This window comes from Carettochelys insculpta, chromosome 6 (genome assembly GCF_033958435.1).
Source record: "Carettochelys insculpta isolate YL-2023 chromosome 6, ASM3395843v1, whole genome shotgun sequence".
Classification (NCBI taxonomy): Eukaryota; Metazoa; Chordata; order Testudines; family Carettochelyidae; genus Carettochelys; species Carettochelys insculpta.
In genome coordinates, this window is record NC_134142.1 from 126,785,922 (window position 1) to 126,855,777 (window position 69,856).

The 69,856-nt window shown below is 60.0% G+C and overlaps 1 protein-coding gene and 1 gene segment (V, D, J or C); both read left to right on the top strand.

Annotated features, from left to right (window-relative positions):
* The first annotated feature begins 38,622 nt into the window (after positions 1-38,622).
* On the top strand, positions 38,623-41,985 carry LOC142015220 (immunoglobulin lambda variable 2-18-like). The segment is given in 3 exon segments: positions 38,623-38,680; positions 38,861-39,214; positions 41,792-41,985. Coding segments are annotated over 3 exon segments (606 nt in total).
* Positions 41,986-46,877: 4,892 nt separating this feature from the next.
* LOC142015073 (signal-regulatory protein beta-1-like) lies at positions 46,878-55,723 on the top strand. Its single transcript, XM_074998474.1, is given in 8 exon segments — positions 46,878-46,974; positions 50,104-50,433; positions 50,876-51,178; positions 51,477-51,604; positions 51,606-51,762; positions 52,176-52,298; positions 54,390-54,806; positions 55,347-55,723. Coding segments are annotated over 8 exon segments (1,539 nt in total). The 5' UTR covers positions 46,878-46,928; the 3' UTR covers positions 55,382-55,723.
* The last annotated feature ends 14,133 nt before the right edge of the window (positions 55,724-69,856 follow it).

Genomic DNA, 69,856 nt, shown 5'->3' on the forward strand with positions numbered 1-69,856 from the left:
GCTGCTGTCTGTGGTGGAGTGGCGGGGGGGTGGTGCATGTGAGAGAGCCAGCTGGAGGCTGCATATATGTGTGTGTGACAGGCAGAGCAGCTCCCAGTGGCTAAGGATGACCCCTGACTGTAACCTAAGCTGGCAGGTAACACCTCTGCCCTGAGCACAGAGCAGAGAGGAGCCGAGCAGGGTTTGACTCCGAGGTGGCAGTTAGAAGCTAGGAGAGAGAGTTGGAAGGAGCCAACCTGGCGAGGGGGGGGGAAGCTACACCCCAGAGGGGCACCCCTTGGGCTCCTCTCCCCAGGATGGGTTGGAATGACTGTCTCTGCCGGCTGTACTGACACATCTATGCTGAGCTGGGCAACTGTGGCCTCATAAACTCCCTGTTCTACCTGCTGGGTGAGAGACACTCCTGCCTGGGGCCAGGGTACAATACTTGGGGACCCCTGAACTCCATCACAGTGGGGACCAGCACACCCGGACCACAGCCTACCACCCTCAGACCAATGGGCTGGTGGACGGGTTCAATGGGACCCTAAAGCAAATGCTGAGAACCTTTAAGAACCAGCATCCACAAGACTGGAACTTGTACTTACCCCATCTGCTGTTTGCATACAGGGAATCTGCCCAGGAATCCACGGGGTTCTCCCCATTTGAGCTGCTATACAGAAGGAGGGTACGGGGACCCCTGGGCTTGCTAAGACAGGAGTGGGAGGGGACGGCCTCCACTGAAGGGAAGTCAGTGGTACAGTATGTACTGACCTTCCAGGAAAAGCACTCTGAGCTCATGGGCATTTAAGTGCTTCACCACCTGCCTGGGGAAGCAGTTTTTCCTAATATCCAACCTACACCTCTCCCTCTTCAACTTCAGAGCATTACTCCTTGTTCTGCCATCTGACACCACTGAGAACAGTTTCTCACCCTCCTCTTTAGAGCTCCCCTTCAGGAAGTTGAAGGCTGCTATTAAATTACCCCTCACTCTTCTCTTCTGTAAACTAAACAAGCCCAAATCCCTCAGCCTCTCCTCATAGTTCATGTGCTCCAGCCTCTTAATCACTTTTCTTGCTGTCTCCTGAACTTGCTCCAGCAAATCCACATCCTTTTTATACTGGGGGGCCCAAAACTGGACACAACACTCCAGATGTGGCCTCACCAGTGCCAAAGAGGGGAAAAACCACTTCTCTAGATCTGCTCGAAATACTCCTCCTAATGTGCCCCAATATTCCATTGGCCTTCTTGGCTACAAGGGCCCACTGTTTGCTCATGTCCAGCCTTTCATCCACCATAACCCCTAGGTCCCTTTCTGCTGTACTGCTGCTGGGCCAGTAGATCCCCAGCCTATACCAATGCTTGGGATTCTTCCATCCCAAGTGCAGGACTCTACACTTCTCCTTGTTGAACTGCATCAGATTTCTGTTGGCCCAGTTCCCCAATTAATCCAGGTCACTCTGGATTCTCTCTCTACCCTCCAACGTATCTACCTCTCCCCCTAGCTTGGTGTCATATGCAAACTTGCTGAGGTTTTGCAAGTTTGCAACTAAATGAGGTGAACTATATCATGGAACTGTCGAACTGGGCTCACAGCCACTGGGTGTACCATGTGAACAGGATGAAACCGTAGTGGGACAGGGAGAACTTGGTGCTGGCCATGTTCAGGCACTGGGAGGGGCAGGGGGATGGATCCCTTGGTGGATCTGCTCACAGGGGCTGGAGCCGGCTCCTTGCTGGAGTCTATTCCCCTCTGACCTCTGCCCAGCAGACGGAGATCAGGAAGGTGCTGTGTTCACACCAACGGCTGTTCTCTGACAGACCCGGACGCGCTGACTTGGAGAGAGACAGGCGTCCACACTCCGATAAAGCGCACGTGTCATGGAGTGTGGGGTTCCCGAGCTCTGCCCCCATCCGCAGGCAGGAGTGATTCTCACTTAGCAGGTGTGATGGGGTTTAGGGGTCCCTCTGCACTGCACCCCGTCCACTGGCAGGAGTGACTCTCTCAGCAGGTACAACAGGAGGTTTATTAGGCAACAGCTGCCCAGTTTCTCACAGAAGCATCAGTACAGCAGTCAGAGACAGTCCTTCCAACCCATCCTGGGGAGAAGAGCCGGAGGGGGGCCCCTCTGGGGTGTAACTTTCCCCCTCCTCGGGCTGGCTGCCTTCCAGCTCCTCTTCCCCTAGCCTCTAACTGCTGCCCTCCCTCCCATTCAAACCCAGCTCCGGCTCCTCCCTCCTCTTCGTTCAGGGCAGAGGTGTTACCTGCCAGTTGTAGCCCCAGGGTCACCCTTAGCCACTGGGAGCTGCTCTGCTTGCCTCTCACATCCAGCCTGACTTACACATGCACTCCCCGCACTCCATCACAGCAGGTAGAACAGGACATTTATTGGTTGCCAGAGACACAGCCCAGTACCGAGTTGTCACTACAGCCGGCAGAGACAGTCATTCTAATCCATCTTGGGGTGAGGAGCCCAATGGGTGCCCCCATCTGGGGTCTAGCTTCCTCTCAGCACATGCTGGCTCCTTCCAAATCTCCCCCCAGCTTCTCACTGCCACCTCCGATTCAAACCCAGCTCAGCTCCTCCCTGCTCTGTGTTCAGGGCAGAGGTGTTACCTGCCAGCTTAGGGTACAGCCCTGGGGTCATCCTTAGCCCCGGGAGCTGCTCTGCCTGTCACACACACATCCAGCCTGACTGTCACATGCATCCCCACACCCCCGACTCCCAAGGTCTGTGAGAGTGAAGGATCATTGTTCAGGATGGGCTGCAGATCACTGACAACGCATTGGAGAGGCCTTAGGTGGGGGCTTATATGATGGCCAGTGGTGTTGAAGCCACGTGCTACAAGACAGACCTCACAAGGAAAACAAGAGTCTTAAAACAAAGACATTTCAAAAGTCAAATGGAGAGAGTGTGATGTAGTGGGGGATACATGTGTATGTGAGTGGCTCCACTGGGAATGTCCACTAGGAATGGCAAGTCGTCTTTGAGAGAAGCTGCCTCACCTTCTGGGTGTGTGTGGAGACCAGCCAGGGGGCTGCGACAAAGGAGAGAGTGTCTCCCATTGTCTGTCTGGGTTGAACAGCAGCAGCCTTGCCCCCTCCTTTGTCTCTCTCCCCCCCAGCCCAGACTCACTGCTTCCAACTCCCAGTTCCAATTCACACCCCTCAGGCTCCACCTCCCCCTTTGTCTGCAGTGCAGAGGTGTCACCTGGGCGCCAGGTTACCCCCAGCAGGAGCCCCCCACGCTCTGTGAGACACATACATACACACACGTATCCCCCACTACAGCACACCTCCCCCCTTCCAGACCAAACTGAGTGAGGTCACTCAGCCGGTGACCTGGGGAAGTTCAGGGCCCTCCCTGTGTGATCAGGCATCGGCTGTACCCTCAGTGCTCCCCTTGATGTGTACCACATCCAGGTCATAATCCTGCAGGGGAGGCGCCACATCAGGAGCTTAGCATTGGCCACTTTCATGTGATGCAGCTGGGCAAGTCCCGTTGGTTCCCTAGCGTTGGTTTGTCTCTCTGCTTCCGTCTCTGGTCCATCAGCCACGTTCTCAAGTCGGGCAGGCAGAGCCCATACAGCTGCTGCAGCACCAGCAGATCAAACAGTTCTGCTCTGGTCTGGGGCCTGCCCCGTCTTCCCACCAGCCCATACAGCTGCTTTGGCCAATGTCTGGAATTCAGTTACAGTCCAGTAAAGGAAGGTACAAATGCTTTCCACCCTCGGCATTTAACCAGACCACCCAAATTGTTGTGTGCCTCAGTTTCCCCTTCCATGCCACACAATAGGTTTGGAATGTTTCTCCTCATGTGAGAGGTTGCCAGACTAGTTACAGGGAACAGGGGTGACATTTCAGAGTTACAAACTCCTTCAACGTACAATTCATGCTTATACATCCATGTCATCATGTTACATGGCTCTTTCCAAACATTCAGTGCATGGTACAATTCTACAGCTTTTGGGAGCAGCACCCCTTGGTTACAGCAGTCAGCGTGAGTAACAAGAACAAACCCATTGCAACTGTACATTTACGTTGCTCTTAGGTAGACCACAACCTTTGTGTAATATCCTTGAGAATCTGGCATTTTGGGGCTTAATGTCTGAGGCCTTTCTCTGCACAATCAAGTTCTAATTTCCCTTACCCTGTGGAGAGGAAATCTGATCTCTCTGGGTGTGCCCTCCCTTCTAACAAAAGCTAAGCCATTGTTGATCCTCAGGATGACTTCCCCCTCCCAGCCAGTCTGGAAATTTGCTTTCTGAAAGTTGCTTTGTGAGTTCCAGAGGGAGAATCCACGTGAAGGGATCCCTGCTTTTCTCTTACTGGCCCACCAGGCCCACAGCTACTTTGTCCTTCCACCCCCAACTTCTGCCTCCCCATTGAATCAGAAGTGGAGTCGATCACAAGAATAAAAGTGTTTCCAGCATCTGGAGATGGGGAATTGCTGGAGCACTCATGCAAGTGACCTGGCTCAGGACCACACTCCCAGTACACTGGCCACACCCAGTCACTTGGTTCTTACAGGGCTGCTCACATTCCCTTATAGTTTTCACTTTACTTATACCAGCTTCCATTTCCTGAGAAACCTTTACCCTGCCTGCTTTGGACCCTTCCAGAGCACAGCCAGTGGTTTCACACCCAGGCAGGTCCTGGCCTTCAGGAGCTGAAACAAACTTCTACCCAGGCAAAGGTCTGGCTCTGGCGCTTGCAGACAAGCACCTTTCCTGCTCACTTTCCTTCACCTCACTCCCATTTTCCCCACAGACAGCTCAGAAAAAATTTCAAAGGACATTCTCTTCCTCAAGAGCTCCCCCAAACAACAACTCACCCCTGTCTGGCTCCACAGGGGCTTTGCTCCCTTGAGCCACAACCAGCTCCTGTGTTTTGCCTACACCCAGGATCACTTCTGGCTCATGAGGCGGATTCCCACATAACCCCCCTCCAGGCAGACAGCTCGTACCACCAGACAGAAGGTCAGGATCCCTTTCCTCCCTTCTGCTACCAGCTTCATCTTCATCAGGCAGCGTAACTCCATTGCCAGTCTGTTCTTCCTGTGTCCTGGCTAGAGGATGACTATGGTAGGACAGAGTCTCTCACCCCTTCCAGTAACACCTCAGCATCAGGCAAGGAACAACTACCAGAATTGCCTGGTCTCAGGTATTCCCTGATGACACTAACTGGATCAGGTCGAGTTAAAGCATCATCCTCCCTGAGAGACACAGAGGGGGCTCACTTCCTATCTGGTCTTCAGCTGCCCTCAGATCCAACTCTGGGATCTTGGCCCCATCTCAAGCCCCCACAGGCTCAGACAAAGGAGTCACTTCCCCAAAAGCAGAAGCTCCTTTCTTGCACCAAGGACCAGTGTTCTTATCAGGGATACCACTGCCCATCCCAGAGCCATTCCCTCTGCTCCAGCCCCCATGGCTGGATTCAGAGTTACACCTGGAATGCTCTTTCCTGGCGGTTCCCTCTCCAGCCACCCGAGGCTGGGGAATCTTCTGCAGTCAATGGACTAGTTTCCTCCTTGGCACCTTTTCCAAATGCAGGCTCTGCTCTCTCCCCAGGCTGCTGCTGCTGTTCAACACAGACACACAATCAGAGACACTCTCTCCTTTGTCCCAGCTCCGCTGGCTGGTCTCCACACACGCCCAGGTGAGGCAGCTTCTCTCACAGACAACTTGCCATTCCCAGTGGACAAGCTGCTTTCCTGCACAGACACATGGGCACTTTCCTCAGCCCAGGCCTGGAAAACTCTTCGCAGGTCTGTCTTAGCCACGAGTAGACAATGGGTTGGAATCGCCCCTTCCCTCCTTGAGCTGTGGCAGGCCACTCGGTTCAGAGCTCCATGCAGTCCCGGGTTCCCTGCCCCAATTTGGGCCCACCTCTGCATGAGTTTCCTTAACCCTCAGCTCTGCCATTGCACATCCACACTGCCTTGTCCAGCTCCTTTAATCTCAATTCAGTTTCCAGGTGCTACCACTTCACAGAGGAGTTGCTGAGCGCGGTTGCAGGCTCACAGGCCGATGCCGTCTGCACCCCACAATCCCTGGAAGAATCCCTCCAGTGTGCCAGACTCCATGCAGGTCACGAGCTCCCCAGGGTTAGGCCCTAGGCCCCTCTGCTTCTGGGACAGACTCCAACGGACTCCCAGGAGTAACCCCTCCTCGGGTGTGACACCCCCTCTCGAGGACCACGATCGAAGTTTCTCTGGTTCAGCCACAGGCCCCTCTGCCTTGGGGAACTGCACCTCCCTGCCCATCAGCACACGTGGGTCTCGCTGGCCCCCTTCTTCCTCCTGGGCCCCCATCACTTACTGCTGGATGCTGCATCCTCGGGGTGCAGCACATCCCTCTCCTGACACCAGTGTGATGAGGTTCAGGGGTCCCCAAGCTCTGCACCCCATCCGCAGGCAGGAGTGACTCTCACTCAGCAGAAGAACAGCGGGTTTATTAGGCGACAGGACACAGCGTTGTACACAGGAGTCTGCAGCTGGCAGAGACAGCCAGTCCCACCCATGCTGGGGAGAGGAGGCCCCAAGGAGCCCCTGGAGTGGGGCCTGGCCCCCTCCTTTGTCTCTCTCTCTCCCAGCCCAGACTCACTGCTCCCAACTCCCAGTTCCAACTCAAACCCCTCAGGCTCCACCTCCTCCTTTGTCTGCAGCCCAGAGGTGTCACCTGGTCGCCAGCATCTGATGAAGTGAGTCTGTGCTCACGAAAGCTCATGCTCAAAACTCTTCTGTTAGTCTGTAAGGTGCCACAGGACCCTTCGTTGCTGTTACAGATTCAGACTAACACGGCTGCCCCTCCGATACTCATCGCCAGGTTACCCTCAGCAGGAGCACCCCCACCCTCTGTGAGACACACACATGTACACACACGTATCCCCCACTGCAGCACATCAGTCTCTAGGGCTGAGGGTGCAGTCTGGGGTCACTCGGGCTGAGGGCGCGGTCTGGGGTTGTAACTAACCAATACGGTTTCTCCAGCCATTTTGAGAGGCCTGTAGCTTGTCTGCAGCCAGACTAAAGAGCAGCAGCCAATAACCATAAAGCTACAAGTCACATACTCACTTTCCATCTACATTTCAGCACAACAGTAGCATATCAGGCTGTTAAGAAGCCCACATCATAGTGCCACCCATTGTTAAACAGATCACATACTCGGCTCAATCTAATTCTTGACCTACCCACCACCCCTCCACTCTCTGATTTGCTCACCTTGATTATCTTTTTCTGATTTGTCCTCCTTGCTTACCGTTTTTGGTTCTCTGTGTCTTAAATATTGAGTCTGTTCTGGTCTGGCTGTGGACTGAAGAAGTGGGTCTGTCCCGCGAAAGCTCATCAGCTAATAAACCATTTCGCTAGTCTTTAAAGTGCTACTTGACTGCTTTTTGTTTTGATAGTGTATAGACTAGCGCGGCTCACTCTCTGTTACTAGATCACAAGATGGTGTGACAAAGTCCCTTGTCAGTCTCTGCGGGTCCCTGCGCTTCCTGGTGGATCTGTGCTGCCTCAGAGACTCACGGAGGCCCCCCTTGCCCAGGCCCTTCCAAAGGCAGGGGTCTCCGCTTAGCGAGCCGTCCTCATCATAGGCAGGACCAGTACAGGGAGAATAATACCAGTCCCCTTGCAGGCCCGCGCCTGCTCCAGTAAAGTGATCCCTCGGGGGAAGAGTGGGGGGAGTCCAAACCCGCCCTCTACCCTGGACGCCGGCCCAGGGTCTCTGAAAACTAGAGGCAACCGGCAGGACCTTTACCCCTGCCCCAAAGTAGTAGCCTCACCCTGGGCCACTTTGCCCACCACTTCCCCGTGGTACCGGTACCGGCTCCGGCTCCGGCTCCGGCTCCGGCTCCTGCTCCTCCCAAAACCTTCCCCCCTGCTACCAGCTGGGGAGCCTTTTATAGGGAGCACAGGGCCCATCTGACCAATGAAGGTCTGGGTCTAGAGAGGGAACAGAAACACTCTGTCCTCCAGGCTGCAGGGCTGCCGCGGGGATCCCATTTGGGGAGCCCCGTGGTTGGGAGGTGAGGTGCTGGGGGGTGGGCAGCCTTTGGCTGCTTCAGGCCCCCCTGGGGCTGTCTTTCAGCCCCCCTTTCTGGGCCAGCTTCTCTTCCCTGCCTTAGGCAGGCTGCTTTCTTCTCCCACCCCTCCCAGCTAGTTTCTTCTGGACCTGCTGCGTGGGTGGTGTGAGGGGGACTCCTGCTGCCCTGCCTCTTGGCGGGGAGAGGGGCACCCCCCCTCCTTCCATCTTCTGGGGGGTACCCTGCTGGCCCTGTACTTGGGCCCACCTTTCCATCCACTGGCTGCTGCATCCTCACTGCTCCGGAGGAGGTAAGGGGCTTTCTGGGGCGGTGGCTGGGCTTCCCCCCCCAGCTTGCTGTGGAGCGGCTTGGGGTGGTGAGTTGGGGTGGGGGGTGGGGGGGTGGGGGGGTGGGGCCCCTCCCAACTGGGGCTCCAGAGGGGCAACTGCATAGTTGGGAGTGGGGTGTTAGGGTGTGGTCCCTGCCCCACCCCTGCAGCCACCGCCTCCTTCACTGCCCTGCCCCGCCCCCTCCACACCCAGCTGCCAGCGGGACCCTTTCCATCTGAGCCCCACCCTAATCATCGGCCCCTTCCTGCTCCTGTGGGGCTCTGCAGTGGCTGCTGTGGGCCCACCCTCAGGCACCCGTGGGCACACTCTTCCCCCAACCCCCACCTTTGGTTGGCTTTGCCACCCTTCCACCTTGCCCCCCCCTTCCTTGTGCCCACGCTCCCCCCCCCCTTTCTTCTGTTAGGTGCCTGAGCCCCTCCCCTCCCACTCACTCACCTCCCCACACTTACAAATATTGAACCCCCCCCCACACACACCCCAGTGCAGTTGCAGGAGCCGCTTCCCACCCTGTGCTGGGAGTCGTGGCCCCCTTGCACCTCCCTCTCGCCTCCTGCCCCACCCCCACCTGACCAGGTCCTCAGCTTGGCTGGTGGGGGAGGGGTAGCCACTTCCTCCCTCCCTTCTCCTCTCCTCCTCCCCTCCCCTGCTCTTTCTTAAAGTGCCCCAGCCCAATAAATTCCCTCGCCCTTGCACCCCTCACCATGGCCTCTACAACCACCGGGGGGCCATCTGGCGACGCCCCCCTCCCTCTTCCCTCCACTGGCACCCCTTCCACCTCTGCAATGGTGGCCTTCTCGTCCAGGGCCGCCGGGGTCCTTGCCATCTCGTCGGTCGAGGGCACGGGTGCAGGTTCCGGGGTTCCTGCCACCCCCGCCACGGCGTCCTCCGGTGACCCCGCCCCGAACCCAACCCCCCAAAAGTGCAGGAAGGGCCAGGGGAAAAAGAAAGGCAAGAGCCCCGCCCGGAAGGCCAAACCTCCCGTGGTGGAGGCTCTTACCCCAGCTGGTGCAACAGCTGGCGCAGCTCCCCCTTCTCCCTGCACCCCCGTTCCCACCACCACACCTGGGGGCTCCGATTCTTCGGCCCCCAGGTCGTAAGCCCAGGCGGCAGCTGCTGCTGCCTCGCACCCTGCTCCCTCCGCCTCCTCCAGGACTATCACCCCCGATGGTCGCGGCCCCTTCCCCGCGCTCACCAGGAGGCATGGGGTCCGCTGCCTCTTGGTGGCTGCCTTGCCCCACGTGGAAACCTACGTGCGGGCATTGGCACGGGTGGTGGGGCCCGCGGCCGTGGTGGTGGCCTCCCGGATGTTCAGGAAGATCGTCTTCTTCCTGGCTTCGGAGGCCGCCGCCCAGGAGGCGGTGGAGATGGGCCTGGCGGCTGGGGGCGTGCACGTGCCCCTGCCCCTGGAGCCGCTGGAAGACCTGGGCGTGCGGGTGGTGTTCTCGGCCGTCCCACCCTTCCTTCCCAACGCCGCCCTTCTGCCTTTCCTCACCGCCCTGGGCCGGCCTTTGACGGTCCTGAGCCCCCTCCCCCTTGGCAGCAAAGACCCCGCTCTCCGGCACGTGCTCTCATTCCGCCGGCAGGCCCGAGTCCAACTGCCGCCAGCGGCAGCACAGGGCGGGGTGGCCCAGGAGGGGACTATACTGGTGCCCTATCAAGGGGCCCAGTACCGGGTCTTTTACACCCTGGGGGAGACGCTGTGCTTTGTGTGCCGGGCGGCGGGGCATGTCCGGAGGGATTGCCCCCTGGCCCGGCACGAAGAAGAGGAGCCCGGGACCTCCTCCGACCCGGGGGGCGTCAGCCATGAGACCGGTGGCGCCCCGACCGCGACAGGCCCTGGGACCGCCCCTCCTCCTCTAGGCCCGGACGGATCCATCGCCGCTCGGGCGTCGGAGGGCGCCCGACTGGGTGGTGCGAGGCAGGAAGAAGCGGGCGCCAGCGCCTGAGCGGGAACAAGACCCGGGCCTGTGGAGGAGAGGGAGGCAGGGCTGGCGGCAGGACCAGAAGAGGGCCCACCCCAGGGTGGGTCGTCCCCTCCCCCTGCTGTCCCGGCGCCTCCTTTCCTCCCTCCCTCCTTGCTGCCTCAGTCCCCTGGCCCTTCCTCCTCTGCCACCCAGCCACCCTCGTTGGAGGACTGGGTGCTGGTAGGGGGAAAAAGGAAGAAAGGAAGTGCACGCGCCCGGCACCCCACCCTGTCAGAGGACGGGGCGGACGTGCCCCACAATGCACCAAAAAGAGCCGCCAGCCCCAGCCCACCCACCGAACCCCCGGCCACCGACCGTCTGCTGGGGGTGGCCGGAGTGGCCGCGGCGGCCATAAAGGACACCATCCCTTCTGCCCCGAAGCCGAAGCCTCAGAAAACAGAGACTGCCTCCGTCGTCCCCTCGCCCTCCTCCGACACCCCTCCGGCCGCTGGCCAGCTTGCCCCTGTGGAGCGTCCGGAGGAGGTAAGCCTCGGCCTCGCCCCCCTTTCGCAGGAGGTCGAGGCCCTGAGTCTCACCTCGGCGGCCCTTGACACGGACGGCCTTCTACTGGAGGCCTGCGGGCCGTCCCTCTACTCCCCACCCCCCTCACTCCCCCTCTCCCTGTCCACTAGCACCCCTTTAACTGCCCACCTTCCCTGCTCCAGGACATCGTGGGGTGCGGCCCCCCTCTCAACTGGGGACAACCTCCCGGGGGGCGGGGCCGTTGGCCAGCCCCTGGACGCCCCGGGAGAACTGGCGTGCCCATTATGCCCTCTCTCCCCTCTTCGACCCGAAGACCCTACCACCATTCCTGCCACCCTGTCGGTGCCCACCGCCGAGTGCGTGGGCACCTTGCCCCTAACCCCAACTCCCCTTCCACCGCCCGTGGAAGTTGCCCCTCCTGAGATCCCCTCCGCTCCCATCCCAGGCCCTACTCCCACCCTGGCCCCCCTCTCTACCCCCACCCCTGCTCCCCTCTCCAATCAATGCCCCATCCAAAAACCTGTAACCCTCCCCACTCCAGGCCCTCCCCTTCCCCCTCTTCTGTCACTCCCGCCCCTTCCTCCTCCCCCTGCTCCCCCTCCACCCCCTTCAGACCCTTCCCCTCCAAACCTCATCCTCTCCTCACTCCCCCCTCTACCCCTCCCCTCAACATTTGTCCACCCACGTCTGCCCCCGAGGCTGTGATTGCCCGGGAGGCCTTTGCCGTACCGCCCACTCCCAGCACCTCCGGGGCTGCTCTCCCTCTGCCACCCCCATCCCTCCCAAACTTAGACCCTACTCCCCGCTTCGACCTTTTTTCCAGCCATGGGGCCCACAAGAAAACGGGGCTGACGGATCCCTGGCACCCTGAAACCCCAGCACCCCATGCGCTGGTGGGCAAGATACACCAGTTCTTGGACGACGTCCGCGGGTCCAAGAACAAGGTCGCTCTTGCCCTCCAGTGCTGGGGTGGCCCTAGTGCATGGCCCCACGGGGGCCGTTGGTGCTCCCGCCGGCGAAGATCCTCCCCAGCCCTCCAAATGGCGCCGATCATCTTTGCCTCATTAAATGTCAGGGGCTGCGGGTCGGGTCTCCGCAGGTGCCGAGTGCTCTCCTTCCTCCGGGAGAGGGGGTACTCGGTCACAGTCTTGCAGGAGACGCACACTACTCTGGCCGCTGAAGCCAGTTGGCAGCTGGAGTGGGGAGACGGGGTCCATGTTAGTCACCTCTTGGCCCATCGGGCTGGGGTAGCGACCCTGTTCTCCCCAGACCTGCAGCCCGAGGTGCTGGGGAGCATTGAGGTTGTGCCAGGCCGCCTGCTGTATCTCCGGGTACGGATAGAGGGGCTGCCCCTCCACCTCCTCAACATCTACGCCCCAACATCTGGCCCAGAGAGAACATCCTTCTTCCAGCAGGCGGCAGCCTTCCTTGACTCCATCAGTCCTCGCAAGTGCCTGGTCCTCGGCGGGGATTTCAATTGCACCCTTGAGGAATGGGACCATATGGGGACTGAGCAGTGCCAGGCCGCTGCAGACGTCCTCAGGGAGCTCATCAACCATCGCTCCCTGGTGGACGTCTGGTGCAGCCACCACCCGGACGAGGACGCCGGTTTCACCTACGTCCGGGTGGTGGGCCGTAAACCTGCACGCTCCTGGTTGGACCGCATCTATATCACTCAGCAACACCTTTCCTGGGCCCACTCCTCCAGCGTGCAGCCAGCCCCCTTTTTGGACCACCACCTGGTGGCCGTGAAGGCTTCCCTTTCACCAGGGAAGCAGGGGTCGGCCTACTGGCATTTTAATAATAGCCTGCTGGGGGATGTGGGCTTTGTGGCGTCCTTCCAGGAGTTCTGGCTGGCCTGGCGCGGGCAACGGTGCGCCTTTCCCTCGGCGCGGTGGTGGTGGGATCTGGGAAACGTGCTCGCGTGGCTCTTCTGCTGCAACTATACCCGGGTGGCCAGCCGGCGGCGGGATGCATTGATAGGACAGCTGGAGCAGGAGGTTCTTGAGCTGCAGAGGTGCCTGGCCACCAACCCTGGAGATTCACCCCTCTGCGGCACGTACTGGGAGAAGCGGGACGAGCTCAGGGCCCTCGACGCCCTTCAGGCGCAGGGGGCCTTTGTGAGGTCGCGGATACAGCTCCTTCGGGAGATGGACCACAGCTCCTGCTTCTTCTATGCCCTGGAGAAAAAGAGGGGTGCCAAGAAATATATCCTCTGCCTCCTCGCAGAGGATGGCACTCCTCTTACGGATCCGGTGGAGATGTGCGAGAGGGCTCGCACCTTCTACGCCACCCTTTTCTCCCTGGATCTGACCGACGCTGGCGCCTGCAGAGTGCTTTGGGACCAACTCCCTTCAGTCAGCACAGACGACCGGGACTGGCTAGAGCTTCCTCTCACTCTGGCCGAGCTCTCAGAAGCCCTCCGTCTCATGCCCACCAAAAAATCCCCGGGCATGGCGGGCTGACCGTGGAGTTCTACCGCATTTTGGGACGTCCTCAGCCCAGACCTGCTCAGCGTCTGGGCCGAGTCCTTGCAGAGCAGGGTCCTCCCCCTGTCGTGCAGGTGGGCCGTCCTCACCCTGCTGCCCAAAAAGGGGGACCCCCCCGACCTTTGGAACTGGCTTCCCATCTCGCTCCTCAGCACGGACTACAAGATAATCGCAAAAGCCATCTCCCGTCGCTTGGGGTCCATGCAGCAGGACGTGGTCCACCCCAACCAGACCTACACCGTCCCGGGCTGTACCATCTTCGATAACCTCTATCTGGTCCGGGACCTCTTGGAGCTCAGGTGTAGGAATGGTCTGTCGTTCGCCCTCCTGTCCTTGGACCAGGAGAAGGCGTTCGACAGTGTGGACCACGGGTATCTCCCGGGCACTCTGCGGGCCTTTGGCTTCGGACCCCATTTCATCGGGTTTCTCCAGGTGCTGTACGCGGCCTCAGAGTGTCTGGTTGAGCTCAATTGGACCCTGACTGCTCCGGTCAGCTTCAGGCGAGGGGTGTGTCAGGGCTGCCCGCTGTCAGGCCAGCTGTACGCTCTGGCCATAGAGCCCTTCCTCTGTCTCCTTTGGCGAAGGTTGATGGGGTTGGTGCTCCATGAGCCAGAGCTGCGGCTGGTCCTGTGAGCGTACACCGATGATGTACTCCTCGTGGTCCAGGACCCGGGAGACCGTGTGCGGTTGGAGGCCTGCCAAGCCATCTACTCGGTGGCCTCCTCTGCCCGGGTCAACTGGGTCGAGAGCTCTGGCCTGGTGGTTGGGGCTGGGTGGCAGGCGGGCTGCCTCCCGCCCGCACTTCAGGTCATTCGGTGGAGCACGGGTCCGCTGTCCTATTGGTGCGTCTTCCTATCAGCCATGCATCTCTCTCTGCCAGAAAACTGGCAGGGTGGCTGAGCGGTTGCGGAGGTGGGCGGGGTTGCTCCAGTGCCTCTCCCTACGGGGGAGGGCACGGGTGCTTAATCAATTAGTCCTGTCCATGCTCTGGCACCAACTCAGCACCCTTGTCCCACCCATGGGTTTCCTGGCCGCCCTCCAGAAGGTAATTCTGGAGTTCTGGCCAGGACTGCACTGGGTCCCTGCAGGTTTTCTCCATCTCCCCCGGAGGAGGGAGGGCAGGGCCTGACCTGCCTCCGCACTCAGGTCCATGTCTTCCGCCTCCGGGCCCTGCTGGGACTCTTCAACAGCAACAGTGCAGATAGTCCGGCGTGGAGCACGCTGGTGCACGCTTTCCTCCGTTGCTTCCAAGGGCTCCGATACGACCGACAGCTCCTTTATCTGCCTTTGAGAGGCCATCCGTGAGATCTCTCGGAGCTGCCGGCCTTCCACCAGGACCTCCTCCGCACCTGGTGGCTGCTCGCAGTCTCCAGGTCCTTAGGGGCCACCGTGAGGGAAGATCTCCTCGCGGAGCCCCTGCTACACAACCCCTACCTCCGTGTGCAGGCGGCGGAGTCCCCCGCAGTGTGCCGGAGGCTGGTCCTTGGTGGAATCACCAGGGTCAGAGACCTCCTGGACTACGACCGGGGAGGCTGGATGGAGGCCCCAGCGCTCGCCCAGCGCATGGGGGCTCTCCACCCTTCGCTCTTCCTGGTGCGTATTCGAGGAGGTGAAGGCTGCCTCGCCACCCGCTGCTCAAGTCTACCTACACCAGGTCCTGCGAGAGGGTACACCCCGTCCCCCTCTTACTCCTGGCCCTCCGGACCTTTCTGTGGGCCCCCGGCTCCGCAAGCCTCCCCGCCCCCCTCCCCCACATCATCCTAGCCAGCTGCACGTCTTGCAGCCAGTCCCCTTCCGAACTGCGCCCCGACGTCATCTGTACACGCTCGTGCTTCACACACTCCACTTCCCCACCCTCATGTCCCGCCCAGACCACAAGTGGCGGGACCTTCTACCACCTTCAGAGGGTGGGGAGCCCCGGTGGGCCAGCCTTTATTCTACCCTGGTCCTACGGCCCGCTGGGGACATCAGCTGGAGAATTCTTCATGGGGCGGTGAGCACGGGTGTGTACCTGGTGCGGTTCACCCCCCTCCCGGACACTTGCTTTTTCTGTGGAACGAGGGAGACCCTGGTGCACATTTACATTGAGTGCACCAGGTTGCAGCCCCTCTTCTGGCTCCTCCAGAACCTCCTGCTGAGGTTCTGGCTGCACTTTTCCCCACACCTTTTTATCCTTGCGCACCTCATCCGTGGCCCCACCAAGTCGCGGGACCTCCTCATCAGCCTCCTCCTGGCTATGGCCAAGGTAGCCATTTATAACACTTGGGAGCGGAGGCTGGCGGGGGGGAGGCCTGCGACTGTGGGGCCTATTTCCTCTCCGCTCACGAATCCGGGCAGAGTTCCTTGGGGTGGTGCCCACTGGCTCTCTTGACACCTTTGAGGGATAGTGGGTGCTGTCCGGGGTTCTCTGCTCAGTGTCCCCTTCTAAACCTTTTACCTCCACTCCCATCCCTGTTTTTTCTTTAGTTGTCCCCCGCATTTTGTTGGGGCCATGACCTTTTTTTAATGGGTTCCCTCTCCCTCTAAGAGGGGCCTTTTAGTTGTGGGTGGGCTGCGCCCGCCCACTCTATGGATCCCCAATAGGACCCAGTATACTGTCCTTCTAGAAGGCTCCGGAAGCTTCCAGGTAAGGGTCTACCACTGGGTTTACCACAATGGGTAAAGAAAACTTAATTAACAGCATTTCATCTGGCAGGCAACAACTTATCAATGGCTGGGGTGGAACCACCATTTTCTGATGATTGTCTTCACTTTTCTGCTGTTTTCTGTATACTGTTTTCTGTGTGTTCTCTGTCTGGTTTGTAATTGCTCCTGTCTGCTGTATAATTAATTTTGTTTGGTGCAAATCAGTTAAGGTGGTGGGTTACGATTGGTTAGGTAATTCTGTTTCCCTGGGCTATTGTTGGCTAGTAAAATTGTACTAAAATTATTGGTCAAGGTATAGCTAACCAGGACTCAAGTTTCCCTACTTAAAAACTAGGGTACAAGAAGGAAAAGGGAGGAACTGAACATGAAGAGGGGGAGAAAGAAGAACAGAACATCCAAGAGGAGGGAAGAAGGAACACCTTAAGGACTCACCCCCAAGTGTCCCCCAAGACCCTGAGGTGCGGCTACCAGCATGCAGAGAGTGACTTTGTCTGTCCCAACAGTGGAAGTCTGCCTGCCTGCCTGATCAGGACTGGTGAGCATGATACTGTGTGCTTAGCATGTATTCTGCTTTCTTGGCAATTGTAAATAAATAGACAATAAGAATATTAGTGTGTAAGGCTTTTTCAGTGGCACAGATCCTGCGTACCCGCAGGGAATTACGCCCTAAGCCCTAGGAATTGGATTAAGGGTGGAAGTCTAAATTTGCAGGGTCATGCCTTGAGCCCTACAGATTGGGTAAAGGTGTGTACATCCTTGAGTGTGGAAGGGATGAGAAATGTGTGAGGGTAACAGAGTCACTAGGGCTGATGGTGTGGTCTGGGGTCACTAGGGCTGAGGGTGTTGTGATGGAGTGGGGAGTCCATGTGTGAGACTCAGGCTGGATGTGTGAGACAAGCAGAGCAGCTCCCAGTGGCTAAGGATGACCCTGGGGCAATAACCTAGGCTGGCAGGTAACACCTCAGCCCTGAACTAAGAGGAGAGTGGAGCCGAGCTGGGTTTGAATCGGAGGCAGCGGTTAGAAGCTGAGGGGAGAGGGACCTGGAAGGCAGCCAGCCTGGCGAGGGGGGAAGCTACACCCCAGAGGGGCACCCCTCGGGCTCCTCTCCCCAGGACAGGTTGGAATGACTGTCTCTGACTGCTGTACTGACGCTTCTGTGAGAAACTGGGCATCTGTCGCCTCAAACTTCCTGTTGTACCTGCTGAGTGAGAGTCACTCCTGTCAGCGGACGGGGTGCAGTGCATGGGAACCCCTGAACCCCATCACACTGGTGTCAGAAGTGGGATGCACTGCACCCACGGATGAGCTCCCAGCAGTGGCTGACTGAGCGCAGGAGAAGGAAGGAGCCTCACAAGAGCCAGAGGTGGAACAGAGCAATTCCTGCAGCTGCTGCTGGTGAGTGGATACCCCGGGAGACAGCGGGGAGATGGATTATACCCGTCTCCTAAAGGCAGAGCTACCAGGGCTGTGCAGATAGAGGGGCCTGACCGTGGGGAAGGCGACCAAGGCCCAGCTGATTGCCCAGCTGGAAGAGAATGACCGATCCGGGCGGCCAGAGCCTGTCCCCCTCGGGAAGCGTTTCGGATTCTCCGACAGGAGCAGGGGCTTGACGCCGTCAGACAGACACGGTGCCCGCCAGGTCATGCTCAGCTAGCGGTCGTCCATCGTGGGCAGAGTCCCCCGCCGCAGAGCTGCGACGGCTGGAGCTCGAGGTGAGATTAAAGGAACTGGAAGCCCAGGAACAGGAGAAAGAACATGAGCACCAGTAACAGGAAAGAGAGCATGAGCATGAGTGCCGGCTACAAGAGAGACAGCGGGAGGAGAGAGAGCAAGAGCAGGAGCATGAGCAGCCCATGGCGGAGGCGAGATGCCAAGAGGCCCCAGCTGCGGTAAGCGGGGAGAGGGCCAGACGGCTCGGGGGGCCAGTCACTTGGAGATGCGCGTGCTGGCCCAGTGTCAGGACCCAAGGGACATGGACGAGTTCCTTACCGCCTTTGAGCGAGCCTGTGAGTTGCACGAGGTTCCCCCAGCCGAATGGCTCCGACTCCTCAGCCCCTTGCTGGGCCAGAAGGCCGCAGTGGTGCTCAGCCAGCTGGTGGGGCTGCAGCCTGGGGACTATGAACGGATCAAACAGGCCCTGCTGCATAAGTACAGGCTGACTCCGGAGATGTACAAGAAGAGGTTCCAGGAGGTGCAGAAGAGGCCAGAGGAAACCTATATAGATACGACCTCCCGCCTGAGGCAATACTACCACAAGTGGGTGTTCGGGATGGGAGTCCAGTCCGTAGAGGACCTGATCGAGCTGGCGGTCCTGGAGCGATTCTACGAGACATGCTCACCTGACCTGAGGGTGTGGCTCGTGGACCGGAGGCCTGGGGATTCACACAATGCCGGGAAACTGGCAGACGACTTCACAAACAGCCGGGCCATGTTTGAAAATGAGCCCCACAAAGAGAGGGAGTCCCGGAGGGAGAGGGAGTCCCGGAGAGACCGAGAATCTCAGAGAGACCAGTTCCTGACTGTACGACAGAGGGGACCACCTCTTGGGCGAGCCCAGGAAAGAGGGGCTCTCCACCCACCCCCCAGAGAGCCAAGCAGAGCCTGGACAGAGCAGCCGGCCCGAGGGACACAACAACACCCAGGCTGTTATCACTGTGGGCCAAAGGGGCATAGAGCAGCCCAGTGCCCCAGGCTCCCAGACAGGCTGAGCAGGCCAGGGGGTCATGGAGTCAATGGGGTGGAGTCCCAGAAGCCAGAGGGGCTGGCGGCCAAGGCGGGTGGTACTGACAGTGGGTACTTGGATTGGGCCGAGTCCAGACCACAGACCAGCTCCTCAGGGGGACCAAATGCTCAGAGGTCAGTTTACATAGTGGGGGCGGCACTACCTCTGCGGAGCGAGTGTCTCACACCCCGCGAGGTGGATGGGAGAAAGGTCACGCGGTTCGGGGACACAGGCGCTGACGTGACGCTGGCCCGACCCGGGGTGGTGGCACCGGGCCGCATGATATCCAGTTCCCACCTGACTGTAACAGGAATTGACGGGACCCCTTTCAAGGTGCCCATGGCAAGGGTGCACCTGAAATGGGGGGACAAGGAAGGCCCCAAGGAGGTGGGTGTGCACAGCCAGTTGCCGGCGGATGTACTGATGGGGGCTGACCTGGAGAACTGGCAAGGTGAACGCCCTCGTGTCCTGGTCTTGACCCATAGCCAAAGAAAACGAGGGGTGCGTTCCCCAGATTCGGGGGTACAGGCCCAGCCAAACCCACAGAAGCCACAGGGGCCAACCCTGAAAGAAAGGGGGACCCCAAAAACCAGATCTCACAGGCCAGTGGTGCTGGAGCCAGGCAGGGATGGGGAAGTGGCTTCTGCCCCTGCCCCAGCCGAAGAGTTCCAGGCAGAGCAGCAGAGAGACCCCTCCTTGCAGAAGCTGAGAGAACTGGCCCGTCTCAGCCCAGCTCCACAGCTGGGGGAAGGCTGCAGGGAGAGACTCCTGTGGGAAAAGGGATTCCTGTACTGGGAATAGGTTCCCAGATGCAAAGCAGAGCCATGGAAAGTCCAGAGGCAACTGGTGGTTCCCCAAAAGTACCGGCGCAGGTTGCTGTACCTAGCCCATGATGTCCCGCTCACAGGACACCGGGGGATCCACCGCACCAGGGAAAGGTTGTTACAAAACTTCTTCTGGCCAGGGATTTTTACAGCTGTCCGTCAATATTGCCTGTCCTGCAATCCCTGCCAGAGGGTGGGGAAGACCTGGGACAAGGGGAAAGCTGCCCTGAGGCCACTGCCCATCAGAGAGGAGCCTTTCCAGAAAGTGGCTATGGACATAGTGGGACCCTTCAGCAAGGCAACGCGTTCGGGGAAGAAATATATTTTGGTGGTGGTAGATTTTTTTTGCCACGCGATACCCAGAAGCAGTGGCCTTGGCCTCTGTCGACGCGGACACTGTGGCGGATCCACTGCTGTCCATTTTCAGCAGAGTGGGGTTCCCCAAGGAGGTGCTCACAGATCAGGGGTCCAACTTCATGTCGGCCCTACTGCAAAGCTTGTGGGACAAGTGTGGGGTCCGGCACACCTGGGCCACAGCCTACTGCTCGCAGACCAATGGACTGGTGGAGAGGTTCAATGGGACTCTGAAGCAGATGCTGAGAACCTTCATGAATCAATACCCCCATGACTGGGACAAGTACTTACCCCACCTGCTGTTTGCATATAGGGAGGTGCCCCAGGAATCCACGGGGTTCTCCCCGTTTGAGCTGCTGTATGGAAGGAGGGTACGGGGACCCTAGGACTTGCTCAGAGAAGAGTGGGAGGGGACGGTCTCACCTGTAGGGGAGTCAGTGGTACAGTTTGTACTGACCTTCTGGGAAAAACTCACCGAGCTCATGGGCCTGGCCAGGGAGAACCTCTCCATGGCCCAAAGGAAGCAAAAGGTCTGGTATGACCGTAACGCCTGGGCCCGAGCCTATGCCACCGGGGACCAAGTGATGGTTCTTATACCTGTGCGGCGGAACAAGCTGCAAGAAGCCTGGGATGGCCCCTTCAAGGTCATCAGACAGCTGAATGAGGTGAACTATGTGGTGGAACTGTCGAAACAGGCCCCAGCCACTGGGTCTATCATGTGAACATGATGAAACCTTACTGGGATAGGGAGAACTGGTGCTGGACATGTGCAGGCACTGGGAGGGGCAGGGGAATGGTCATAGAATCATAGAACACTAGGACCGGAAGGGGCCTCGAGAGGCCATCTAGTCCAGTCCCCTGCCCCGACAGCAGGACCGACCACTATCTACACCATCCCTGATAGACATCTGTCTCATCTGTTCTTAAATATCTCCAGCGAGGGAGATTCCACAACCTCCCTTGGCAACTTATTCCAGTACTTGACCACCCTTACAGTTAAGATCTTTTTCCTAATGTCCAACCTAAACTTCCCTTGCTGCAGCTTAAGTCCATTGCCTCTTGTTCTCTCCTCAGAGGCCAAGAAGAACAAGTTTTCTCCCTCCTCCTTATGACACCCTTTAAGATATCTGAAAACCGCTATCATGTCCCCCCTCAATCTTCTCTTTTCCAAGCTAAACAAGCCCAATTCTTTCAGCCTTTCTTCATAAGTCATGTTCTCCAGACCTTTTATCATTCTAGTTGCTCTTCTCTGGACCTTCTCTAATTTCTCCACATCTTTCTTGAATTGGGGTGCCCAGAACTGGACACACTATTCCAGCTGAGGCCTAACCAGCGCAGAGTAGAACGGAAGAATGATTTCTCGTGTCTTGTTCACAACACACCTGCTAATGCATCCCAGAATCATGTTTGCTTTTTTTGCAACAGCATCACACTGTTGACTCATATTTAACTTGTGATCTACTAGAACCCCTAGATCCCTTTCTGCTGTAGTCCTTCCTAGACAGTCTTTTCCCATTCTGTATGTGTGAAACAGATTATTCCTTCCTAAGTGCAACACCTTACATTTATTTTTATTAAACTTCATCCTGTTTACTTCAGACCATTTCTCCAATTTATCTAGATCATTCTGAATTATGACCCTATCCTCCAAGGTAGTTGCAACCCCTCCCAGCTTGGTATCATCTGGGAACTTAGTAAGCGTACTTTCTATGCCAATATCCAAATCATTAATGAAGATATTGAACAGAACTGGTCCCAAAACAGACCCCTGCAGAACCCCACTTGTTATGCTTTTCCAGCAGGATTGAGCCCCATTAACAACTACTCTCTGGGTACGATTAGCCAGCCAGTTATGCACCCACCTTATTGCAGCCCCATTTAAGTTGGACTTGCCTAGTTTGTCGATAACAATATTATGCGAGACCATATCAAATGCTTTACTAAAGTCTAGGTATACCACATCCACTGCTTCTCCCTTATCTATGAGTCTCGTTATCGCGTCAAAAAAAGCTATCAGGTTGGTTTGACATGATTTGTTTTTTTACAAAACCATGCTGGCTGTTCCCTATCACTTTACTACCTTCCAGGTGCTTGCAGATGACTTCCTTAACTACCTGCTCCATTACCTTTCCTGGCACAGAAGTTAAGCTGACTGGCCTGTAATTTCCTGGGTTGTTCTCATTCCCCTTTTTGTAGATGGGCACTATATTTGCCCTCTTCCAGTCTTCTGGAATCTCTCCTGTCTCCCATGACTTTCCAAAAATGAGAGCTAACGGCTCAGCTACCTCTTCTATCAGCTCCTTGAGGATTCTAGGATGCATTCCATCAGTCCCTGGTGACTTGCAGACATCTAATTTTTCCAAATGGTTTTTAACTTGTTCTTTTTTTATTTCAAAAACTAACTCTACCCCTTTTCCACCAGCATTCACTATGTCAGGCATTCCTTCAGACCTCTCTGTGAAGACCGAAACAAAGAAGTCATTAAGCATCTCTGCCATTTCCAAGTTCCCCGTTACTGTTTCTCCCTCCTCACTGAGCAATGGCCCTACCCTGTCCTTGGTCTTCCTCTTGTTTCTAATATATTTGTAAAAGGCCTTCTTGTTACCCTCTATGCCTGTAGCTAGTTGGAGCTCATTTTGTGCCTTAGCCTTTCTAATTTTACTCCTGCATTCCTGTGTTATTTGCCTATGTTCATTCTTTGTAATTTGTCCTAGTTTCCATTTTTTATAGGATTCCTTTTTTAGTTTGAGATCATGCAGGATCTCCTTGTTAAGCCAAGGCGGTCTTTGCCCATATTTACTATCTTTCCTACATAGGGGAATAGCTTGTTTTTGGGCCCTTAATAATGTCTCTTTGAAAAACTGCCAACTCTCCTCAGTTGTTTTTCCCCTCAGTTTTTCCCCCCATGGGATCTTACCTACCAGCTCTCTGAGTTTACCAAAATCTGCCTTCCTGAAATCCATCATCTCTATTTTGCTGTTTTCCCTCCTACCAGTCCTTAGAATTGTGAATTCTATGATTTCATGACACTTTCACCCAAGCAGCCTCCCACATTCAAATTCTCGACCAAGTCCTCCTTATTTGTTAAAATCAAATCCAGAACAGTTTCTCCCCTGGTGGCTTTTTCAACTTTCTGGAATAAAAAATTGTCTCCAATGCAGTCTAAGAACTTATTGGATAGTCTGTGCCCCGCTGTATTAGTGTCCCAGCATATGTCTGGATAGTTAAAGTCCCCCATCACCACCAAATCCTGGGCTCTGGATGATTTTGTTAGTTGTTTAAAAAAAGCATCATCCACCTCTTCCAGCTGGTTAGGTGGCCTGTAGTAGACTCCTAACAGGACATCACCCTTGTTTTTTACCCCTCTTAAACTAACCCACAGACTCTCAACACGTCCATCTCCTATGTCCATCTCCACCTCAGTCCAAATGTGTACATTTTTTATATATAGATGTAGGGAATGTGGCAGAAGGAACGCAGTGCTGCTGAAGGCTCGGAGGAATGAGTCTCCCAGAGGTCATCTGCATGAGAATGCAAAAGGTGTGCATGTGTGATACCTTTTCAGGCAAAGCCTAATGGGTAGCAAGTAAGCCATGAGATTTGGTCTATTGTAAACATGTAGTTGTAAAATCACAATTTAAGCTGACACTTAAAGCGGGAGTTGTGAGATCTCACCAATGCTCTGGGTTGTTGTGGGGGACAGGGCAGCCGCCTTAGCTGTGTAAGACATTGATTACACAGGGCTCCCTGGTTTAAAGCATTGTGCAGGAGAAGGGGAGGGGTACGGGTTGAGCCAGCTTGCTGAGTGCCATGGCCCTGCCTATGCCTGGGCCATACAGCTATAAGCCTGGCTTGACTAACCCTCCCCACCTGTTGAAAGATAGAGCTGGGTACTAGGGTGTTTGTGAAACCCCACACTAGAGATCCCAAGAGCTGAAATCACAGAGTGGCAGCTGAGGCCACACAGAGCTGAAATCACTGGGTTCTGCCTTAGGGCAGTCCCAAGCAGTGGGGTTAGGACCGGTGGACAACAGCAGGACCAGGGGGTGGCTAGTAGGAGCGGCGGTGGGCGGCCGGTAGGAGTGGTGGCGGTGGCGGACGACAGCGACCGGCAGGCGGCCGGTAGGAGCGGTGGCGGCGGACGACGGCGACTGGCAGACGGCTGGTGACAGCAAGGGGAGGCTACAGACAAGTGGACAGCTAGTATTGCCCTGGTGATGTATCTGTGGGCTCTGGGTTTGGGACTGCACCGCAGAGGGTACACCCTGTAACTGTGTGTGTGTGGAAAAGGGCCAAGAGCCCCAGCAAGAGACTGGGTTCTACTGCATATGGGGATGGTATCTGGGTAAAAGGGGTTTTGTCTCTTCTGTGCTGAGATATGCTGCATCTGTCGCTGTAACCTTGGGGTAGGTTACGGTCATTAAACAAGCCATTTCTATCTCAGACTCTGTGCTTGCGAGTGGGGGGGAGAACCGCCTTACAGGCACTCAGCACGGGGGTGAAATTGTCCCAGGCCACTGGGTGGGGGCTTGAGCCGGTTGGTTGTATCCTTGATAGGAAAACCCCACAAGAGTTGAACCGGGCCCTTCTGGCAGGCATCTGGCGTTAACAGAAGGGTTACATAAGGCAACACCTCCCCACTTTTTTCCCTGTCTATCTTTCCTAACCAGGCTGTAGCCTTCAATACCAACATTCCAATCATGTGCATTATCCCACCAAGTTTCTGTGATGCCAATGATATCATAGTTGTATTTATTTATTAGCACTTCCAGTTCTTCCTGCTTACTACCCATACTTCTTGCATTGGTATATAGGCATCTCAGATATTGATTTGAACTTTCCCCCCAGTTTTTTCCTGGCCCTCCTTTTACTCTGACATTGTTGCCTATGCTCCCTCCTACTTCCGACCCATCTCCCCGGTTTCCATGTTCTCCACTTACCTGCGGGCTTTGTTCCCCTGTCCCCGGCAAACCTAGTTTAAAGCCCTCCTCACCAGGTTAGCAAGTCTGTGTCCGAATGTGGTCTTTCCCCTCCTCGAAAGGTGAACGCCATCGCTGCCTAGCAGTCCTTCCTGAAATAGCATCCCGTGGTCGAAGAAACCGAACCCTTCCCAGCGACACCATCCACGCAGCCAGGCATTCACCTCTAGGATGCACCTGTCTCTGCCTGGGCCCCTACCCGCAACAGGAAGGATTGAAGAGACCACCACCTGCACCCCAAACCCCTTCACCCGTGCCCCCAGAGCCCTGTAGTCACTCTTGACCTGCTCAGCATTCCACCTCACAGTATCATTAGTGCCCACATGGATGAGAAGCATGGGATAGTAGTCAGAGGGCCGGATAATCCTCGACAATGCCTCTGTAACATCTCAGATACGGGCCCCAGGCAGGCAGCACACCTCCCGAGCCGACATGTCAGGGCGACAGATGGGTGCCTCCGTCCCCCTCAAAAGAGAGTCTCCAACCACCACTACTCTGCGTTTCCTTCTTGCAGTGGTGGCAGGAGACTTCTCAGCCTCGGGGGTACGAGGCCTCTCCTCTTCTGTACTGGGCGACTCATCTCCTGTAGCAAGTACAGCATAACGGTTTTCTAGTACCACAGTGGGAGCAGGGGTGGAACACTGCCTGCTGCCAGAAGTAACCAGCTGCCAGTGCCCACCCTGGTCTACCTCTTTCTCCACCAGTGGTTTATCAGCCTTCCTGTACACTGGGACAGTCACCTCAGCAGACTCCAGATGAATGTTATCTAGGAACTGCTCATGGATTCGGATACTCCTCAACGTGGACACCTCCTCCTGTAACTCTCCCACCTGCTGCCTGAGAGATTCCACCAGCAGGCACCTATCACACCGAACGGTCCCCCCAGCCTGGATATCTGTAACTGGGACTTGCAAGGCACAGTCCTTGCAAGGCCACACCAGGGTCTGGGTAGAGGCATCCACGGTCAGGCAGTCTGTCTGGCTACAGGCACAGGTGGAGGAGACAGCAGTAGTGGTGGCACAGGTGTTGTGGGTCTTCCTGACCATGGTAGGCCTCCCTTCTGCCAAACTCCCTCTTAAACTCCCCTATCAGCAGCTCCCTGGTCGCTCCTGCCTCTGGCTTATAAGCCTGCTGGCCTCTCTCAGGCACTCCCCCTAGGAGTCACACAGGGGAAGGCCAATCAAGGGAGCAAAAGGCCAGGCAGGCAGTGCCACCTGAAACTGAAACTCCCTCGACCTGGAATCCCAATGGCAGTTCAATTGCCAGCAGTTAAAGCACACGCTCACTCACCCAGAGATCAGCGCTCTCACCTGGTAGCGTCTTCAGGGCAGGCTCACTTACTCCTTGAGCCCCCCTGTGGGAAGCTCCCTTTCCCCTCCTCCTTCCATCTTCTGGGGGGGAACTGCTGCCCCCCACTTGAGCCCACCTCCTCATCCAGCAGCTGCTGCATCCTCACCCCCCAGGAAAGGTAAGGGGCTTCTTAAAGCAGCGGTTGGGCCCCCTCCACAAGCCTCCTCCTGGGGAGTGGCTTGGGAGGGCTGAGTTTGGGCAGAGCCCTTCTCCATCGGGGCTCCAGAGGGGTGGCTGCATAGCCAGGGGTGGGGTGTTAGGGTGTGCCCCTGCCCCCCCCCTGCAGCCACCCCCCCCCTTACTGCCCTCCCCCTACACCCAGCTGCCGCTGGGGGCCCCTCCCCCACCTAGGCGCCCTTCTAACCAGCTGCCCCTTCCTTCTCCTCCTGGTTTCCTGAGGCTCTGCAGCAGCTGCTGTGGGCCCCCCCCCCGCTCAGGCGCACGTGGGCCCCCCTTCCCCCATCACCCCCCCCCGTTCCCCCCAGGTTGTCTGTGCCACCCCTCCTCCCCCTCTTCACGTGCCCCCTCCCCCCCATTTTATTTTCACTTCACCTAAGGGCCTGAGCCCCCCCCCCCACGCACACGCACACGCACACGCACACGCACACGCACACGCACACGCACACTCAGACTTTGATCCCTCACATCCCAGTGCAGAAACAGGAGCCATCTTAGCATCTTGTGCTGGGAGCAGCGGCCATCTTAGGTCTCACCTTCCCCCGACCTCCCTGCCCTTGCTCTGCCCTTCCCCCACCTGACTGGGTCCTCAGCCCGGCCGGTGGGGGGGGGGCAGCCACGCCTCCACCCTTCCTCCCCTCCAATCTCCTCCCCTCCCCCGCTCTCTCCTAAAGGCCCCCGCGCCCTACAAACTTCCCCCATCTTACAAACCCACCACCATGAGCCCCACACCCGCCGGAGGGTCATCCGGTGACCCCCTCCTCCCCCCGTCTTCCACTGTCACCCCTCCCACCCCCGAAACGGCGGCCCACTCATCCAGGGCCGCCCAAGACTCTGCCGCCAGGTCAGCTGAGGGCGCGGGCGCAGGCTCCAGGGCTCCCACCACCTCCGCCGCGGCGTCCTCCAGCAACCTGGCCCCGAACCCACCCCCCCAAAAGGGCAGGAAGGGCCAGGGGAAAAGGAAGGGCAAAAGCCCTGCCCGGAAGGCTAAACCCCCCGTGGCGGGGACTCTCCCCCCGGCTGCCCAAGCACTCGCCGCAGCCTCCCCTTCTCCCCTTCCCCCTGCTCCCTCCACCACTCCTGAGCTGCGTCTACACGTGCACTCTACTTCGAAGTAGCGGCACCAACTTCGACGTTAGGCGGCGAGACGTCGAAGTCGCTAACCTCATGAGGAGATAGGAATAGCGCCCTACTTCGACGTTCAACGTCGAAGTAGGGACCGTGTAGACGATCCGCGTCCCACAACGTCGAAATTGCTGGGTCCTCCATGGCGGCCATCAGCTGGGGGGTTGAGAGACGCTCTCTCTCCAGCCCCTGCGGGGCTCTATGGTCACCGTGGGCAGCAGCCCTTAGCCCAGGGCTTCTGGCTGCTGCTGCTGCAGCTGGTGATCTATGCTTCAGGCACAGGGTCTGCAACCAGTTGTCAGCTCTGTGGATCTTGTGTTGTTTAGTGCAACTGTGTCTGGGAGGGGCCCTTTAAGGGAGTGGCTGGCTGTTGAGTCCGCCCTGTGACCCTGTCTGCAGCTGTGCCTGGCATCCCTATTTCGATGTGTGCTACTTTGACGTGTAGACGTTCCCTCGCTGCGCCTATTTCGATGTTGGGCTGAGCAACGTCGAAGTTGAACATCGACGTTGCTGGCCCTGGAGGACGTGTAGACGTTATTCATCGAAATAGACTATTTCGATGTCGCAACATCGAAATAAGCTATTTCGATGTTGGCTGCACGTGTAGACGTAGCCCTGGGGGCCCCGACATTGTTAGAAACAATTTGGATAAACTAAATTTTTCTCTTTTCCAAGGGATTAATTACCCGAGGCAGCAGGAACAGAGAGTGTTTTTACTTCAGTTGCAAGAGAAGGGTGTCCGCATGGGCACACCCCCAGCATAAGCCACATACATATTTATTCCCTGACCCGACCGCAGAAGCCCTCCTCCTAGGCCCCCTTGGTTAGGGTCCTTGGAGTTTACAGCCTATCCGTTTCGCCTTTTTAACCCCGTGCTGCTCTGCCCCTGTTTACATCTCCCCTTCCCCTTATTTATGGTCTGCCTTTTATGGTTATAAAGCTGTCAGTTGCATTAGCGCAATCTTGCGGTTAGTTCTTCCAGACAGGGTCTCTTTTCATCACCAAGTTAAAACGGTTCTGACCTTTTAAAGACTTGATTTTACAGTTTTTAGTCTCCCACTTCTCTTTCTTACTTTCTTGTTCTGAATTAAAACTTTTCACTTCCCTCAACATCTCGGCCCCCAGGTCGTACGCCCAGGTGGCGGCTGCCGCCCCGCACCCTGCTCCTTCCGCCTCCGCCAGGACTACCATCCCCGACGGTCGCGGCCCCTTCCCCGCGCTCACCAGGAGGCACGGGGTCCGCTGCCTCCTGGTGGCTGCCTTGCCCCACGTGGAAACCTACGTGCGGGCGTTGGCATGGGTGGTGGGGCCCACGGCCGTGGTGGCCGCCTCCCGGATGTTCAGGAAGATCGTTTTCTTCCTGGCTTCGGAGGCCGCCGCCCAGGAGGCGGTGGAGATGGGCCTGGCGGTTGGGGGCGTGCACGTGCCCCTGCCCCTGGAGCCGCTGGAAGACCTGGGCGTGCGGGTGGTGTTCTCGGCCGTCCCGCCCTTCCTTCCCAACGCCGCCCTTCTGCCTTTCCTCACCGCCCTGGGCCGGCCTTTGACGGTCCTGAGCCCCCTCCCCCTAGGCTGCAAAGACCCCGCTCTCCGGCACGTGCTCTCATTCCGCCGGCAGGCCCGAGTCCAACTGCCGCCGGCGGCAGCACAGGGCGGGGTGGCCCAGGAGGGGACTATACTGGTGCCCTATCAAGGGCCCAGTACCGGGTCTTCTACACCCTGGGGGAGGCCCGGTGCTTTGGGTGCCGGGCGGCGGGGCATGTCCGGAGGGATTGCCCCCTGGCCCGGCACGAAGAAGAGGAGCCCGGGACCTCCTCCGACCCGGGGGGCATCAGCCATGAGACCGGTGGCGCCCCGACTGCGACAGGCCCTGGGACCGCCCCTCCTCCTCTAGGCCCAGACGGATCCATCGCCGCTCGGGCGTCAGAGGGCGCCCGGCAACATGGTGCCGGGCGAGAAGAAGCAGGCGCCAGCGCCCGAGCGGGCACAAGAGCCGGGCCCGCGGAGGAGAGGGAGGCAGGGCTGGCGGCAGGACCAGAAGAGGGCCCACCCCAGAGCAGGTTGCCCCTCTCCCTCGCCGCCCCACCCGCCTCCTCCCTCCCTCCTTTCTTGTCGGCCCTATCCCCTGGCCCCTCCTCCTCTACCACCCAGCCCACCTCCTCGGAGGACTGGTACTGGTGGGGGGGAAGCAGAAGAAAAAGAGTGCACGCGTCTGGCACCCCACCCCGTTGGAGGACGCGGCGGAGGTGCTGCGCAAAGCACTCAAAAGAGCTGTTAGTCCTGCTCCACCTGCCGAACCCCCGGCTACCAACCATCTGCCGGGGGCGACGGAGGCTGCCGCCGCGGCGGCCAAGGAAAATAACACCCTCTCTGCCCCGGAGCCAGAGCCCAAGGAGGCCGAGACGGCCCTTCCTGCGCCCGCGCCCTCCTCCGCCACCCCTCCGGCCGCTTCCCAGACCACTGCTGTGGAGCGCCCAGAGGAGGTGGGCCTTGGCCTTGCCCTCCTCTCTCAGGAGGTCGAGGCCCTGGGCCTCACCCCGGTGACCCTGGACATGGAAGGCCTGCTATTGGAGGCCTGTGGGCCGTCTACTGACTCTCCCCCACCCCTCCCACCAGCGATCCCTCAACTGCCACCTCCCTCTGCCCTGAGACGTCCCAAGGGGCGACCCCTCCCTTAAGTAGGGATGAACCCCGCACGGAGGTCAGCCAGCCCCTGGATGCCCCAGGGGAATCGGGTCTTTCCCTGAACGCCCCCTTTGTTCCTGGAACCAAACACCCTGAAACCCACCCCCCCGACCTGCTGGCGCCTCCTTCCAAGTGTGCCGCCACCTCATCCTCACCCCCCTCCCCCTCGCCACTGCCCGAGGAAGCCCCCCCTCCGGAGACCCCTTCGGTCCAGATCCCTGCCCCTGCTCCCACATTGGTCCCACCGCTTGCCACCCCTTCCATACCTTCTCCCAGCCAATGCCCCACCCCAGAACCCGCAATCCCACCCCCTCCAAACCCTCCCCTTCCTCCTCTCCCTCCATTCCCTCCCCACCCGCCCCCCCCCACGACCCCTCCCTTCCCCTACTGATCTCTACCTCCCCTGCCCCTATCCCTCCTGCTCCTACTCCTCCTTTTGACCCCTACCTACTCATACCTGCCCCCGAGGCCGTAACCTCTCGGGAGGCGCCTCTTGTACCGCCCTATCCTAGCACTTCCGGGGCTGCTCTCCCTCTGCCGCCCTCATCCCTCCCAAACTTAGGCCCCAGTCCCTACCCCAACCTCTTCTCTGGCCATGGGGCCCAAAAGAATGCGAGGCCGATGGGTTCTCAAGACCCTGAGGCCTTGGCACCCCACGCGCTGGCGGGTGAGATGCGCCCATTCTTGGAGGACGTCCACGGCTCCAAGAACAAGGTTACTCTCGCCCTCCAGCGCTGGGGGGACTTACATTCTGTCCTAGAGTCCGTGAGGGCCCTTCTGAAGGAGGGCAAGGGGACCGGGAAGAGGGACGCCGCGGCTTATCAACGGGCCCGTGGCTTCTGTGACGCCCTCGTCACCTTTGGGGTTGCTCACGGCTTGCTGCGTGGCCCCGCGGGAACTGTTGGTGCTCCCTCCGGCGAGGATCCTCCCCAGCCCTCCAAATGGCGCTGATCATCTTTGCCACTTTAAATGTCAGGGGCTGCGGGTCGGGTCTCCGCAGGTGCCGAGTGCTCTCCTTCCTCCGAGAGGGGGGGTACTCAGTCACCTTTCTACAGGAGACCCACACTACTCCAGCCGCCGAAGCCAAATGGCGGCTGGAGAGGGGAGACGGGGTCCACTTTAGTCACCTCTCGGCCCACCGGGCCGGGGTAGCGACCCTGTTCTCCCCAGACCTGCAGCCCAAGGTGCTGGGGAGCGTCGAGGTCGTGCCAGGCCACCAGCTGTATCTCCGGGTGCAGGTGGAGGGGCTGCCTCTCCACCTTGTCAACGTCTACGCCCCGACGCTCGTCCCGGAGACAACACCCTTCTTCCGGCAGGTGGCGGCCTTCATTGGGATGGCGGGGTACTACCAGAGGTTTGTGCCCCACTAGCTCCATCCTCCTTCAGCGCGCAGAGGGCCTCTTGGCACTGCTCGGTCCAGACCACCTTGTCCGGCTTTCCCTTTTTACACAGCTCCGTGAGGGGAGCTGCGATGGAGCTAAAGTGGGGCACAAACCTCCGGTAGTACCCCACCATCCCAATGAAGGCCTGGACCTGTTTCTTAGTCTGCAGTGTTGGCCAATCTCTGACAGCCTCCACTTTAGCTGGCTCTGGCTTTAAGCAGCCGCTGCCCACCTTGTGGCCCAGGTAGGTCACCTCAGCCATCCCCACCTTGCACTTCCCTGCCTTGATAGTCAGACCGGCCTTCTGGAGTTGGTCCAGCACCTGCTTGACCTGGGACACATGGTCCTCCCACGTCTGACTGAAGATGCAAACGTTGTCCATGTAAGCCAGGGCAAAGCTCTCCACCCCTTTCAGTAGCTGGTCCACCAGACGCTGGAAGGTAGCGGGTGCCCCCTTGAGGCCGAAGGGCAGGACCAGGAACTCGTAGAGCCCCACAGGGGTGATGAAAGCCGACTTGAGCCGGGCATCTTGGTCTAATGGCACTTGCCATTACCCTTGGTGAGGTCTATGGTGGTGAGGTAACAGGCTCCCCCCAGCTTGTCTAAAAGGTCATCAGGCCTGGGCATGGGGTAGGCATCCGATACAGTGATGGCGTTAAGCTTGCGATAGTCCATACAAAACCGAACAGACCCATCTTTTTTAGGGACTAACACCACGGGAGAGGCCCAGGGGCTGGAGGGTTGGATCACCCCCAGAGCCAGCATGTCTTCAACCTCCCGCTCTATGTCCTGAGCCATCCTCCCTGTGGCTCTGAATGACACACACTTGATAGGGGCGTGGGTGCCTGTCTCTATTTGGTGGACAGCTAGGTCAGTGCGTCCGGGTCTGTCCGAGAACAGCTGTTGGTGTGAACGTAGCACCTCCTTGATCTCCGTCTGCTGGGCAGGGGTCAGCTGGTCTGAGAGAGGAATAGACTCCACAAAGGAGCCGGTTCCAGTCGCTTTGAGCAAGTCCACCAAGGGATCATCCCCCTGCCCCTCCCAGTGTCTGCACATGGCCAGCACCAAGTTCACTCTGTCCCAGTAAGGATTCATCATGTTCACATGATAGACCCGGTGGCTGTGGGCCCGTTTCGACAGTTCCACCACATAATTCACATCATTTAGCTGTTTGACGACCTTGTAGGGCCTATCCCAGGCCACTTGCAGCTTGATCCGCCGCACAGGTACAAGGACCATCACTTGGTCCCCGGTGGCATAGGCTCGGGCCCAGGCGTTACGGTCATACCAGACCTTTTGCTTCCTTTGGGCCATGGAGAGGTTCTCCCTGGCCAGACCCATGAGCTCGGTGAGTTTTTCCCAGAAGGTCAGTACAAACTGTACCACTGACTCCCCTTCAGGGGAGGCCGTCCCCTCCCACTCTTCTCTGAGCAAGTCCAAGGGTCCCCGTACCCTCCTTCCGTACAGCAGCTCAAACGGGGAGAACCCCGTGGATTCCTGGGGCACCTCCCTGTATGCAAACAGCAGGTGGGGTAAGTACTTGTCCCAGTCATGGGGGTATTGATTCATGAAGGTTCTCAGCATCTGCTTCAGAGTCCCATTGAACCTCTCCACCAGCCCATTGGTCTGCGGGCGGTAGGCTGTGGCCCAGGTGTGCCGGACCCCACACTTGTCCCACAAGCTTTGCAGCAGGGCTGACATGAAGTTGGACCCCTGATCTGTGAGGACCTCCTTGGGGAACCCCACTCTTCTGAAAATGGACAGCAGTGCATCTGCCACGGTGTCAGCATCAACAGAGGTCAAGGCCACTGCTTCTGGGTATTGCGTGGCAAAATCTACCATCTCCAAAATATATTTCTTCCCCGAATGCGTTGCCTTGCTGAAGGGGCCCACTATGTCCATAGCCACTTTCTGGAAAGGCTCCTCTATGATGGGCAGTGGCCTCAGGGCAGCTTTCCCCTTGTCTCGGGTCTTCCCCACACTCTGGCAGGGATCGCAGGACAGGCAATATAGACAGACAGCTGCAAAGATCCCTGGCCAAAAAAAGTTCTGTAACAACCTTCTCCTGGTGCGGTGGATCCCCTGGTATCCTGCGAGCGGGACATCATGGGCTAGGTGCAGCAACCTGCGCCGGTACTTTTGGGGAACCACCAGTTGCCTCTGGACCTTCCATGGCTCCGCTTTGCATCTGGGAGCCCATTCCCGGTACAGGGATCCCTTTTCCCACAGGAATCTCTCCCTGCAGCCCTCCCCCCGCTGTGGAGCTGGGCTGAGACTGACCAGTTCCCTCAGCTTCTGCAAGGAGGGGTCTCTCTGCTGCTCTGCCTGGAACTCTTCCGCTGGGGCAGGGGTGGATGCTACTTCCCCATCCCTGCCTGGCTCCAGCACCCCTGGCCTGTGAGATCTGGTTTTTGGGGGCCCCCTTTCTCTCAGGGTTGGCCCCTGTGGCTCCTGTGACTTTGGCTGGGCCTGTACCCCTGAATCTGGGCAACGCACCTCTCGTTTTCTTTGGCTACGGGTCAGGACCAGGGCACGAGGGCATTCACCTGGCCAGTTCTCCAGGTCACCCCCCCTCAGTACATCCGCCGGCAAATGGTTGTGCACGCCCACTTCCTTGGGGCCTTCCTTCTTCCCCCATTTCAGGTGCACCCTCGCCATGGGCACCTTGAAAGGGGTCCCGTCAATTCCTGTTACCGTCAGGTGGGAATTGGGTATCATGTGGCCCGGTACCACCACCCCGGGTTGGGCCAGCGTCATGTCAGCGCCTGTGTCCCAGAACCCCGTGACCTTTTTCCCGTCTACCTCGAGGGGTATGAGACACTTGCTCCGCAGAGGCAGTGCCGCCCCCACTCTGTAAACTGACCTCTGAGCATTTGGTCCCCCGGAGGAGCTGGTCTGTGGGGCAGACTCGGCCCAGTCCGAGTGCCCACTGTCAGCACCACCTGCCTTGGCCACCAGCCCCTCTGGCTTCTGGGACTCCACCCAGTTGACTCCATGACCCCCCGGCCTGCTCAACCTGTCTGGGAGCTTGGGGCACTGGGCTGCTCTATGCTCCTTTGGCCCACAGCGATAACAGCCTGGGTCTTGTTGTGTCCCTCGGGCTGGCTGCTCTGTCCAGACTCTGCTTGGCTCTCTGGGGCGTGGGTGGCCGGCCCCTCTTTCCTGAGCTCGCCCGAGAGGTGGTCCCCTCTGTCGTACGGTCAGGAACCGGTCTCTCTGAGATTCTCGGTCTCTCCGGGACTCCCTCTCTTTGTGGGGCTCACTTTCAAACCTGGCCCGGCTGTTTGTGAAGTCATCTGCCAGTTTCCCTGCATTGTGTGAATCCCCAGGCCTCCGGTCCACGAGCCACACCCTCAGGTCAGGTGAGCACATCTTGTAGAATCGCTCCAGGACCACCAGCTCGATCAGGTCCTCTACGGACTGGGCTCCCATTTCGAACGCCCACTTCCGGTAGTATTGCCTCAGGCGGGCGGTTGTATCTACATGGATTTCCTCTGGCCTGTTCTGCGCCTCCTGGAACTTCTTCTTGTACATCTCCGGAGTCAGCCCGAACTTATGCAGCAGGGCCTGTTTGACCCGTTCATAGTCCCCAGGCTGCAGCCCCTCCAGCTGGCTGAGCACCGCTGCGGCCTTCTGGCCCAGCAAGGGGGTGAGGTGCCGGAGCCACTCAGCTGGGGGAACCTCATGCAACTCACAGGCTCGCTCAAAGGCGGTAAGGAACTCGTCCATGTCCCCTGGGTGCTGACACTGGGCCAGCACGCGCGTCTCCAAGTGACTGGCCACCCCGAGCCGCCTGGCCCTCTCTCCGCTTACTTCAGCTGGGGCCTCTTGGCGTCTTGCCTCTGCCATGGCCCGCTCATGCTCCCGCTCTCGCTCTCTCTCCTCCCACTCTCGCTCTCTCTCCTCCCGCTGTCTCTCTTGTAGCTGGCACTCGTGCTCACGCTCTCTTTCCCATTCCTAGCGCTCATGTTCCCTCTGCTGTTCCTGGGCTTCCAGTTCTTTTAATCTCACCTTGAGCTCCAGCCGTCGCAGCTCTGCGGTGGAGGACTGTGCCCGCGATGGACCACCGCTAGCTGAGCGCGACCTGGCGGGCACCGTGTGTGTCTGACGGCATCAAGCCCCCACTCCTGTCGGAGAATCCGAAACGCTTCCCGAGGCTGACCGGCCACTTTCTGCCAGGACAGGCTCTGCCCCCCCGGGATCGGTCATTCTCTTCCAGCTGGGCAATCAGCTGGGCCTTGGTCGCCTTCCCCATGGTCAGGCCCCTCTCTCTGCACAGCCCCTCGAGCTCTTCCTTCAGGAGTCGGGTATAATCCATCTCCCCGCTATCTCCCGGGGTATCCACTCACCAGCAGCAGCTGCAGGAATTGCTCTGTTCCCCCTCCGTCTCTTGTGAGGCTCCTTCCTTCTCTTGCGCTCAGTCAGCCACTGCTGGGAGCTCATCCGTGGGTGCAGTGCATCCCACTTCTGACACCAGTGTGATGGGGTTCAGGGGTCCCCCTGCACTGCACCCCGTCCGCTGGCAGGAGTGACTCTCACTCAGCAGGTACAACACAAGGTTTATTAGGCGACAGATGCCCAGTTTCTCACAAAAGCGTCACTACAGCAGTCAGAGACAGTCCTTCCAACCCGTCCTGGGGAGAAGACCCCGAGAGGTGTCCCTCTGGGGTGTAGCTTTCCCCCCTCCTCAGGCTGGCTGCCTTCCAGCTCCCTCTCCCCCTAGCCTCTAACTGCCGCCCCCCATTCAAAAACCCAGCTCGGCTCCTCCCTTCTCTTTGTTCAGGGCAGAGGTGTTACCTGCCAGTTGTAGCCCCAGGGTCATCCTTAGCCACTGGGAGCTGCTCTCCTTGCCTCTCACATCCAGCCTGACCCACACATGCACTCCCCCCACTCCATCACAGGGGGTCCCTAGGGCTGAGGGTGCACGTGGGGGGGTCCCTAGGGCTGATGGTGCACGTGGGGGTCACTAGGGCTGAGGGTGCGGTCTGGGGTCACTAGGGCTGAGGGTGCACTTGGGGGTCACTAGGGTTGAGGGTGCATTTGGGGGTCACTATGGCTGAGGGTGCGGTCTGGGGTCACTAGGGTTGAGGGTGCATTTGGGGGTCACTAGGGCTGAGGTCGCATTCTGAGGTCACTAGGGCTGAGGGTGCGGTCTGGGGTCACTAGGGCTGAGGGTGCATTTGGGGTTCACTAGGGCTGAGGGTGCAGTCTGGGGTCACTAGGGCTGAGGGTGCATTTGGGGTTCACTAGGGCTGAGGGTGCGGTCGGGGGTCACTAGGGCTGAGGGTGCACTTGGGGGTCACTGGGGCTGAGGGTGTGGTCGGGGGTCACTAGGGCTGAGGGTGCACTTGGGGGTCACTGGGGCTGAGGGTGTGGTCGGGGGGTCACTGGGGCTGAGGGTGCACTTGGGGGTCACTAGGGCTCCACATCCAGGCCTGACTACCCCACCTGCGGTTCAGCTTCTCTGGGCGCTGGGAACGGGCTGTGAGCATCAACGCCAGGCGGGTTTCGCTTCCCCCCTCACATCCTGCTGGCCCCAGCTGTGGGCTTGGGGGGAAATGACGCGGGCCGTGTCCATTGGAGATGTCCCTGCATGTCTGCGCACGGCCAGGATGCTGCTGAAGCAGGCTCCCCTCGCGCCAGGGGCTTGGCCCAGGCGAGGCCACGCTTTCGGGGGTGTTGTGTTGAGTGCACTGGAGCCCTCCGTGTGAGAGCCTGGTGTTGCCCGCAGCTGCAAGGCTCTGCCCCGTCTAGGTGAGCACCTCCTGCCTGGCCAAACGGTAGCCCCCGCAGGCTCAGATCTGCTGGCTGCTCCGGCAGCCCCGGGCCACAGCCCTCGCCTTTCGCAGCCTCTCCCCACTGAAAAACGGGGGAGGAGGGGGCACAGGCCAGGGATGGGGGAGTTCAGAGGGAGGGGTGTTCGTGGCCACAGGGGAAGGGGGACCCTGGCAGCAGAGTTGGGGGGCCTGGGTTGGGAAAGTTACCCAGGTGTAGGGAGGGGATGGGGTTGTCCTGTCTGTGGAGGGCTGGAGAAGGGGGTCACAGCCTCTCCTGCTCTGCTCTGCCTCTCACTGGCCCCCAGAGCTGGAAGCCTTGCCGGGGGCTCCCTGCTCCCGAATTGCTGAGCACAGAGCCAGGCTCTCTGTCAGACGGCTGGGGGAAGCCACTGCTACCAGGTGCCTGGGGCATGTGGGAGGGCAGGGTCTGAACCCTGGGTGGACACAGGGGCTGGTCTCTGAGCCTGGCCATGGCTACAGCTCTCACCACCGCAACTGTCCAGGTCTGAGTACGAAACCTGCCGGGCGCCTCCCTGCCCTGCCCTGCCCTGCCAAGCTCTCGGAGTCCCCATCACACAGGTGTGTGGGGCCAGCCCACCATGGCTGCGTCTACACGTGCACGCTACTTCGAAGTAGCGGCACCAACTTCGAAATAGCGCCCGTCGCGTCTACACGCGTCGGGCGCTATTTCGAAGTTAACTTCGACGTTAGGCGGCGAGACGTCGAAGTCGCTAACCCCATGAGGGGATGGGAATAGCGCCCTACTTTGACATTCAACATCGAAGTAGGGACGTGTAGACGATCCGCGTCCCGCAACATCGAAATAGCGGGGTCCTCCATGGCGGCCATCAGCTGGGGGGTTGAGAGATACTCTCTCTCCAGCCCTTGCGGGGCTCTGTGGTCACCGTGGGCAGCAGCCCTTAGCCCAGGGCTTCTGGCTGCTGCTGCTGCAGCTGGGGGTCCGTGCTGCATATACAGGGTCTGCAACTAGTTGTTGGCTCTGTGTATCTTGCACTGTTTAATGAAAGTGTGTCTGGGAGGGGCCCTTTAAGGGAGCGACTTGCTGTTGAGTCCGCCCCGTGACCCTGTCTGCAGCTGTGCCTGGCTCCCTTATTTCGATGTGTGCTACTTTGGCGTGTAGACGTTCTCTCGCTGTGCCTATTTCGATGTTGGGCTGAGCAACGTCGAAGTTGAACATCGACGTTGCCAGCCCTGGAGGACGTGTAGACGTTATTCATCGAAATAGTCTATTTCGATGTCGCAACATCGAAATAAGCTATTTCGAAGTTGGGTGCATGTGTAGACGTAGCCCATGTGTCATGAGCTGCCCACCTGGCTTGTCCTCTGCTGCCTGCTGCTGCCTGGGTCAGGTACCGTGGGGGCTGACTTCATGGATAGGGAGGGGTGGATGGCAGAGTGCGGGAGGAGGGTGGGGCCCTGACAGCAGAACTGGGGGGGGACAAGGGAGGGGCAGGGTAGGGATAGCCCCAGCTGGGGGCACCCCAGCAGTAGGGGATGTAGCCTCTCCTGCTCCTCTGTCTCCCACCAAGGCATCCAGCTAGAGCAGCCCCCAGAGCTAAGTGCCATGCAGGGGGAATCTGTGGTCCTGAACTGCACCTTCTCTGCTGCCCTGCTGACCGCCAAGCTGGCAGTGACCTGGGTGCGGAGGGCACCTAATGGCAACGGGGAGGCCCAGATCTACCCCCCACCCAGACAGGCCACCAAGATGCATGGTCGGGTCACCCTTGACTTGGGGCGCTTCCGGTACCAGCGGGACGCATCCCTGCACCTGGCCAACCTCACTAGGCATGATGCTGGGCTCTACCTCTGCCTCATCTGGACATCAGCAACCAGCAGCCATGCCGGCAATGGGACCCAGCTCAGCGTCCTGGGACAGGGGCCAGGTACCTTGCCTGTGTGAACACCTGGGGGCAAGGGAAGGAGGGAAGGGCCGGGAGGGAAAGAGGAATGGCAGGAGGAGGATGGGCCAGGAGAGGAGGGGAAGGAGCTGTAATATGGGAGGTTTCTCTGCGCACGGCCAAGAGGCCAAACCAGGGCAAACTGCTTCACGCAGGGCCACTGCCAGCCCCAGGCTGGGGCCCTCCACTGTAAGGCACCAAGCCCCTCACACGGGCACCTCCGCGGGCATCTGGCCAGCCAGGAGTCACAGCAGCCGTTCCCTCACCACTCCAGCCCCCTGGTGTCGCGGCCAGTCCCCTCCCTAGCCAGAGGAGAGGTTACGAAAACCACTCGCACCAGATCCCCAGAGGTGCTTCCAGCCCCACAGGCCCGGCTGGGTCAGTGTGCACCTCCGATCTCACCCCAGGGGCACGCTGGGCCCGTCCTTTGGCAGCTAACAGCTAGCGGGCTACTAAGAAAAGAGAGAGCGAGCAGCTGAAGGGTACAATTGTTAAAGCACTCGACTTCCATAGGCCAGTCACACAGGTCTGGGTGCAGGCTGCAGCAGGTGGAACGGCCGCTCTCTGACCCGTCTCTGGAGTACGTCCTCTGCTGGGACGGGTCAGCGACCCTCCCGGGCCCAGCTCATAGCAGAGATGTTCCCCGCACACGTGATGAGCTGGAGCGAAGGCAAACGGGAGGGCCCCCTTACACCCTTGCCCAGGCGGGGGAACTCCGGGAGGTACGGCTGAGCTGGAGCCTGTCACATGGGCAGCTCGCCTGCCCATGTCCCCTTTGGGCAGTCAGCCATGGCCTGTCTGCTGGCGAGCACAGTCACAGCCAGGCTCCCCAGCAGACGATTGGCGTCTGATAAATCCCTGTCTGCCAAATGACTGCCCTTGATAAACCCTTTCAAAACAAGCGAGCTGTCCTGTGGCACTGAAAGGTGAAGATGTTTGTTTATCAGGTAATGAGGTTTTGTGGTAAGATCCACTTCCTCAGATCTGGAGCCGATAATAAGAATACCGGGTTTTGCCAAGCCTCCTGTTAGACACTAACGTGTCAAACACAAGCCCAGAGCCACAACTGCACAGTTAGAAATAACACCTGCGTGTGAGCTGCACACGGAACGAGTGACTCACACACTGTCTATAGGCACATCACCTGGCCACTGTGCACAATGTTTGGTGCAACCCTAGAAGAGGGGTTGCAGCAACATGTTGCATGCTCCTTTCACATCCAGTTCCGTCGGGGCAGGGTGGAGGAGTGGAAGGGCCAGGAGGGGAAAAAGGAGGGAGGAGTAAGGGCTGGTGTCACATGGCTGGGTTTTTATATTGGATATAGACGCCATTTTATGTGTCCATTGTAGCTGTTGGCATAAAATGTTGTGCCGGGGTGGGAGGTGTGTAATGAAAGCAGAAGATGCCTGAATCAGTGGCTGCTACTTATATGTCTGTGCTGGGTGTGCAGGTGGAGTTACAGGTTTTCGCTCTGCAGTTGTATTAGCAATATTTTAGTACTAAGCTACACAATGGGAGGCGTGGCTGATGGCCTCTCCAGCCAAGGTGTTGGACTAAAACAAAGGCCTAGATGGCCAATACACAGCTCAGGAATTTTTAACTGTCTCCTGGAATTCATCCAATGGCAGTTTGCCACAACAGCCCACCTGGGTCAGGTAGTTCAGACTCGCCAGTGCCTGATGGGAAGAAAAAAGGGCTTTTTCCCTCCACAAGAAAGACTATAGAAGGGGCCTAGCAGAATCCACCTTTGTCTTTTGTCTGTGTCTTTTATTCCTGTCTTTGTTAATGTTCATGTTCCCATTCCAAGCATCCATGTTCCAGCATGCAGGCTTCAGTTCACCAGATCTGCAGCACTCCAGTAACTAAGACTATGTAACCTGGAATCTTACCCCTCATGGGGTGGATTTCCAGAGACTTTCAATGATCAACACAGAACACCACTGGCTGCATCAGCAGCCGTAACTGGGTTGTGTAAAGTGCGGCTTGAGCACGTATTCGCTCTGACCCTGCTCCGTCTCTCTCTCTCTCTGTTAATAAACCTCTAGGTGTTTAGATCTGAAAGGTTGGCATCCACGGTGCTTTGGGTGAGCTCGAAGTACATATTGACTGAGGACTGGGGCTGGGCCCTTTGGGGCTAGAAGTATCTCTATGGATTTGGGGAAATGGGTTTAAGAACCTTTCATCTTAAGTTGGTGGTTGTTGGTCTGGGCTACTACAGCAGCTGGGAAGTCTGTGGGTTTGCTTGTGTGGCTTCTGGCTGCCCAGTGGGGCTGGCAGAGGTACTTTCATGGTTGATTGGACTTGCCTTAGTGAGAAGGAAATCCCAGCCTAGGGCTGTACGTGGCCCGGATTTAAGCAAAATACCCTGGATTGAGTTCCTTAGCTGTGCCAAGATATCCTGTCACATTACATCTGGAAGAGGAGGAGAAAGGGCTGGCAGAGGGGTGGGGGGAAGGGAGGAAGGTCTGGGAGGGGAGGGGGGAATGGATGAAGTGGGACCCCAGCAGCCCATTGGTGCCCCACTGCAGGGCCTGGACACACACTCTTCTCTCCCTTCTGCAGGAGCTGGGAAGCAACACTGGGCAGCCTGCAGCCCATTGGGTGTCCTGCTGGCCATCCTGCTGGTCCTGCACGTCATGGTGTTCCAGCAGGTGTTCCGTTGGAGAGGTGTCAGGCCCAGGGCCCAGAGCCACACTCACAGCAAACATTGGGGCTGGCAGGGAAGGATGGAGCCCCCCAGCTCCTCTGATTGCTAGACGGCTGCAGAACACAAAGCCCCCAACTCTGGGGCCTGCTCGGCCCCTGGGCTCCCTCCTTTGTTCCCGGTGGGGGCAGTCAGCAGAGGCCGTGGAAGGAGCACTAGGAGCTCCCTTGCAGGGAGAGGTGGTACCTGGCCCTGGGAGGTGTGGAGGCTCAGCAGTCCCTGTGCCCCCAGGACTGTGCAGAAGATCCACAAGCATGAGGCCGTCAGGCCACGGTGACATGGCCCTGCCGCATGGCACAGGGCTGCAACCAGCTGCTCTCCTCCAGCAAACCCATGATGCTACTGCTCCAGCCCCACCAGCTGCCCCTCCCTGGAGGCTCTGTAAGGAAAGGGCTGGGGGGCTCAGCCCTTCCTCCAAAAGGCAAGGTGTAAATGGGGGCCAGGGGCATTACGACCCCCTTGGTTCCACCCTGGCTTCCACCCAGGGCGCAGTCTGGCCTTCCCACAAGGTGTGCAGCCTGCAGCTGAGCCTATGTCTGCTGGGCGGGGGGGAGAAAGCAGAGGCTGCTGTTTGCAGCCCCCAGCAGCTCTGACCACAGTGACAGGGCCCACCCCAGGGCTGGACGCCTCTGCAGCCAGACACAGCACCTGGCTGCTGCAGCTCCCACACATGGGGTGGACCTGGAGTCTGTCCCCAGTGCAGGGCTGGATTGCCCATAGGTGCAGGATGCACAGGCCTAGGGTGTGATGGAGTGCGGGGAGTGCAGAGACAGGCAGAGCAGCTCCCATCGGCTGGATGACCCCTGGGGCTGTAACCTGAGCTGGCAGGTATCAGAGAGGTGGCCGTGTTAGTCTGTAGCTTCGAGAACAACAAAAAGTCTTACGGCACCTTGTAGACAGATATTTTGGAGCAGACGCTTTCATGAGCAAAGACCCACTTCGTCAGATGAATGAGGTGTGGGGTGGTTCCCGAGGGGTATTTAAAGAGGGGGGTTCCAGTAAAGGAGAGGGCCAGAGCTGACAAGGTCTATTCAGCAAGGTGGAAATGGCCCAGTATCAACCGTACTTATCAAAAGAGGAAAAAAGTCAGATCAGACAGGGGGCTGTGAGCCTTTGTCAGCACCTATAGCCTTTGCCCACGAAAGCTTACGCTCCAAAATATCTTAGTCTATAAGGTGCCGCAAGACTTTTTGTTGTTCTCTAAGCTGGCAGGTAACACCTCTGCCCTGAACACAGAGCAGGGAGGAGCCAAGCTGGGTTTGAATCGGAGGCGGCAGCGAGAAGCTGGGGGAGAAGGAGCTGGAAGGCAGCCAGCCTGGCGATGGGGGAGCTACACCCCAGAGGGGCACCCCTCGGGCTCCTCTCCCCAGGATGGGTTGGAATGACTGTCTCTGCCAGCTGTACTGACCCCTCTGTGCTGAGCTGGGGCTCTGTCACCTCTTAAACTTCCTGTTCTACCTGCTGAGCGAGAGTCACTCCTGCCTGGGGATGGGGGCAGAGCTTGGGGACCCCGAACCCCATCACACTCCTGCCTGGGGATGGGGGCAGAGCTTGGGGACCCCGAACCCCATCACACTCCTGCCTGGGGATGGGGTGCAGAGCTTGGGGACCCCTGAAACCCATCACATAAGGCACTGGCGTTCTGGGGCGCCCTGTAAGGTGGTGAAATATGTGACTTGCCTGACCAGTGGGGCTACTGTTCGCTATCAGTTGCTGGGTCTTTTGGCAATTATGGTACTGTGTATTACTGCCCTGCTGTGGCTGGCCATGCTGCGCAGGGGCTCTTGGAGGGATGCAGTTGCTTGCCCAGCCCACATCCTGCCACGACACCCCACACGCTGTGTGTCTCTGGTTGCAGCCCCTCCCGGAAGCATGCGCAGAATTCTTGCACAGCAGAGGCAGCAATAGTGTGTCCTGCAGAAAATGCACTGGGGGAGCAGCAGCAAACAGGGGCAGCTGCACCTCGCACTGCATTCTCAGCATGGAATAAAAGCCACTCAGAACCAGGGGAGCAGCGTGGCCTCTGTGCCTGAGCAGGCAGAAGCCTATCGGTTGTTGGGATGATGTGTGTCTGGGCCCCGAAGGGCACAAAGATGGGACTTGAACATCAGCTTCCCTTCTGGCTGCCAGCAGGCGGGTCTAAGCACGAGACTGCTGGCACATCCCAGTGACGCCCCATGGGCCAGGCCAGGCCGCTGGCACATCCCAGTGACACCCCACAGGCCAGGCCAGGCCGCTGGCACATCCCAGTGACACCCCACAGGCCAGGCCAGGCCGCTGGCACATCCCAGTGACGCCCCACAGGCCAGGCCAGGCCGCTGGCACATCCCAGTGACGCCCCACGAGCCAGGCCAGGCCGCTGGCACATCCCAGTGACGCCCCATGGGCCAGGCCAGGCCGCTGGCACATCCCAGTGACGCCCCACGGGCCAGGCCAGGCTGCTGGCACATCCCAGTGACACCCCACGGGCCAGGCCAGGCCGCTGGCACATCCCAGTGACGCCCCATGGGCCAGGCCAGGCCGCTGGCACATCCCAGTGACACCCCACAGGCCAGGCCAGGCCGCTGGCACATCCCAGTGACGCCCCATGGGCCAGGCCAGGCCGCTGGCACATCCCAGTGACACCCCACAGGCCAGGCCAGGCCGCTGGCACATCCCAGTGACGCCCCATGGGCCAGGCCAGGCCGCTGGCACATCCCAGTGACACCCCACAGGCCAGGCCAGGCCGCTGGCACATCCCAGTGACGCCCCATGGGCCAGGCCAGGCCAAGCCAGGCCAGGTCAGGTCAGGCCGCTGGCACATCCCAGTGACGCCCCGTGCGCCAGGCCAGGCTGCTGGCACATCCCAGTGACGCCCCATGGGCCAGGCCAGGCCAAGCCAGGCCAGGTCAGGTCAGGCCGCTGGCACATCCCAGTGACGCCCCGTGCGCCAGGCCAGGCCGCTGGCACGTCCCAGTGACGCCCCATGGGCCAGGCCAGGCCGCTGGCACGTCCCAGTGACGCCCCACGGGCCGGGCCAGGCTGCTGGCACGTCCCAGTGACGCCCCATGGGCCAGGCCAGGCCGCTGGCACATCCCAGTGACGCCCCATGGGCCAGGCCAGGCCAAGCCAGGCCAGGTCAGGTCAGGCTGCTGGCACATCCCAGTGATGCCCCGTGCGCCAGGCCAGGCCGCTGGCACGTCCCAGTGACGCCCCATGGGCCAGGCCAGGCCGCTGGCACGTCCCAGTGACGCCCCACGGGCCAGGCCAGGCTGCTGGCACGTCCCAGTGACGCCCCATGGGCCAGGCCAGGCCGCTGGCACATCCCAGTGACGCCCCATGGGCCAGGCCACGCCAAGCCAGGCCAGGTCAGGTCAGGCCGCTGGCACATCCCAGTGACGCCCCGTGCGCCAGGCCAGGCCGCTGGCACGTCCCAGTGACGCCCCACGGGCCAGGCCAGGCTGCTGGCACGTCCCAGTGACGCCCCACGGGCCAGGCCAGGCCGCTGGCACATCCCAGTGACGCCCCACAGGCCAGGCCAGGCCGCTGGCACATCCCAGTGACGCCCCACAGGCCAGGCCAGGCCGCTGGCACATCCCAGTGACGCCCCACAGGCCAGGCCAGGCCGCTGGCACATCCCAGTGACGCCCCACAGGCCAGGCCAGGCCGCTGGCACATCCCAGTGACGCCCCACGAGCCAGGCCAGGCCGCTGGCACATCCCAGTGACGCCCCACGAGCCAGGCCAGGCCGCTGGCACATCCCAGTGACGCCCCACGAGCCAGGCCAGGCCGCTGGCACATCCCAGTGACGCCCCATGGGCCAGGCCAGGCCGCTGGCACATCCCAGTGACGCCCCATGGGCCAGGCCAGGCCGCTGGCACATCCCAGTGACGCCCCACGGGCCAGGCCAGGCTGCTGGCACATCCCAGTGACACCCCACGGGCCAGGCCAGGCCGCTGGCACATCCCAGTGACGCCCCATGGGCCAGGCCAGGCCGCTGGCACATCCCAGTGACACCCCACAGGCCAGGCCAGGCCGCTGGCACATCCCAGTGACGCCCCATGGGCCAGGCCAGGCCGCTGGCACATCCCAGTGACACCCCACAGGCCAGGCCAGGCCGCTGGCACATCCCAGTGACGCCCCATGGGCCAGGCCAGGCCAAGCCAGGCCAGGTCAGGTCAGGCCGCTGGCACATCCCAGTGACGCCCCGTGCGCCAGGCCAGGCTGCTGGCACATCCCAGTGACGCCCCATGGGCCAGGCCAGGCCAAGCCAGGCCAGGTCAGGTCAGGCCGCTGGCACATCCCAGTGACGCCCCGTGCGCCAGGCCAGGCCGCTGGCACGTCCCAGTGACGCCCCATGGGCCAGGCCAGGCCGCTGGCACGTCCCAGTGACGCCCCACGGGCCGGGCCAGGCTGCTGGCACGTCCCAGTGACGCCCCATGGGCCAGGCCAGGCCGCTGGCACATCCCAGTGACGCCCCATGGGCCAGGCCAGGCCAAGCCAGGCCAGGTCAGGTCAGGCCGCTGGCACATCCCAGTGACGCCCCGTGCGCCAGGCCAGGCCAAGCCAGGCCAGGTCAGGTCAGGCAGCTGGCACGTCCCAGTGACGCCCCATGGGCCAGGCCAGGCCGCTGGCACATCCCAGTGACGCCCCATGGGCCAGGCCAGGCCGCTGGCACGTCCCAGTGACGCCCCATGGGCCAGGCCAGGCTGCTGGCACATCCCAGTGACGCCCCATGGGCCAGGCCAGCCGCTGGCACGTCCCAGTGACGCCCCATGGGCCAGGCCAGGCCGCTGGCACATCCCAGTGACGCCCCACGGGCCAGGCCAGGCCGCTGGCACGTCCCAGTGAACTGCCCCTGCACCTGAACCCCAATCCCGGCCCCAGCCGCTCCCGAGCCCCGAGCCCCGGCCGGCCGCCCTGCGGGGTGCGGATCGCCCCGGCCGGCGGCAGCGGGGAAGCGGAAGCGAAAGCGAAAGCGGGAGCCGCGAGTCCCCGCTCGGGCCTGTCCGCGCCATGGGGCCGCCCGGGGCGCTGCTCTCCCTGCTCCTCGGCGGCGTCTGTGAGTAGCGGGGCCCGGAGCCGGGATCGGGGCCGCCCCGTCGCAGCAGCGGTCTCGTGCCCGGCCAGGCTGCGCCCCGATCCCGGCCCGGGCCCTCCCCGTCTCGGGAGCGCCCCCCCGGCCGCCGGGGCTCGCAGCGCTGCGTGGGACCGGGCTGCTCACCGGCCCCGGCCCCGGCCCCGGCCCCCGCCCGCAGCACGACCCCGGCCCCGGCCCCGGCCCCCGCCCGCAGCACGACCCCGACCCCGGCCCCGCCCCGGCCCCCGCCCGCAGCACGACCCCGGCCCCGCCCCGGCCCGCAGCACGACCCCGACCCCGGCCCCGCCCCGGCCCGCAGCACGACCCCGACCCCGGCCCCGCCCCGGCCCCCGCCCGCAGCACGACCCCGGCCCCGGCCCGGCCCGCAGCACGACCCCGACCCCGGCCCGGCCCCCGCCCGCAGCACGACCCCGGCCTCGCCCCGGCCCCCGCCCGCAGCACGACCCCGGCCCCGGCCCCGGCCCCGGTCCCCGCCCGCAGCACGACCCCGGCCCCGGCCCGGCCCCCGCCCGCAGCACGACCCCGGCCCCTGCCCCCGCCCGCAGCACAAGCCCGGCCCCGGCCCCGGTCCCCGCCCGCAGCACGACCCCGGCCCCGCCCCGGCCCCCGCCCGCAGCACGACCCCGGCCCCGGCCCCGGCCCCGGCCCCCGCCCCCGCCCGCAGCACGACCCCGACCCCGGCCCCGCCCCGGCCCCCGCCCGCAGCACGACCCCGGCCCCGGCCCCGGCCCCCGCCCGCAGCACGACCCCGGCCCCGGCCCGGCCCCCGCCCGCAGCACGACCCCGGCCCCTGCCCCCGCCCGCAGCACAAGCCCGGCCCCGGCCCCGGTCCCCGCCCGCAGCACGACCCCGGCCCCGCCCCGGCCCCCGCCCGCAGCACGACCCCGGCCCCGCCCCGGCCCCCGCCCCCGCCCGCAGCACGACCCCGACCCCGGCCCCGCCCCGGCCCCCGCCCGCAGCACGACCCCGGCCCCACCCCGGCCCCCGCCCGCAGCACGACCCCGGCCCCAGCCCCGGCCCCCGCCCGCAGCACGACCCCGGCCCCTGCCCCCGCCCGCAGCACAAGCCCGGCCCCGGCCCCGGTCCCCGCCCGCAGCACGACCCCGGCCCCGCCCCGGCCCCCGCCCGCAGCACGACCCTGGCCCCGGCCCCGGCCCCGGCCCCCGCCCGCAGCACGACCCCGGCCCGGACCCCGGCCCCCGCCCGCAGCACGACCCCGGCCCGGACCCCGGCCCCCGCCCGCAGCACGACCCCGGCCCCGACCCCGGCCCCCGCCCGCAGCACGACCCCGGCCCCGGCCCCGGCCCCCGCCCGCAGCACGACCCCGGCCCCGGCCCGGCCCCCGCCCGCAGCACGACCCCGGCCCCGCCCCGGCCCCCGCCCGCAGCACGACCCCGGCCCCGGCCCCGGCCCCGGCCCCCGCCCGCAGCACGACCCCGGCCCCGCCCCGGCCCCCGCCCGCAGCACGACCCCGACCCCGACCCCGGCCCCCGCCCGCAGCACGACCCCGGCCCCGCCCGCAGCACGACCCCGGCCCGGACCCCGGCCCCCGCCCGCAGCACGACCCCGGCCCGGACCCTGGCCCCCGCCCGCAGCACGACCCCGGCCCCGGCCCTGGCCCCGGCCCGGCCCCCGCCCGCAGCACGACCCCGGCCCCTGCCCCCGCCCGCAGCACAAGCCCGGCCCCGGCCCCGGTCCCCGCCCGCAGCACGACCCCGGCCCCGCCCCGGCCCCCGCCCGCAGCACGACCCCGGCCCCGGCCCCGGCCCCGGTCCCCGCCCGCAGCACGACCCCGGCCCCGCCCCGGCCCCCGCCCGCAGCACGACCCCGGCCCCGACCCCGGCCCCCGCCCGCAGCACGACCCCGGCCCCGGCCCCGGTCCCCGCCCGCAGCACGACCCCGGCCCTGCCCCGGCCCCCGCTCGCAGCACGACCCCGGCCCCGACCCCGGCCCCGACCCCGGCCCCCGCCCGCAGCACGACCCCGGCCCCGACCCCGGCCCCGCCCGCAGCACGACCCCGGCCCCGGCCCCGGCCCCGGTCCCCGCCCGCAGCACGACCCCGGCCCCGCCCCGGCCCCCGCCCGCAGCACGACCCCGGCCCCGCCCCGGCCCCCGCCCGCAGCACGACCCCGACCCCGACCCCGGCCCCCGCCCGCAGCACGACCCCGGCCCCGGCCCCGGCCCCCGCCCGCAGCACGACCCCGACCCCGGCCCCGGCCCCCGCCCGCAGCACAAGCCCGGCCCCGGCCCCAGCCCCCGCCCGCAGCACGACCCCGACCCCGGCCCCCAGCACAAGCCCGGCCCCGGCCCCGGCCCCGGCCCCCGCCCGCATCACGACCCCGGCCCCGCCCGCAGCACGATCCCGGCCCCGACCCCGGCCCCCGCCCGCAGCACGACCCCGACCCCGGCCCCGGCCCCGGCCCCGCCCGCAGCACAAGCCCGGCCCCGACCCCGGCCCCCGCCCGCAGCACGACCCCGACCCCGGCCCCGGCCCCCGCCCGCAGCACGACCCCGACCCCGGCCCCGGCCCCGCCCGCAGCACGACCCCGGCCCCGGCCCCGGCCCCGGCCCCGGCCCCGGCCCCCGCCCGCAGCACAAGCCCGACCCCGGCCCCGGCCTGCGAACGCCGCCCGGCTTCCCCTGCGTTAAGCGCGCCCTGAGTCCGAGCCGAGCCGAGCCATCGCCGGCCCCACGCGGGGCCGTGACCCCTAGCGCTGGGCTCGGGCTGTGTCAGGGTGACTGTCACAGGTGGGGCTGTGACCCCCAGCGCTGGGCTCGGGCTGTGTTGGGGTGACAGTCACACGTGGGACAGGGACCCCCAGCGCTGAGCTCAGGCTGTGTCGGGGTGATAGTCACATGTGGGGCAGCGCCCCCCAGCACTGGGCTTGGGCTGTGTCACCGGGGGTGGGAAAGTGGCCATGGGGTGAGTCTCTCAGGGGCCTGGCTGGGCGTTTGATTCCCGGCTTTGGGCCTGTTTCGTGGGATGACACTGCTTTGTCCCCCGCCCGCCCTCCTCTCCCTTGCGGCTCCTCTGCGTCCCTGTGTCCGTCCACACCTGCGTGCTGCGGCTGAGCTGTGCCTTCCCCGCAGGTGCCCAGCTGGAGGTGGTGGTGCACACCCCGGTGGTGGCTCAGCTGGGCTCCCAGGCTGTCCTGCCCTGCACCTTCTCTGTGGGCAGCGGCTCCATCAGCCCTCAGGAGCTGGCCGTGTCCTGGCACTTCCAGGGCAATGAGCTGGTGTCGTACGACAACGTCCTCACCGTCTCCCGGCCGGGGGTCTCCCTGGCGGTGGCACAGCTGGTGAAGGGCAATGCCTCTCTGATTCTGCACAACGTGAGCGTGCGGGACCAGGGAGCCTACCAGTGCATGGTCCTCCACACCCCAGACCGAGGGGAGCAGACCCTCCTCCTGCACGTGCTGGGTCAGTGCTGGGGCCCTGGGGCTGTGCAGGGCACTTTGGGATCCATGAGCGCCTACGGGGAATGGGAGTTTCCGTAAATTCCCAGCACGTGACTTGGCGATGGCCCCCGCCGCCCCATGCAGCTGGGGATGCACTGCTCCTTCCTGCTGCCTGGCTCTCCTGCAGGGGCTGGTGTCACCCTGGGCCCTGCGTCACCCTGGGCCCTGCTCCACAGCACGAATGCTGAGGGGGGCCCAGTGGCAAAAGGGGGGCAGAGGGAGCCTTGCCCACTCACTGTGGCCATCGCTCCCCAACCCTGTGAGCTCCCGGGGAGCTGGGGCAGTTTGCCTGCCCAGGCATTCCTACTTATGTCTGTGCTGGGAGGAGGAGCCACCCGCCCCAGCAGGATGGTGCTTGGGAGGCCCGCCAGCACCGCTTGCTGACACCCTCTGCTTCCCCGCAGCCACCCCCATGGTTGCTGTCCCCAGCAAGGCGGTGCTGAGAGGAGAGCAGAACCTGCTGAAATGCACCGTGTCCGGCTTCTACCCAGCCGACATTGTGGTGACCTGGCTGAGGGCCGGGCAGGTTCTGCTGAACTCCTCACTCCCCCTGCCCCAGAGGAACCCAGACAGCACCTTCAGCGTCAGCAGCTCTCTGACCCTGCAGCCCACAGAGCAGGACCAGGGCGTCACCTTCTCTTGCCGGGTGCAGCATGTCGCCCTGCCGCAGGGTGCTGTGCAGAGGGACTTCCAGCTTGTCTTTGGAGGTGAGAGCAGGGCTGGGGCAGGCTGGCTGTCCCCGGGGGGCGGGGGGGTGGTGAGGCCGGAGCTCTGACGCTGGCTCGGCTTGAGCAGACCTGGCTGCAGATCCCAGCGCTGCCCCAGCACCCCGGGCAGCTTGGGACTTAGTCACTGACCAGGGCTTCTGTTCTCAGGGCCCCGGTGCAGCTGGGGAGCTCCAGCCTGGATGGAGCAGCCCCAGACTGCTCCCCCTCCCCCATGATTAATTGTTTAATTAAGTGGGATCTTGCACCCTGGGTACCACCTTGCACGTTTCCTCCACAGCCTCCCCCACTGTGCACATTCACGCCCCCACATTTGTGCCAGGCGAGGCCCAGGTGGTCACATGCGATGTGAGCAGCTTTTACCCAGAAGCCATCGCTGTTAACTGGCTCGTGGACGGCGTTCGGACAGGAGGTCCCCGCTGTGAACGACAACAACACCTTCAGCCTGGAGTCCTTCTACCAGTACAAGTCAACGGCAGGCTCAGAGGGCACCAAGATCACCTGTGAAGTGCAGCACGAGACACTGAGCCAGGCCCTTGTGAAGAGTGTGTGGGTGCACCTGGAAAGTGAGTGAGCACCAGGGACTGAGAGCAGGTGTTGGTGTCAGGCGCCTGGCAGCTGGAAGGGAGGCCTGGTGCAGCTCCTGTCCCACAGCCAGACTCTCTCTCCCCTGGAGAGCTTTAAATGCGTGGAAGACCTGGCTGGCTCAGAGGGCAGCACGCAGCCTGTCCCAGCTGGGGGGACATGAGCTCTGATCCAGGCCCAGGACAGAGGCTGGCTGGCTCAGCCGGGGGGCAGGACACAGGGCCCTTTCCCCTAGGGGACACTGGTTCCCACCTGGGCCCAGGATGTGGGACCGACTGACTCAGCTGAAGGGAGTGGGGCCCAGGGCACTTCTCGAGGGGGTGCTGGCTCCCATCCGGGCCCAGGGCAGTGAGCTGACTGACCCGGGACACAGCAACACTCCCTCTCTCCCCAGGTAGGAAGGCTGAAGTCAGTGACACGGGCATGGCAACGGTGGTGGCGGTGGCGGCGGCGGTGGTGGTGGCGGTGTTCATGGTGTGTGCTGGAGCTCTGCTCTGCATGTGGAAGAGAATGGCAGGTGAGACATGGCTCGCTTGGGCGCAGCTGTGTGGGGTTTTCTGGTGCTCTGCCCCCCTGCCCAGCCCAGAGGAGTGCCCCCGTGTGGGCTCGGTTGCCGGCCCATAGTTCCCTGTGCTGCCGGTGGCAGGTGCCCGATTTAGCTTTTCTCTTTCATTTGCACAAAGGACCTGTTTTCACCAGCTCCCAGACAGGCATGTGCATGTCCCTGGGACAGGTCCTGCTGCCCTTCCGGTGTCTGACACCCCCCCAGCAGCGACAGAGGCACCCCTCCTCCCCCATGCAGTCGGCGACAAAGCTGTCTGTGCCCGGACCTTCCTTCCTGTTCTACAAATGGCTGAGCTGGTCACGCTCCTCCAGACAGCTCCTGGCAAGCCAGGCCAGGCATCAGCCCAGGCAGTGGCTGTCTGCTGGCAGGCATAAGGGCCCGAGTGCAGGGGACGTTCACCCTTCTCTGTGTCCGCCTCCGCCCCGGACTGGGTGGGCCTGTGTGCCAAGCCAGAGGCCTGATACTCGCTGCCCCAGCTCCGGGCAAAGGAGCAGGCTGAAATGGGCTGTGTCACTGCAGCAGCACCTAGCCCTTCTGGGTGCTATGTGGGCAGCTGGCTCCTTGTGCCCTGTGACTACACCCTCGCCTTAGCTAGTGTGATCAGTGTGCAAGGGGCATCGTGGTGCTGAGAGCTGGCTTTGCACCCCAGCCCACCCAGACACACCACGGGGGTGACATCAGTAGTGTTTGAAGGGAGATTCTCTCACATGGTCCTCACTCCCCCCATATCCCCCAAACACCAGCAAGGGCAGCTGCAGGGCATGTCTGGGCTGACCTGCCCCCTGCCTGCCCTGGGCTATTCTCAGCAAATGCCCAGCTGCCCAACAGCCCAGGAGATGGGGCCCAGGGACTGTGGGCAGCTACCACACAGCCCTTTCCAGTGTGAACCCACCATGCCAGCTGGGACAGTGCTCCAGTGAAGGCAGGTTCAAAGCAATCGAGCCCATGTGCGTGCTCCTGCTAGCAATCACGGCCCCCCATCCCCATGGGGCTCTGCTCCTCCCAGATCAGAGCAAAGGCCCTGTCAGCAGTGGTCAGAGGCCTGGCCTCAGGGGGAGGTCAAAGCAGGGTCTTTCACTGAGAGCAGACAACGCTAGGCAGCGGGGGGGTTGGAGTGTGATCCTTCCCCCAGAGTCCCTGGGAATTCCACCCACACACATGACCCAGTGCCCAGTCATCTCTGCCCGTCCTCGGCACAGATGGTGGGTATCTGCCTCATCTCCCAGGCCTGGCAGCTACCAGCCTCCTTTACCAGCCAGGAGCCGGCCCTCCTGGCCTACTGCACAGGGATCTTTTCAATGCCATTCCCCGCACCTGGCTAGGGCTTGTCTCAGCTGCTGCTCTGTCTGTCCCAGGCAGCTCCCTGCAGCTGCCCCAGAAGCACCTTGCTGCTTCCCTTCTGAGGCCTCAGTGCAGGCAGACCTGTGACAATGGTGTGATGGTGTTCAGGGGTCCCCCTGCACTGCACCTCGTCCGCTGGCAGGAGTGACTCTCACTCAGCAGGTACAACAGGAAGTTTATTAGGCAACAGATGCCCAGTTTCTCACAGAAGCGTCAGTACAGCAGTCAGAGACAGTCATTCCAACCCGTCCTGGGGGGAGGAGCCCGAGGGGTGCCCCTCTGGGGTGTAGCTTCCCCGCCTCCTCAGGCTGGCTGCCTTCCAGCTCCCTCTCCCCCAGCTTCTAACCCCCGCCTCAGATTCAAACCCAGCTCGGCTCCACCCTCCTCTTTGTTCAGGGCTGAGGTGTTACCTGCCAGCCTAGGTTATAGCCCCAGGGTCATCCTTAGCCACCGGGAGCTGCTCTGCTTGTCTCACACACATCCAGCCTGAGCCTCACACATGCACCCCCACCCACTCCATCACAAATGGGCAGGTCAGGCCCCATGCCCTGCAGGGCAGAAAGTGCTCATCTTCGTCATTGTGCCCCTGGCATCTCCCGCCTGGCCTCCCTCGCAGGGCTGCCATGTGGCATTGCCCTGTGCCCGGCCCGAGGGCGCTGGGGCTGCGTGAGTAATACCGGCTGTTCAACACTCTCCCTGCAGACACCCAGCAGACGTTCTCAGCCAGCGAGGTCGTGGGGCCGAAAGTCTGGGTCGTCGGGCAGTACGTTTCTCTCGTGTGCATTGGCTACCAGTGCCCAGCGGGCACGCAGGCCAGGTGGACCAAGTACCAAAACGGTAACGAAATAGCTCTCCCCGGGGGTGAGCTAGTTGGGAGCCAAGGGGAGGCTCTCCTGGAGGGCAAGCCAGCTGAGAGCCATGAGGAGGCGCAGCCTCTGGTTGCCCACAGCGTGCTGTACAAAGTCCAGATGGAGGAGCTGCCCTTGGGTGGCCTTGCCGCGATGCTTATGATCCTGGCCAGGAGCCCGGAGGACCAGGGAGCCCGGTACCGGTGCTGCTTCATCAGCAAAGACAGGAAGATGCTGAGCACCAAGGAGTTTGGCAACTTCATCCTGTCCCGTGAGTCTGGAGGTGCTGCTGAAGGGTGAAGCAGGCCAGAGGTTCATGTGGGGCTGGGGATTCAGGATGCCTGGGGGCTGGTCCCAGCTCTGTCACTGGTTTGCATTTGGCCTTTGGCAAGTCACTTTTCCTCCTGGCCGTGCTTCTCCTTATGATGACCCAGCCCCGGGGGCCGGGGGCAGTAGTGTGTGATGAGCTCTGTGCCATGGGGAGGTGCTGAGAGTCAGTCCCCATTGGGGAGGCGCAGCAGCAGCAGGTCCCCAGCCAGCCCCCCTGGGTGCATGGGAGCCAAGAAGGCGCATTGACATGGGGATGGCCTCAGGGGTGGGGGCTCCTGCTGTGCCCCTGTGGGCCCATGTGGTGGAAGTGACACCCCCAGGGCCCCGCAGAGCTGAGGCATGGCTGGGGCAGGTGTAACACACACCCGTGGCCTGAGAGAGCTGTTCTGGGTGTAGCACGTAGGCTGAGGGACTGCAGCTCAGGGGACTTGAGCCTCCCACTTAGTCAGCCCAGGAGCTCCCGAATTTCTTTGCTTTGCAGCCCCTGGGACAGTGACACAGAAGACTCAAAGATAAGCAGCACCAGCTCTGCCCCCCAGCAGGAGCCACTGCAGCCCGGCTTGCGGAGGATAAGCAAAGGCAGCTGCCCAGCAGGCTGGGGGTTCCTGGCACTACGCGAAGCCTTTGAGAGCCTGGAGCAGAACACCCTGAGCCCAGCAGTTCCTGCTGCCCTGTCTCTCCCTGCACATGAGGGCTGGGACTGTCGTGCAGGGCGAGATGCACCCGCTGTTACAAGCTTGCGCCAAATCTGAGCAACACCAGCCGAGCGAGTGGTCTGGGGAAAGCTTATCATTTGCCAGCTGTGTTTTTCCTATTTGTGTGAATGTCATTTATCGTATCGTGTGGATATGAACATTTTCTGTGTGTCTGTATTTCCCACGTCAGATCAGCCAGCCAGCCGGTCTGGGAATGGCTGCTCAGGAGAGTGGACCTTCAAGTAACAGTCAATGAACAATGAAGCCTGGCAGGCACCAAGTGCCCTGAGCAAACTTCCCTGCAACCCTTCCCTCTTTAATGTGGGCCCTGGTACCCGCCTGCTCTCAGGGCACCTTCCCCACTCGAGCACTCTGAGTGCAGAAAGTGGAGGCCCACACAAACTTAAAACCACCCCTTGCCTGTGCACAGGCATTGCTTAAAAACTCCCAAGATCACAGATTCCCTGACCTTGGGGGGTAGAGGTAGAGTTGCCACCATCGTTTGTTAGTTCCCAGGCCTCGGTGGCGAAAATGGGCTGGGCTCATTTTGGGGTTGCGTAGAAAGGGGATTGCCTGGACCTGCACAGGCTCGTTTTGTTTTCTATCTCAAGATGACTGGGAAGCAAGTTCACACCTGCTCCTTCCTTGCACAGGAGGCTGTTTCCCACTCTGGCACTGTCAGTGCAGACAGTGGAGGCCTGCAAGCAGCTCTAAAAATCCCACGTGCTTGTGTTAAAACTCCCCGAGGTCGCTGATTCCACGGCCTTGGACTGGTATCGCAGCCACCACCCAAATGCAAAAATCCCTTTGCAAACCCAGGAAAGCACTTTGGGATGCTGTGATGAGCCCTCAAGCTCTTTAATCCTTCTCCGCACATCTGTCGGGAGCCCCATGCGTGCTGGAGGGGGCGAGCTGGGCACGGGGGAGCGTTGAGCCAGTTGGAGGGGGGAGGGCCAGTGTGGGTTGAGCTGGTGGGAGATAGACCCCTGCACATGCCGGTGGCTGCTGACAGCTGGAGCCCCATGTGTGAGGGGGTGACCTGGGGCCAGGGGGGTGGTTGAGCTGGGTGGGGCGGTTGAACAGGGGTGTACTGGGGGGGTTGGAGCCCCCCGCATGGGTTGAACCCGGAGCCCCACGCGAGGGGGTGAGCTGGGGCCACAGGGGATGGTTGAGCTGTGGGGGGTTGAACCCAGGTGCAACGGGGGGGGTTGGTGCCCCCTGCACGGGTTGAACCTGGAGTCCCATGTGAGGGGATGAGCTGGGGCTGGGAGGGGGGGTGGTTCAGTCAGGTGGGGGGGTTGAACCCGGGTGCACCAGGGGGGTTGGAGCCCCCCGCACGGGTTGAACCTGGAGCCCCACGCGAGGGGGTGACCTGGGGCCAGGGGGGTGGTTGAGCTGGGTGGGGGGGTTGAACAGGGGTGCACTTGGGGTGTTGAATCTGAAGCAGCAGCTAGAAGCTGGAGGGAGAGTAGGATGGCAGCCAGCCTGTGGAGGGGAGGCCAGACCCGAGATGTTGGCACCCCTTGGGCTCCTCTGCCTCAAAATGGATTGGAGTGAATGTCTCTACCGGTTGTACTGACACCTCTGCACTGCGCTGTCTCTCTGTCAACTAATAAACTTCCTGTTTTACCGGCTGAGCGAGAGTCCCTCCTGGCTGCAGTTGGGGTGCAGTGCTTGGGGACCCCTAAACCCCATGACAGCTGGTGGTAGCAGTAGGATACACTGTACCCACAGATGGGCTTTCAGCAGCGACAGACTGGACACAGGAGAAGGAAGGAGACTCACAAGAGCCAGGGGTGCTGGAGGCAGAACAAAGCAGCTCCTAGGAGTTGGGGCGCTGCAGCTTCGGCTGGTGAGTCGGCAGCCTGGGGAACGGCGGGGAGATGGATTACACCCAACTCCTGAAGGCAGAGCTAGCAGGGCTGTGCAGAGAGAAGGGCCTGACTGTGGGGAAGATGACCAAGGCCCAGCTGATTGCCCAGCTGGAAGAGAATGACTGATCCAGGGGGCCAAATCCCATGCCAGCAGGAAGCGGACGGTCACTGCCTGGGAGTGTTTCGGATTCTCAGGCAGGAGCCGGGGCTGGACTCTGCCAGACAGACGCGGCGCCCACCTGGTCATGCTCTGCCACAGCGAGTCCCCCATGACAGAGATGCAAAGGCTGGAGTTCGAGGTGTGATGAAAGGAACTGGAAGACGAGGAGAGACAGCACCAGGACCGGGAGAGACAGAGGGAGCATGAGCGGACCATGGCAGAGATGAGAGGTGAGGAGGCCCCTGCTGTGGTGAGTGGGAAGAGGGCCAGGAGGCCCGGGACCGGCAGTCACTTTGAGACACAGGTGCTGGCCCAATGTAAGGACGTGGGGGACCTGGACGGTTTCTCACCTCCTTCCAGCGAGTCTGTGAGTTCCACCAGGTCATCTGAGCTGAATGGCTCCTGCAGCTCACCCCCTGGCTGGACCAGAAGGCCGCAGTGATGCTCAACCAGCTGGAGGGGCTGCAGCCCAGGGCCTACAAATGGGTCAAACAGGCCCTGCTGCATTAGTTTGGGCTGACCCCCGAGAGGCACAGGAGGAAGTGCCAGGAGGTGCAGAAGAGGCCAGAGGTGACCTATGTGGACCTGGCCTCCCGCCTGTGCAATGCTAACGCAAGAGGGTGCTCGGGATGGGAGCCCAGACTGCAGAGGACCTGGTTAAGCTGATGGTCCTGGAAAGGGTCTATGGAGTGTTCCCACCTGACCTGAGGCTTTGGCTCGAGGACCAGAAGCCAGAGGACACACGTGACGCAGGGAAGCTGGCTGATGAGTTCACAAACAGCCGGGCCAGGTTTGAAAAGGGATCCCGGAGGCACAGGGAATCGTGAAGAGACAAGGAATCCCAGAGAGACCAGTTCCTGGCTGTACGATAGAAGGGATCACATATAGGGTGAGCCCAGGAAACAGGGGCCAGCCCCCTAGCCCCCCAGAGGGCCACCCAGGGCCTGGATGGAGCAGCCAGCCCAAGAGACACAGCAAGACCTGGGCTGTTATTGCTGTGGGCAGAAGGGGCATAGACAGTCCCAGTGTCCCATGTTCCCAGATTGCTCCAGCAGGCGGGGGACTCATGGGGTCAATTGGGTGGAGTCCCAGCAGCCAAAGGGGCTGGCTGCCCAAGCAGGTGGAGCTGACAACATGTCCTCAGCTTGGGATGAGCGTGTAGGGTTAATTAGTAGGAAATAAAAGGGAACCTGTAATATTGTATTTAGGAAAAAATGAAACTTTTCGTAATGTTGTATTAATTCTTTGTATGATAAATAATAAGATTAACTATGAACACAGGATTAGTCTGATGTTATCACTTTATATTTGCAGTTTATATTTATAATTCAAGTCATGGTGTAATATGTACCATTAAGGACAAAACCAGAGTCCATATTGTAACCAAGGCTCCACTTTGATCCCACACTCCATTGTGTGCGGCTCTGTTGAAAGCAAAACTCTACCTAAATTGTAACAGAGGGATAGCCGTGCTAGTCTGTACACTACCAAAACAAAAAAGCAGTCCCGTAGCACTTTAGAGACTAACAAAATAATTGTGTGACTAGGGTATGAATTGTATTAGATGTGTGACTGGGGAGTGTGTGATTGATCCTCAACACCAGCCTGTTCTGAAGACCAGACACCAGTGGCTGAAGAGTGCAGACAACTCCCTGAAGGTGAGAAAAAGATCCACCCGAACACAAAAGAACAAAGTCCCACTAAGGAGGAGTAACAGAGAGGGAGCCGTGCTAGAGGCTAGTCTATACACTATCAAAACAAAAAGCAGTCAAGTAGCACTTTAAAGACTAGCAAAATGGTTTATTACGTGAGCTTTCATGGGACAGACCCACTTCTTCAGACCGTAGCCAGACCACGAAAGCTCACCTAATAAACCATTTTGCTAGTCTTTAAAGTGCTACTCGACTGCTTTTTGTTTTACTAAGGAGGCGGTGAAGGTCACGTCTGAACCCTGCGGCAGCCTGACACAGCAGGACTCACAGGCTGACATCTAGCTTGTAGCCTACAAAAGAAGGGGTGAGAAGGGGAGACCTCTGGGTAACGTTCTGCTGGCAACACCAAAGAGCATCGGTGCGCGCCCGACAGAGACCTGCCCGGCTCTCCTGGCCAGTCAGCCACCACCAGCTGCCAACTCCAAACCACAAACTCCAGCTACCATCAGGACTGGTAACTATATAGCAGCTGCAGAACGTGTGTGTGTGTAGCAGCTGCAGAACGTGTATGTGCACGTGTGTAGCAGCTGCAGAACGTGTGTGTGTGGTGGGGGGGCAGCCTTCAACTTCCTGAAGGGGAGCTCTAAAGAGGAGGGAGAGAAACTGCTCTCAGTGGTGTCAGGTGGCAGAACAAGGAGCAATGGGCTGAAGTTGAAGGGGGAGAGATGTAGGTTAGAGATTAGGAAAAACTCCTTCCCCAGGCGGGTGGTGAAGCACTGGGATGCGCTGCCGAGAGAGGTGGTGGATTCTCCACCCCTGGAGGTTTTTAAGTCCCGGCTGGACAAGGTCCTGGCTGGGATGACTTAGTGGGGGGGTTGATCCTGCTTAAAGCAGGGGGCTGGACTAGATGACCTCCTGAGGTCCCTTCCAGCCCTGGGATTCTGCGATTCTGTGATGTGTGTGTGTGTGTGTGTGTGTGTAGCAGCTGCAGAACGTGTGTGTGTGTGTGTGTCTGTGTGTGTGTGTGTGTGTGTAGCAGCTGCAGGACGTGTGTGTGTAGCAGCTGCAGAATGTGTGTGTAGCAGCTGCAGAACGTGTGTGTGTGTGTGTGTGTGTAGCAGCTGCAGAACGTGTGTGTGTGTGTGTGTGTGTGTGTGTAGCAGCTGCAGAATGTGTGTATGGCAGCTGCAGAACGTGTGTGTGTGTGTGTGTGTGTAGCAGCTGCAAAACGTGTGTGTGTAGCAGCTGCAGAACATGTGTGTGTGTTTAGCAGATGCAGAATGTGTGTGTGTAACAGCTGCAGAACATGTATGTGCACGTGTATAGCAGCTGCAGAATGTGTGTGTGTAGCAGCTGCAGAACGTGTGTGTGTATAGCAGCTGCAGAACGTGTGTGTGTAGCAGCTGCAGAACGTGTGTGTGTGTGTGTGTAGCAGCTGCAGAATGTGTGTGTATAGCAGCTGCAGAACGTGTGTGTAACATCTGCAGAATGTGTGTGTGCGTGTGTGTAGCAGCTGCAGAACGTGTGTGTGTGGCAGCTGCAGAATGTGTGTTGGTAGCAGCTGCAGAAGGTGTGTGTGTGTGAGTGTATAGCAGCTGCAGAACGTGTGTTGGTAGCAGCTGCAGAAGGTGTGTGTGTGTGAGTGTATAGCAGCTGCAGAACGTGTGTGTGTAGCAGCTGCAGAATGTGTGTGTGTGTAGCAACTGAAGAACGTGCGCGTGTGTGTGTGTTTATAGCAGCTGCAGAACGTGTGTGTGTATAGCCCCCAAGGAGGTGGGAGTGCACAGCCATTTGCCTGCGGATGTACTAGTTCGGTGTGATCTGGAGAACTGGCCAGGTGAACGCCCTCATGTCCTGATCTTGACCCGCAGCCAAAGAAAACGAGGGGTGCTTTCCCCAGGTTCAGAGGAGGATATCCAGCCAGAGCCACAGGGGCTGACCTTGGAAGTCAGGGGGCCCCAAAAACCTGGGTCTCACAGGCCAGTGGTCCTGGAGCCAGGCAGGGAGGGGAAGCGGCTTCCACCCCTTCCCCAGCCAAGGAGTTCCAGGTCAAGTTGCCTGGAGATCCCTCCTTGCAGAGGACGAGGGAACTGGCCAGGCGCAGCCCAGATCCACCCCTGGGGGAGGACTGCAGGGAGAGATTCCTGTGGGAGAAGTGATTTCTGTACCAGGAATGGGTTCCCAGGCGCAAAGAGGAGCCATGGGACGTCTGGACACAGCTGGTGGTTCCTCAAAAGTAACGGCGCAGGTTGCTGTACCTAGCCCATGATGTCCTGCTAGCAGGACACCAGGGGATCCACCGCACCAGGGGAAGGTTGTCACAGAACTTTTTCTGGCCAGGAATCTTTGCAGCTGTCCGTCTGTATTGCCTGTCCTGCAATGCATTCCAGAGGTTGGAGAAGACCCGGGACAAGGGGAAAGCTGCCCTGGGGCCACTGCCCATCATAAAGAAGCCTTTCCAGAAAGTGGCTATGGACATAGTGGGACCCTTCAGCAAGGCAACGCATTCGGGGAAGAAATATATTTTGGTGGTGCTGGATTTTTTTGCCACGTGATACCCAGAAGCAGTGGCCTTGACCTCTGTCGACGCTGACACCGTGGCGGATGTCTATTTTCAGCAGAGTGGGGTTCCCCAAGGAGGTGCTCACAGATGAGGGGTCCAACTTCATGTCAGCCCTGCTGCAAAGCTTGTCGAACAAGTGTGGGGTCCGGCACACCTGGGCCACAGCCTACCACCCGCAGACCAATGGGCTGGTGGAGAGGTTCAATGGGACTCTGAAGCAGATGCTGAGAACCTTCATGAATCAATACCCCCATGACTGGGACAAGTACTTACCCCACCTGCTGTTTGCATACTGGGAGGTGCCCCAGGAATCCACGGGGTTCTCCCCATCTGAGCTGCTGTACGGAAGGAGGGTACGGGGACCCTTGGACTTGCTCAGAGAAGAGTGGGAGGGGACGGCCTCTCCTGAAGAAGAGTCAGTGGTACAGTATATACTGACCTTCCGGGAAAAACTCACCGAGCTCATGGGCCTGGCCAGGGAGAACCTGCCCAGGGCCCAAAGGAAGCAAAAGGTCTGGTATGACCGTAACGCCCGGGCCCGAGCCTATGCCACCGGGGACCAAGTGATGGTTCTCGTACCCGTGCAGCGGAACAAGCTGCAAGTGGCCTGGGATGGCCCCTTCAAGGTCATCAAACAGCTGAATGAGGTGAAACTATGTGGTGGAACTGTCGAACCGGGCCCACAGCCACCAGGTCTATCATGTGAACATGATGAAAACTTACTGGGACAGGGAGAACTGGTGCTGGCCATGTGCAGGCACTGGGAGGGGCAGGGGGATGATCCCTTGGTGGATTTGCTCACAGGGACTGGAGCCGGCTCCTTGCTGGAGTCTATTCCCCTCTCAGACCAGCTGACCCCTGCACAGCAGACGGAGATCAAGGAGGTGCTGCATTCACACCAACAGCTGTTCTCGGACAGACCCGGACGCACTGACCTGGCTGTACACTGAGTAGAGACAGGCACCCACGCCCCTATCAAGTGTGTGTCATTCAGAGCCACAGGGAAGACGGCTCAGGACATAGAGCGGGAGGTTGAAGACATGCTGGCTCTGGGGGTGATCCAACCCTCCTCCAGCCCCTGGGCCTCTCCCGTGGTGTTAGTCCCTAAAAAAAGATGGGTCTCTTCGCTTTTGTGTGGACTATCGCAAGCTTAACGCCATCACTGTATCAGACGCCTACCCCATGCCCAGGCCTGATGACCTTTTAGGCAAGCTGCGGGGAGCCCGTTACCTCACCACCATAGACCTCACCAAGGGGTACTGGCAAGTGCCATTGGAGGAAGATGCCCGGCTCAAGTCGGCTTTCATCACCCCTGTGGGGCTCTACGAGTTCCTGGTCCTGCCCTTCGGCCTCAAGGGGGCACCCGCTACCTTCCAGCGTCTGGTGGACCAGCTACTGAAAGGGATGGAGAGCTTTGCCCTGGCTTACATGGACGACATTTGCATCTTCAGCCAGACGTGGGAGGACCATGTGTCCCAGGTCAAGCAGGTGCTGGACCGACTCCAGAAGGCTGGTCTGACTATCAAGGCAGGGAAGTGCAAGGTGGGAATGGCTGAGGTGACCTACCTGGGCCACAAGGTGGGCAGCGGCGGCTTAAAGCCAGAGCCGGCTAAAGTGGAGGCTGTCAGAGATTGGCCCACACCCCAGACTAAGAAGCAGGTCCAGGCCTTCACTGGGATGGCGGGGTACTACCGGAGGTTTGTGCCCCACTTTAGCTCCATCGCAGCCCCCCTCTCGGAGCTGCGTAAAAAGGGAAACCCTGACAAGGTGGTCTGGACCGAGCAGTGCCAAGAGGCCCTCTGCGCGCTGAAGGAGGCTCTGGTCAGGGCCCCAGTGCTGGCAAATCCAGACTTCAACAAACCCTTCGTGGTGTTCACCGATGCGTCAGACGTGGGGCTGGGGGCGGTGCTAATGCATGTGAATGACAAGGGGGGAGAAACACCCCATCGTGTACCTGAGTAAGAAGCTGCTGCCCCGGGAGCAGAACTACGCAGCATAGAGAAGGAATGTCTGGCCATGGTGTGAGCACTGGGGAAGCTGCAGCCGTGCCTGTTTGGACGGCGTTTCAACGTGTACACCAATCATTCACCCCTGACCTGGCTGCAGCACATGAAAGGGGCCAACGCCAAGCTCCTGCGGTGGAGTCTGCTCCTGCAGGACTACGACATGGAGGTGGTCCACGTCAAGGGGAACAACAACACCATAGCCGATGCCCTGTCATGCAGGGAGGACCCCAAACTTCCCCAGGTCACTGGCTAAGTGACCCCGCTCAGTTCGGTCTGGAAATGGGGAGAGATGTGTTGGAGTGGGGGGAGTGCATGTGTGAGTCAGGCTGGATGTGAGAGGCTAGCAGCAGCTCCCAGTGGCTAAGGATGACCCTGGGGCTACAACTGGCAGGTAACACCTCTGCCCTGAACAAAGAGGAGGGAGGAGCCGAGCTGGGTTTTTGAATCGGGGGCAGCAGTTAGAGGCTAGGGGGAGAGGGAGCTGGAAGGCAGCCAGCCTGAAGAGGGGGAAAGCTACACCCCAGAGGGGCACCTCTTGGGTTCTTCTCCCGAGGACGGGTTGGAAGGACTGTCTCTGAGTGCTGTACTGTCGCTTCTGTGAGAAACTGGGCATCTGTTGCCTAATAAACCTCCTGTTGTACCTGCTGAGTGAGAGTCACTCCTGCCAGCGGACGGGGTGCAGTGCAGAGGGACCCCTGAACCCCATCACAGGGGGGGCATGTGTGAGACAAGCAGAGCAGCTCCCAGTGGCTAAGGATGACCCTGGGGCTACAACTGGCAGGTAACACCTCTGTCCTGAACAAAGAGGAGGGAGGAGCCGAGCTGGTTTAAAATCAGAGGTGGAAGTTAGAGGCTAGGGGGAGAGGAAGCTGGAAGGCAGCCAGCCTGAGGCGGGGGAAAGGTACACCCCAGAGGGGCACCCCTCGGGCTCCTCTCCCCAGGACGGGTTGGAATGACTGTCTCTGACTGCTGTACTGACGCTTCTGTGAGAAACTGGGCATCTGTTGCCTAATAAGCCTCCTGTTGTACCTGCTGAGTGAGAGTCACTCCTGCCAGCGGACAGGGTGCAGTGCATGGGGGCCCCTGAACCCCATCACAGCACCCTAATATGCCGTTAGCCTTCTTGGCTATAAGAGCACACTGTTTACTCATATCCAGCCTTTCATCCACCATACTCCTAGGTCCCTTTCTATCATACTGTTGCTGGGCCAGTCGGTCCCCAGCCTATAACAATGCTTGGGATTCTTCCGCCCCAGATGCAGGACTCTACACTTCTCTGTGTTAAACCACATCAAATTTCCTTTGGCCCAGTCCTCCAATTTATCAAGGTCACGCTGGATTCTCTCTCTTCTCTCCAACTTATCTACCTCTCTCCCTAGTTTTGTGTCATCTGCAGTCTTGCTGAGGGTGCAATCCAGTCCCTCATCCAGGTCATTAATGAAGATGTTGAATAACATCCGCCCTAGAACCAAGCCTTGTGGCACTCCGCTTGAAACCAACCACCATCCAGATATTGAGCCATTGACCACTACCCGTTGGGCCCGACCATCAAGCCAGCTTTCTATCCATCTTATAGTCCTAGGATCCAATCCATATTTCCTTAACTTATGGACAAGAATGTTGTGGGAGACCGTATCAAAAGCCTTGCTGAAGTCAAGGTATATCACACCCACTGACTTTCCCATGTCCACAGAGCCTGTTACCTCCTCATAGAAGCTAAATCAATAAACTTCCCGTTCTCCAGCTCAGTGAGAGTCACTCCTGCCTGTGGATGGGTGCAGAGCTTGGGAAGCCCAAACCCTATTACTCAAGTCCAGGTAAATCAGGAACAAGCTGGAGAGGGTTTGAGGGTTACATGGCTGTGCTCACCGCCCAGCTGCCATCTAACACTGGTCCCTGGTACAACCCCCACCTTCAGCAGACCTGGGGGGCCCAGGCCATAGGCATTTGGGAGGGGCTGAGAAATCCAGCCAGCCCCATGGCCCCAACAGCAATTCTCCTTAACCTTCTCCTGGTGCCTGCTGCCAGCCAGGGGTGGCTCAGGTCCTGTGCCCCTCTGGGCTGGGTGCCCTGGGAGAGAGCCCTGCATACTGGCCTGACCCAGGGTCCCGTGTGTGGCTGATCTGCCCCAGGGCACATGCCTCTGGGCTGCAGTTTGGGCATGGGTCTGTGCAGCAGCCAATGTCTCCCTGTCTGCACCAGGTGCGTGTCACCTCTGAGCCAGCCCCGGAGGTGCCTGAGGGGGCTGGCAATGTCCCTGGGAGTACAGGCCTGTCTGAGCTGCACCCAGCAATGCCAGAGCTCCGTCTCCTCGCCCTTTGCCCCTTGTTACGTACACGCCCACGCCCACACCCGCACCCGCACCCGCACCTGAGAGCCAGGGAAAGCGAAAGGGAATCTCTGGGCCATGAGACCTGGCTTTGGAGGGTGGAAGGCAGCACCATGGGGCTGGGGGCTCTCCTACTCCCCATCCTCTTCCTCAGTGTGGCTGGTAAGTGCAGCCCCTGGCGCCCCGGGGCAGGGCGAGGCAGGGCAAGGCGGGAGTTCAGCCTGGGCTTTGTGAGCGGCTGGCTGGAGCTGCTCCCGTCACAGGCAGCCCGGCTGTGCCAATGAATTACACCTGCCCTCTGGTACTGGCTCCTCCTGCTCTGCCCGAGGGCACATGAGCCATGGAGGGCTCCCCCAACAGCTGGGATATGGGGCCTCGGGCAAAGGAGGGTGGGGGCCGCGGGGGTGTCTCATGCTCCCTCCCTCCCTCCCTCCTTGAGGTGGCCGATATGTGGAGATCCCTCTGGGGTCCTGGGAGAGGGAAGAGGAGTGTGGGGCCCTGGCTTTGTCCAGCCGAGTAAAGTCCTTGTGGAGGGGTGGGGTGAGTCAGTGGTACCGGGCCTGAACCCCTGAGTCATGTGAATGCGCCAGTGTGTGGCAGGGGGGCGGGGGGGCGTGCAATGGGAGAGAATCCCAGACAGGGGGTGGGGCGGGTGGTATAATAGGTTCTCTGGGGGCGAACTGCTTAGTGACAGGGCTACTGACAGTCCCAGACTGGGAGATGCTCCACTACAAGGCACCAGGCCCATCACAGCGAGCACTTCTTTTGCCACCCTGGCCAGCAAGAAACACACCAGCAATCCCTCAGACCCTCTGGCTTCCTTTGTGCACGCCCAGGCCCCTCCTTACACCGGTAAAAGGTTACGGAAACCAATCTCACCACATCCCAAGTTCTTCCAGTCCCAAGGAACCAGCTGCACCCCAGGTCAATGTGTACCTCAGATCTTACCCAAAAGAGCACTCTCTGCCTGTCCTTTAGACTCTAACACCGACAAGTTATTTATAAAAGAAAGAAAAGGTTGAGAATAAAATTGTTAGAGGAGCCCAGTTACACACCCTGATCACAAAGTCCTTGGCGCAGGCTTGTAGCAGAGATTGCATAGGAAAGGAAAATGGTGAGCAGTAAAATACAGATCCTTGATTTCAGAAGAGCCGACGTCGACTCCCTGAGAGAACGGATGGGCGGATCCTCTGGGGAGCTCACAGGAAGGGGAAAGGAGTTCAGAACTGGCAGTATTTAAAGAAGTCTTATTGAAGGCACAGGAACAAACCATCCTGATGCCCAGTAAGAGAAGCAAGTATGGTAGGCAACCAGCTTGGCTTACCAGGGAAATCCTTCACGAGCTCAGACTCAGAAGGGATGCTTATAAGAAGGGGAAACCTGGACAGTTGACGACGGAGGAGTATAAATAGGCGACTGGAGAACGCCAGGCAGTAATCAGGAAAGTGAAAGCACATTTGGAACTGCAGCTAGAAAGGAATGTGAAGGGCAACAAGAAGGGTGTCTACAGGCAGGTTAACAAGAAGAGGGTGACCGTGGATGGGGTGGGGCTGCTACTGGATGAGGGAAGTAACCGGGTGACAGATGATGTGATAAAGGCTGGAGCACTCAATGTGTTTTTTGCCTCAGTCTTCATGGACAAGGTCAGCTCCCAGACTACTGCACTAGACAATGCAGGAGGGAAGGATGGGGGCAGCCCTCAGTGGGGAAAGAACAGGTTAAGAGCTCGTTAGAAAAGTTGGACTGTTGGAACAAAGTCTGGACACCGTGTGTGAAGCAAGCAGGAGGTTTATTGCACACAGTGCTGGTGGGGTGCCCCTTCACCCACCAGAGCTCAGTGGAGCACTGCCAGACAATAGGGTACAACTGATTACTGATGGGCCGGGGGGGAACCACGACAGGGGTGTCACTCACGCCTGGATAGGCTCTAGCAGCAAGACGAAACGCGCTCAGTAAGCCAATAATCTAAAAAGGTTACAGAGTATCCCTGCCCATAGCTTATAGAGCATCTTCTCTCTAGTACCGGTGGTCTCCTCTACACGGTAAACGAAGCAGATACACAATGACCCGTTCATGTCAGGATAGGTTAGCGGCTGGGGTGATGACTCCACACTGGTGCACCCAGGGGCTTTACTGAGAAGATTTAAAGCACAAATCATTAACAGCACTAACAGTTGGTTCTCACAGGCAGGGCCTCTCCTTGGAATGTAGTTGCTGAGGCAGCTATTCCTCCCTTCAGACTTCAAGGCCCTTCCTGCCTGAGCTGTGATGTCCTTCTCTGGGTCTTGTGAGAGAGATAAGGGAGAGGGGGTCCCAGCGAGGTATATTTCCACTAGTACTAGCTGGGTTTCTATATTATAGGCCTACTCCAGACTTTAGGAATCGAATAGGGGATCTTTAGCACAAACCATGGCCTGCCTGAGGAATTTTCTCCCTACAGACCCTCCTCTTTACCGCAGGGTTCATGAACCCACCAGGTTAACTACAGCAATTTTAGTGTTTTAAATTTGTTCTGGAAGTGCCAATACAGTACCAGTACTACTAAGAATGTTATGATAGACACTTCCCAAATAACTGGGCAGAACACCACCTAAATCCATCCCCATGGGATTTTGTTGCCAGTAAAGGCACTGCCCATAATCATTGTCTTGACCTCTACTGCCTGGTTTTTGTGCCTCAGAGTATTGGTTTAGCCTGGTCCATGGTTCCCCTGTCTGTGTGTACCTCAGACGGCCGATCCCGGTGTGCTTTTGGGCTTCAGCCACCAACTCCTCGATCTTCACCTGCAGGACCACTAGCCCCTCCTCTAGGTACTGACTTCTGCTGTGCCACTCACGATCCCACGTTCAGTTACCCGTCATTGCTGGAGCACCGTGGAACTGTGTCCCGTCAATGGTCAGGGTTGTCCTGTGAGGGACCGTCATGCACATGGTTAGGTATGTGGAAGCGCAGGGCTTTCTATTCAACTGTTGGAGTGGTCAGCCTGGGCAGTCAAACACCAGTAGGTACTCTTCATCTGGACCAGCTCTGTGTGTATTTGGTTTTTGGTGACAACCACTTCAAACATAGATAGAGTCGTTGAGACATTGTATGGGGCAGGTACGCAAAATCTCCCTACTGGAATGGGTGCAGCGTTCACTGGGGTACCAGGTGCCTCCAGCGTCATCGGAAAATGCAGTGCCTTCTACAGGCAGGGAGGTTACCGTTCTAGCTTTCTGTCAGTGAGGAATGCCTAAGGGTACCAGAAGGCTGAAGATTATACTGTGCCCAATCCACATGGGCTGTTGAACTCTCATTGATTCTCTATGCTCCCATTCGCATGGTGGGGTATTGGGAAGATGGGGGCTTACCACCTTCATGAGGACTGGGTGGACCCGTCCATCCAGGAGATCTGTGACAATACCTTGGGTGGGAATAGCTAAAGTTTGTCCTATCTGCCAATAATTCCTTTCCAATACCTCTTCCTTAGTGCCATTTAATAATAATGCAACTAACCTGTGATCTAGGTAATCTGTGATATCCAGTGAGGTAGATACAGAGTCTGATAGATCCTTAAGGCTACTTAGGATCAACCTGTTGGCATGGCTGGTGTCTAGTTCCACACGGGCTTTAGATATTACTACATCTGTCAGCCTTAATTTAATACAGTCCCTTTCCTTAGCCTGCTGTACTATGACATAGGTGTTGCTGACAGAGTTTCCAGCACTGAACC